Source organism: Polyodon spathula, chromosome 21 (genome assembly GCF_017654505.1).
Source record: "Polyodon spathula isolate WHYD16114869_AA chromosome 21, ASM1765450v1, whole genome shotgun sequence".
Taxonomy (NCBI): domain Eukaryota; kingdom Metazoa; phylum Chordata; class Actinopteri; order Acipenseriformes; family Polyodontidae; genus Polyodon; species Polyodon spathula.
In genome coordinates this window covers 16,330,729-16,402,817 of record NC_054554.1, presented here as the reverse complement: position 1 = coordinate 16,402,817, position 72,089 = coordinate 16,330,729, and the positions used below count along the sequence as shown (strand labels likewise).

Sequence of the window (72,089 nt, the reverse complement as noted above, 5' to 3'; positions counted from 1 at the left end):
TAATGCCACGTGCATTCTCCGGTTATTGTGTCCAGTCAGTGTATGGTAGCCGTTGATGTGCTTTGCTGAATGTATCTCTTGTGTATCTCAGACTCGCTCTGATTCCAGCCAAGGCTCGGGTGAGAACTCCAGCTATGAAGACGAGGCTCCCTCCCCAAACCTCTCCCCTTCCTGCTCTCAACCCTCCCACTCCGAGCAGGCTGCGCATGATTCATCCGGATCCGCTCCTGCTGAGCTGCCATTACATGGTGAGCCTCACTTCCTGTCTGAGAACCCTGCCCACTGGAGCATGGAGGAAGTGTGCGAGTTCATTTCCTCTCTGCATGGTGAGTTTTTCCATCTCTCTGTCTGTGTTTCTGGCCACAACAGTGGACTTTTAAGTTGCATTGACTTATTGAGCTGATGTATATTCTCTATTGCTGTTTGCTTTCATTATTTACCAGGCTTACAAATGAATACCTTTTTTTTTTTTTTTATTTAAATTATTAAAAAAAAAAACAAATTAAAAAAAGTTGTTTTTTAAAAGTTGTTTAAAAAAATTAAAAAAATTATTTTTTTAAACAACTAAGGCTGCTTGTTTAACAACTGTTAGTACTGACCCAGTGGTTGAAAGCAGAGTTAAAACCAGGGTTGGAAGCAAGACTTGTGTTTCCAGCAGTTTCACCCATTCCAAGTTTTATTACGAGCTTGATTAGCCACAATGTACAGATAATAAGCTCAGGTATGACTTATTAAATTCCTAGTAAAATCAGGAATGGATCAAACTCCCCAGTAATGTTGTTGAAACTAACACCCTGGGATCCTTCAAGAAGCTGCTTGATGAGATTCTGGGGTCAATAAGCTACTAACAACCAAACGAGCAAGATGGGCCGAATGGCCTCCTCTCGTGTGTAAACTTTCTTATGTTCTTAAACTGCCACGCAAAGGAGTCTTGTTTTCATCCCTGAGTTATGCACCTGGTAAACAATAATCTAAGCAGAAACAGACACACAGTAAGATATTAAACAGGTAAGACATTTAATATTCTGAAGATGTTGATGGTAGTAGTCGTAGTAGCAGTAGCAGTTTTTGTATCTTTAACCTGTTTACTTATTAACATGTTTGTTTTTCCCTCTGGTTGTAATGCAGGCTGCCAGGAGGTGGCAACAGAGTTTCTAGCTCAGAAGATTGACGGGCAGGCCCTGCTGCTTCTGAAGGAAGAGCACCTGATGACTGCCATGAACATCAAGCTTGGACCAGCGCTGAAGATCTGTGCGCATATCAACATGCTGAAGGAGGGCTAGGGAACGAGTCAGGGATGAAACAAGACTCCCATTGCTCAGCGGTTTGATCCATTCCTGGTTTTCTTATGAGTTTAATCGGACACAGCTGAGCTCAAGCCTGCAGTAAAACGTGGACTGGGTTCAAGTGCTATGCAATAGGTGCCTATTTTCCATCCCTGAGTCTGTCTAGTAAAACATGGACTGGGTTCAAGTGCTATGCAATAGGAGTCTTTTTTACATCCTTGAGTCTGTCTAGTGTGATGTTCAAACAGGGTCCAGGAACACCAGTGAACGCGTGCACAAACGAGTCAGTCGATCTAAACACTGCCACTGCTTAGATCAGTTGAATAGACCCCACAGACCCCAAAGTAAGATTTGTAAAAAAAATATTGTGAACAATTGCCAAGGTTTAACAGATTACAGCCACGTGCAATCCAAGGAGGCTATATGAGTCTTACGATAAAAGTCTGGAGAGGATTTAAGTAGAACAATGTAAAGAATGTCTTTAAAAGATGGCAGTGGTAATGTTACTGGTGCGCTAATAAAAGTTAAGGGTTAACACCCCTTTGAAGAGGGACCAGTGATGATGATGCTGCTATTAATAAAGGAAGGTAAGGAAGTTGATTTTCAAGAAGACTTGTTCAGCACTCCTTTAAGGGGGGGGGGGGGCAGTGATAATGTTGCTAGGGCTAATAGAGAGGTAAGAAAATACATTTGAAAACCTTGTTTAGCACTTCCTTTAATAAACATCTGTTTGGAACATTACTTGGGGAATTGTTTTTTGTGTGGTTTCAGGTTTACAACTAGACAGTCAGTCATAAGAACAAAGGAGGCCATTCGGCCCATCTTGCTTGTTTGGTTGTGAGTAGATTATTGATTCCAGAATCTCATCAAGCAGCTTCTTGAAGGATCCTAGTGTGTCAGCTTCAACAACATTACTGGGGAGTTGATTCCAGACCCTCACAATTCTGTGTGTAAAAAAGTGCCTCCTATTTTCTGTTCTAAATGCCCCTTTGTCTAATCTCCATTTGTGACTCCTGGTCCTTGTTTCTTTTTTCAGGCTGAAAAAGTCCCTTGGGAAAATACCTTTTAGAATTTTGAATGCTTGAATTAGGTCGCCACGTAGTCTTCTTTGTTCAAGACTGAACAGATTCAATTCTTTTAGCCTGTCTGCATATGACATGCCTTTTAAGCCCGGAATAATTCTGGTCGCTCTTCTTTGCACTCTTTCTAGAGCAGCAATATCTTTTTTATAGCGAGGTGACCAGAACTGAACATAATATTCAAGATGGGGTCTTACTAATGCATTGTACAGTTTTAACATTACTTCCCTTGATATAAATTCAACACTTTTCACAATGTATCCGAGCATCTTGTTGGCCTTTTTTATAGCTTCCCCACGTTGTCTAGATGAAGACATTTCTGAGTCAACAAAAACTCCTAGGTCTTTTTCATAGATTCCTTCTCCAATTTCAGTATCTCCCATGTGATATTTATAATGTACATTTTTATTTCCTGCGTGCAGTACCTTACACTTTTCTCTATTAAATGTCATTTGCCATGTGTCTGCCCAGTTCTGAATCTTGTCTAGATCATTTTGAATGACCTTTGCTGCTACAACAGTGTTTGCCACTCCTCCTACTTTTGTGTCGTCTGCAAATTTAACAAGTTTGCTTACTATACCAGAATCTAAATCATTAATGTAGATTAGGAATAGCAGAGGACCTAATACTGATCCCTGTGGTACACCACTGGTTACCACACTCACTACCACATTCCTTGAATCCCTACTGCGTTCAGTTTGAGAATTAATCTTTTGTGCGGGACTTTGTCAAAAGCTTTCTGGAAATCTAAATAAACCATGTCATATGCTTTGCAATTATCCATTATCGATGTTGCATCCTCAAAAAAATCAAACAAGTTAGTTAGGCACGGTACGTGCGCAATTAACTTTATGATGATAAAACTTATGTGCCCAAACTATTGGCACCTAAATTACAGAATTACACTCTACTAATTGTAGTGATACCGAGGCAAAACGTATAGCAACACTGATGCAAAGTTCGAAGCAATACTAATGGCAGGACCAACTCAATCATCAATCACCTTAAACATATGACAGATACTGGGTACCAACAAGGACAAAATCCCAGTCAAGCAATTACTAACAGCCCCACAATTACTATTGACAGAGACAATAACTATAGCAGAGGCAAAGATCATTAACCACAACACTAGCAGAAGCAATGCAGAACAAACCCCTAACAGTTCCACTTGTTGAATGCCCAGTGTATCAATCTTGCTGTAAACCCACTGCATAGCAGCCAGACTGGTCCTTCACTGGCTGAGTTTGGTTGCACCACTGGTCCTGCTGAACAAATCAAAGGGAGACCGGCCTTACTGCTCGGCTCCCTATAATGGCAGCATGGCAACTATGACAACTGCTTTATACACTCCTAGCATGAGTCGGCAGTCGTTTGTACAATGTCAGTGTTCTTGGCTATTAATATGGAAGACCAGGGACAGTTGTAACACCTTGAATTTTTTCCAATCAGAAACAAGCTAGAGTGCTATCATTCACTCACTCAGCACATGCTCAGTTCGAGTCTGTCTGCCTGTGGAAGAGGAGCCATTTGTGCCAATGCTGAGATTTTACCTACAAAAATCTATCTTTGACCTAGTAGAGTACATTTTTTCAATTTTCTTTTTGTGGTATATAACTGTGTTACACTTACTTTTAACATTCTCATCCCTGATCGCTGACGATTGATTACTCTTAGTTTTGTTGTTTTTGTTGTTGTTTCTTGCTGGATCAAGAGCTTAGTAATGGCTCCCTAGGATGCAGCCAGCTGTAACACGTGTTACAAGTGACCCCATACACCATTAAATTAACTATACTGGCACATGAATCGTGCACTTAAGAAAACAAAATGTTCATATATCACAATTGTGACTCGGAGTGGCATATTCTTGCTTGATAAGGCCTATCATTATAGGGATGTTTTGCTTCATGTTAAAACTGATCTTATTCAATTCTTGAGTTAAGTGAAATGTGTTATTATATATTTTAATTATTCTTGACAGAATGTTACATAAGAACATAAGAAAGTTTACAAACGAGAGGAGGCCATTCGGCCCATCTTGCTCGTTTGGTTGTTAGTAGCTTATTGATCCCAAAATCTCATCAAGCAGCTTCTTGAAGGATCCCAGGGTGTCAGCTTCAACAACATTACTGGGGAGTTGATTCCAGACCCTCACAATTCTCTGTGTAAAAAAGTGTCTCCTATTTTCTGTTCTGAATGCCCCTTTTTCTAAACTCCATTTGTGACCCCTGGTCCTTGTTTCTTTTTTCAGGCTGAAAAAGTCCCTTGGGTCGACACTGTCAATACCTTTTAGAATTTTGAATGCTTGAATTAGGTCGCCACGTAGTCTTTGTTCAAGACTGAACAGATTCAATTCTTTTAGCCTGTCTGCATATGACATGCCTTTTAAGCCTGGAATAATTCTGGTCGCTCTTCTTTGCACTCTTTCTAGAGCAGCAATATCTTTTTTATAGCGAGGTGACCAGAACTGCACACAATATTCAAGATGAGGTCTTACAAGTGCATTGTACAGTTTTAACATTACTTCCCTTGATTTAAATTCAACACTTTTCACAATGTATCCGAGCATCTTGTTAGCCTTTTTTATAGCTTCCCCACATTGCCTAGATGAAGACATTTCTGAGTCAACAAAAACTCCTAGGTCTTTTTCATAGATTCCTTCTCCAATTTCAATATCTCCCATATGATATTTATAATGTACATTTTTATTTCCTGCGTGCAGTACCTTACACTTTTCTCTATTAAATGTCATTTGCCATGTGTCTGCCCAGTTCTGAATCTTGTCTAGATCATTTTGAATGACCTTTGCTGCTGCAACAGTGTTTGCCACTCCTCCTACTTTTGTGTCGTCTGCAAATTTAACAAGTTTGCTTACTATACCAGAATCTAAATCATTAATGTAGATTAGGAATAGCAGAGGACCTAATACTGATCCCTGTGGTACACCGCTGGTTACCACACTCCATTCTGAGGTTTTTCCTCTAATCAGTACTTTCTGTTTTCTACATGTTAACCACTCCCTAATCCATGTACATGCGTTTCCTTGAATCCCAACTGCGTTCAGTTTGAGAATTAATCTTTTGTGCGGGACTTTGTCAAAAGCTTTCTGGAAATCTAAATAAACCATGTCATATGCTTTGCAATTATCCATTATCGATGTTGCATCCTCAAAAAAATCAAGCAAGTTAGTTAGGCACGATCTCCCTTTCCTAAAACCATGTTGACTGTCTCCCAGTACCCTGTTACCATATAGGTAATTTTCCATTTTGGATCTTATTATAGTTTCCATAAGTTTGCATATAATAGAAGTCAGGCTTACTGGTCTGTAGTTACCTGGTTCAGTTTTGTTTCCCTTTTTGTGGATCGGTATTACGTTTGCAATTTTCCAGTCTGTCGGTACCACCCCTGTGTCAAGAGACTGCTGCATGATCTTGGTTAGCGGTTTGTAAATTACTTCTTTCATTTCTTTGAGTACTACTGGGAGGATCTCATCCGGCCCAGGGGATTTGTTTATTTTAAGAGCTCCTAGTCCCTTTAACACTTCTGCCTCAGTTATGCTAAAGTTATTTAAAACTGGATAGGAACTGGATGACATGTGGGGCATGTTGTCAGTATCTTCCTTTGTAAAAACTTGTGAAAAGTAATCATTTAACATATTTGCTATTTTTTTTTTCTTCCTCTACGATTTTGCCATTTGTATCTCTTAAACATTTAATCTCCTCTTTGAATGTTCTCTTGCTGTTGTAATATTGGAAAAACATTTTGGAATTGGTTTTAGCTCCCTTAGCAATGTTCATTTCTATTTCTCTCTTGGCCTTTCTAACTTCCTTTTTGACTTGCATTTGCAGTTCTGTGTACTCTTTCTGCGTACTTTCTTTTTGGTCCTTTTTTAATGCTCTGTAAAGTGCCTTTTTTCGCTGAATATTTTTTTTAATTGATCTATTAAACCATTTTGGCAATTTAGTTTTACATTTAGATTTGTCTACTTTAGGGATATAATTGTTTTGCGCCTCTAGTACTACATTTTTGAAGAACAACCATCCTTCTTCTGTGGGTGTTTTCTCTATTTTACTCCAATCTACTTCTGTTAGTCTCTGTTTCATGCCTTCATAGTTTGCTTTTCTAAAATTGTAAACCTTAGCTTTAGTCTTTACTTTTGAGGATTTAAAAAACACTTCAAATGAGACCATGTTGTGGTCTGAGTTTGCCAGTGGTTCTCTGACCTCTGTTTTAGTTATTCTATCTTCGTTATTTGAAAAGACTAAATCAAGGCATGCCTCCCCTCTAGTCGGTGCCTTGACAAATTGTGTTAGGAAGCAGTCATTTGTCATTTCCACCATTTCTATTTCATCCTTCGCGCTACCCACCGGGTTTTCCCATTTTATTTGGGGGAAGTTGAAATCCCCCATTAGTATGGCTTCTCCTTTGCTACACACTTTTCTAATGTCATTGTATAACAGATTATTTTGCTCACCGTCTGAATCTGGCGGTCTATAGCATGCTCCTATTATTATGCCTTTTGAATTTTTGTCTGTTATTCTGACCCATATTGATTCGGTTTTATTTTCTTTGTCCAGGTTTAACACCTGGGCTTCAAGACTGTTTCTTATGTATAGCGCTACCCCTCCTCCTCTTCTGTCCTGCCTGTCTTTCCTATACAGTGTATACCCACAAATATTATATTCGTCCCCATCACTCTCAGACAACCAAGTTTCTGTAACACCTATCACATCATAGTTACCTGTTAGTGCAGTAGCTTCAAGTTCTAGAATTTTGTTTCTGATACTTCTAGCATTTAGATAAATACATTTAATGGTTGTCTTACCTGAGTTGTTGTTCTTGTTTTGATGCGGTCTCCCTTCTGTTTTTTTGTTGATTTCTCCCCCCTTCCTTTCTAGTTTAAATGCTTCCGAACCTGCTCGAGGATCTTTTCTCCAAGTAGACTAGTTCCCTTGTTATTTAAATGCAGTCCATCCCGTCTATACAGATAGTCCTCGTTGTAGAATGTGGTCCAATGATCAAGATAGGTGAAGCCTTCCCGTGTGCACCACGTCTTCAGCCATGCGTTTTGATTAATTATTTCCAGCTGTCCATATGGTCCTTTGCAAGGTGCAGGTAGTATACCAGAAAATACCACAGTTTTGGTTTTCTCTTTTAATTTCCTTCCTAGCTCTCTGAATTTGTTTTGCAGGGATTTTGGTCTGTCTCTTCCAATGTTGTTTGTACCGATGTGGACGACTACTACCGGGTCGTCTCCTGTTCGTTCTAGGAGCCTGTCCACGTTCTCAGTGATGCGCTTGACAGAGGCTCCCGGAAGGCAGCACACTGTTGTAGTAAGGGGGTCCAAACTGCGAATTGAACTTGCTCTGTTTCTCAATATGGAGTCCCCAACAATCATGACCTCCCTTCTTTTTGCTGTCTGGTCACCACTGTCAATAGGGTCCTGGATGTTGTTCCTTTCATTCTCTTGTTGTTGGTTCTGCTCATCACAATTCTGAAGTGACTCAAATCTGTTGGTTGTTTTGATTTCTGGTGGTTGTGTTTGACGAAGTTTCTTTTTTTCCCTGCTTCTGCCTACCTGAACCCAGCTGTTCTGACCTTCTATCTCCCTGGTGGCTTTCAGTCTGTTAGGGGTGATGCAGACTTCCATGAATTGTGGGTGTGCCAGTTCCTCAAGATCCTGTTGCTGTCGCACTTCTTCCAGCTCCATTTCTAGCATACTTACTAGTTTATGCAAATCCTGGATCGCGCGGCACTTTACGCACACTTGGTTTAGCTCCGCTGGGTTTTCTCGGATTTCCCACATCAAGCAGGTGTCACAGATTACAGGCTTGAAGACCATGTTGAGGTTTTTTTTTTTTGAAGTTTAGTTTCTTCTGCAGCCGTCAACCTGCTTTCAAACTGCTTCGAAACTGCTCTGTACTTTTCCACGCCTGTACTTCTCCCACTCGCTGTCGCTTCCACTCGCTGTCGCTGGGAAGACTGCCTCGTTTAACTGCGTTGTTCTGCTGTGCTGTCGGCTCCTCCCCTCGCCCGTGTCTCAAAACGGCGCTGAATTTGAATCAGCTGCTCCGAGTTTCAGCTTGTTTGTTATCAGAAAAACACACGCGGCTGTTTGACTTTGAGCTGCTGCTGTGTTTCCCCAATGTCCTCTGTTTTCTGATTAAAGCAATTCAAGATGCAATTTCTCCTTTCTGCTTCGAAACTGCTCTGTACTTTTCCACGCCTGTACTTCTCCCACTCGCTGTCGCTTCCACTCGCTGTCGCTGGGAAGACTGCCTCGTTTAACTGCGTTGTTCTGCTGTGCTGTCGGCTCCTCCCCTCGCCCGTGTCTCAAAACGGCGCTGAATTTGAATCAGCTGCTCCGAGTTTCAGCTTGTTTGTTATCAGAAAAACACACACGGCTGTTTGACTTTGAGCTGCTGCTGTGTTTCCCCAATGTCCTCTGTTTTCTGATTAAAGCAATTCAAGATGCAATTTCTCCTTTCTGCTTCGAAACTGCTCTGTACTTTTCCACGCCTGTACTTCTCCCACTCGCTGTCTCTTCCACTCGCTGTCGCTGGGAAGACTGCCACCCCCCATTACAACTGACCCTGGCCATGTCAATTGTAACATCGGACATCTTACATTTCAAGACCTCTTGCCATATGTATATCAGCGATTAAAACATAATAATACCGTTCACCAGACTATTATACTACTTCATAACACTACCACATAATTATGATTGTCTTTACAGTTAACAGGCTTCCACAACTTTGAGCTCTAATAGCCACAGTATTCACTTCTCAAATGTAATTAAACAAGTATACTTCTCATATGTTGTAACTACGCTGGAGGCAGATGACGGTCCTCAATTCTCTTCTCCCCCAGCTGTCCTTCCTTGTCTCCCATTTGCATCCGCTGGCCAGTCGCTTCCATCCGCTCCAGTAACCTTTTCAGTATCTGCACTATGTGGTGTTCTTTTTCTTTTAACTCTTTCATTTGTTTATTTCTGTCACTTTTGTTCAGTATGTTTGTGTCTGATATCTTCTTTCTGCACTCCATTTCACTCTGCTCTCTTCTCTGCATTCCTTCCATACCCCATTACATATATATATATATATATATATATATATATATATATATATATATATATATATATATATATATATATACACACACACACACACACACACAGCTCTGGAAAAAATTAAGAGACCACTGCAAAATTATCAGTTTCTCTGGTTTTACTATTTATAGGTATGTGTTTGGGTAAAATGAACATTTTTGTTTTAATCTATAAACTACTGACAACATTTCACCCAAATTCCAAAGAAAAATATTGTCATTTAGAGCATTTATTTGCAGAAAATGACAACTGGTCAAAATAACAAAAAAGATGCAGTGTTGTCAGACCTCGAATAATGCAAAGAAAATATGTTCATATTCATTTTTAAACAACACAATACTAATGTTTTAACTTAAGAGTTCAGAAATCAATATTTGGTGGAATAACCCTGACTTTCAAGCACAGCTTTCATGTGTCTTGGCATGCTCTCCACCAGTCTTTCACATTGATGTTGGGTGACTTTATGCCACTCCTGGCACAAAAATTCAAGCAGCTCAGCTTTGTTTGATGGCTTGTGACCATCCATCTTCTTCTTGATCATATTCCAGAGGTTTTTCAATGAGGTTCAGGTCTGGAGATTGGGCTGGCCATGACAGGGTCTTGACCTGGTGGTCCTCCATCCACACCTTGATTGACCTGGCTGTGTGGTATGGAGAATTGTCCTGCTGGGGAACATTGTCAGAGCAGAAGGAAGCAAGTTTTCTTCCAGGACAACCTTGTACTTGGCTTGATTCATGCGTCCTTCACAAAGACAAATCTGCCCGATTCCAGCCTTGCTGAAGCACCCCCAGATCATCACCGATCCTCCACCACATTTCACAGTGGGTGCGAGACACTGTGGTTTGTAGGCCTCTCCAGGTCTCCGTCTAAACATTAGACGACCAGGTGTTGGGCAAAGCTGAAAATTGGACTCATCGGAGAAGATTACCTTACTCCAGTCCTCTACGGTCCAATCCTTATGGTCTTTTGCAAACCTCAGCCTGGCTCTTCTTTGCTTTTCATTGATGAAGGGCTTTTTTTCTAACTTTGCATGACTTCAGCCCTGCCCCTAGGAGCCTGTTTCGAACCATCCTCGCCGTGCACTTCACCCCAGCTGCCGTTTGCCATTCTTTTTGTAGGTCACTTGATGTCATCCTACGGTTGCTGAGTGACATTCAAATGAGTTGACGGTCTTCCCGGTCAGTGGAGAGTCGTTTTCGCCCTCTGCCGGTCTGTAGCTTTGTTGTCCCCAATGTGTGCTGCTTGACCTTGTTCTTATGAACCACCGTCTTTGAAATTTTAAGGATGGAAGCAACCCAACGCTCACTGTATCCCTCTGCCAGTAAAGCCAGAATTGAACCCTTCTTTTCCTCACTCAAAACTTTCCTTTTCAACTCTTTGGGCATGGTCAATAGTTATTTTTGTATTCTTTTGAGGTACTACTAGCACTGTTTTGCCATCCAGCTGGTCCTATTGCAAGAGGATAGTGATGACCACAGGAGTGGTTTTTATACTTTTCCTCGTTAAATAAGATTTGGTTCAGGTGATCCCCTAATCAGTACCTCATTCAGTAGAATGAGGTGTGCCTGTGTTGGAATTCAACAGACACTGGAATGGAATGGCTGCCCTACATGTAGAGATGCTGATTTAAGAAAAATTTGCAGTGGTCTCAATTTTTTCCAGAGCTGTATATTTATATATATATATATATATATATATATATATATATATATATATATATATATATATATATATAAATATAAATACAGGTTTTTTTTTTTTTTTTTTCTCATGCAGCAGGGCATGCAGAGCAGTTACCCTAGTAACTAAATGCCTCATTAGTTACACTCGTATCCCACCATGCACTGTATTTTATTTTAAGATAATGTGTTACGCTTCATATTAATAGAGGTGCATATTCCTAAAAAGAAATAAAACAAGTACTATATTTTGGAAAAAAGTAAATGCGAACACATACACACATGTAGGGCTTGAAGTTTTCAGGTTTTAATTTTAATCTGGTGACACCCCTTTATAGATAGATACTGAGAGTTGAGGGCTCCAGGTGTAGTCTTGAAGTTTCTTTGAATGTGAGTGAGCAACAATCAGAGGAGGAGATCAGGAGACCTGAGGGGTGGTCAAGAGGTCAGGGAGGCTGGTATCCAGCGATCAGAGGGGCTATGGTTGTGAACCCACCCATTATCTTTGTTTACTTTGTCACTTCTGGTTCGAAAGAGCTGACATTTAAAATTCAGTCCAAAAGTTACTGCAGTGTTCTGTGTATTAACAGCTATTCTGTAATCCTGTCTACATACCATGTGGGCCCAATTTTTGTAAGCAAAGTATAAGCGGACACTGGGACCACGGTAGGTAAACTGAACTGGTAGGTAACTGACCGGGCCCGTTCCCTTTCAATTCGAAGATGGCCACCAAAACATCGTTATGGGAAAACTAGTACAAGAGCTGTCGTGAGGGAGAAAAGAACGACAGCATAAGAGGGATGCCTTAGCCCTGAGAGCGTGCAACCTCAAGGACCATAGTGCTCATAGAGGCCAATGAGGGATTGTGACAGAAATAGAATGAGTTCTGGTTATAAATCTCCCTCTCGACCTGTGAGGGTGCTAAATAGCAAAAGAAAAAGAATCTGGACGGGCTGGCCTGATAGTTCGTTTCCAAGATCAGGAAGTTGGTCAGCCTGAATGGAAGCAAGAGATTGTTGCAGGAACATATTGACCCGGAAGGCAAAAGAGCTGAAATCATATACCAAGGGATCATGCAGGGTAGCATAAAAGGGGCCAGAGAAACGCTAATCTTTTCCTTCGCTTCGGGTTTGAGCTTTAACATGGAAGGACTGAGAGCTGAGGTTAGTAATTGTTAGTAATTGTTTTGAGTGTTAGTAATTGTCTTGTTTATTCTATCACTAGATGGCTAAACACGTTCCAGAGCTGTTGCTTTCGGGCCTGCACAAGCCAGAACTGCACTGCACAAACTGTCACCAAATAACTTATCACCCACCACGAGCACTACTACACATACCAGGGAATGGTGACCGTGTTTTAGTATTGTGGGGCGGATAACGTTTATTGTTTAGGACTGTAAACCAGTTTGTTTGGCTCCGCGCATTACACATTGCTGTGTATTGCCTGAGCGTTTTTCTTTTGTTGGTCACCAGACCTGGATTACAATTAAAACCCCTTTCCTACCGGATTACAATTGTTTGCGATTCCTTTTGCGCCGCATCACCTCTACACCTGTTCACAATCACCGGTCAAATTGCCACACGTGGTGGCAGAACACAGGATGGATTGCAACACACTGGCGGAGCTGCTGGAGGCTCTGGAACAGAGGGGACGTAGAGGAGAGGAGGGAGGAGCACAATACTGAGCTCATTGAGCGGGTAGGGCTTGCAATGTCCACAGTGCCAGCTCCTACCGCAACACCCGTTATGTCGGCACCGAAGGCTCAGGCGATGAAGATGTCAGCGAAGGACAACCCGGAGGCATACTTGGTGGCATTAGAACAGTTGGCTACCACTGCGGCTTAGCTGAGGGAGTTCTTGGCGAGCCAGCTGGGACCCTGCCTGATTGGGGAAGCTCAGCCAGCCTACCAGGCTATGAATGACCTCAACGTAGTCAAGTATGACCTGGTTAAACAGGCCATCCTTCGCCCCCTCAACATAATGGCAGAAACCCATCGGGCACACTTTAGGGAATACCGAAAATCTCCGGAAACACGCCCCAGGGTGGTCGTAGAGCAGTTGTGTGACCACATGGTGCACTGGCTGACCCCAGAAAATAAGTCAGTGGTACAGATGGAGGAAGCAATAGTGGTGGAGCAGTTCTGCCATGTGGTCAGTGCCGACACCCAGGCGTGGATACGGTGCCACAACCCCAACACCCTGGAGGAGGCCGTGTAGCTGGCGGAAAACTTTGAGGACTCCCTAGCTTCTGCCCGGGTTGAGATACTGTCGGCCCCTGCCCTTCGGAGCAGCCGACTCCTACCTCTCGCTCCTCCAACACCACCCCCACCATCCATCCCGGGACCCAGACCTCCGAGACCGCCAACCCCAATAGGCCCCCTTGCCTCCCCCCATGGAGACCAAGGTTGGTCCCCAACTGGGGTAGAAGTGCTGCCCCTGCCCCATTGCCATACCAGCAGCGGGACAGATTCATAGCCCCTGTTCCCTCTGTTCCCCCAATTTATTTTAGGTGCCGCCAACGAGGACATATGGCCAGGTCATGCCCCGCTGACATTGAGTGTGATGTGACTGCTTGTAATTGGGCACTTGTAATAGATACGCACGGGAAAAATGGTCGGGAGGGGCTATGTATGATTGATGTTGTTTTAGGTAATGTGAAAACCCGCACATTAGTGGACATGTGTTGTGAGCAAACATTAATTCGGACAGCTCTCCTGTGTCATGGTGGCAAGGGTCAGATGGCCATCTCCTGTATCCATGGAGACACGGTGGCATAACCCACCCTAAAAGTATACTTATCGGTGGGGCCGATAAAACGTCACCTTGTAGTAAGGGTAGTGGAAAGGTTGCCACACTCAGTTATTCTGGGCATGGACTGGCCAAAATTCAAAGAATTGATGCAAATAATGGCAGCCTCATGTAAACATGGCAGGAAGAAAGAAAAGGGAATGAATTAGTGATGTGTTTCCTTTTCACCCTGAAATGTTTTCCCCTACTTTCCGTCCTAGAAAAACGAATAAGGAGAGACGGATCGCGAAATGGGAGGGAGCATCTTTGAGACAAGGCTGGGGTCTGGTGTGAAAGTGCTTAAATGGTAACAAACGCCAGTCAAAGGGAGTCGGAACACAGTGTGACCGAGAGGGCGAGGTTACTGGGCCAACCAGTGCAGATGCTACTCCGGCCCCTCTCAATGTACCGGACATGTGGTACTCAAGCGCGGACATAGTGTGGGGCCAACATAATGACCTGTCACTAGTGCACGCTTGGGGGCAGGTCCGGTCTATTGAAGGTAAGGATGTTGATGGCGCTGGGATGCTAGTATATCTACATTTCAGTATCAAGGGGTGATTACCCACAGCCACAGGTAAAGGACAGCCTCTAACACAATTATTGGTTCCCCCCGTCTTGTCGGACCGAGGTCATGAGGCTGGCACATAATATCCGTTTTGCGGGGCACCTCGGAGCTGAGAATATGAGGGAGCGGATATTGGCCCGATTCTATTGATACTGATGTGTCGAGATATGTAGCCACATGCCCAGACTGCCAGCGAGTAGCGCCAGGTCGAGTGCGCCCCGCCCCACTTTCGCATTGCAATGGACATAGTGGGCCCTTTGCTACCTTCTGACTCTGGTATATGCATATATTAGTATTGGTAGATTATGCAACGCGATACCCAGAGGCAGTTCCATTGAGATCCACTAGTGCCGCTGCAATAGCCAACGAATTAGTACAGATTATGGCCAGAGTAGGGATCCCCAAAGAGATTTTGACTGATCATGGAACCAACTTTCTGTCTAACATGCTACAGCAGGTGTATAAAATATTAAAAAATACGTCCCATCAGGACATCTGTTTATCATCCACAGATAGACGGTTTAGTGGAATGCTTTAATCAGACCTTGAAGTCGATGCTGAGATGGTTTGTAACACAAGAGCAGAAACATTGGGCATCGCTTCTTCCCTATCTCCTTTTTGCAGTAAAAGAGGTGCCACAGAGCTCGACAGGGTTCTCCCTCTTCGAGCTCTTGTACGGCAGACAGTCTCATGGCATCTTCGATGTGTTGGTAGAGAGGTGGGAAGAGCACAAAGGCTCATCCAAAAATGTAGAGAAGCATGTACTCTTCGCCGAGATTTGGTCGGTCGTTTGGTCCAGGACAACCTCAGATCGGTTCAGCACCGACAACAGCAGCATTACCTCAAAAATGCACTAATTCGAACCTTTCAACTAGGAGACAAGGCAATGCTGCTACTTCCCTCATCAGAATCAAATTTGTGTGCTAAATGGCAGGGGCCATATGAAGTAATTTGGGCTATAGGGAAAGTAAATTATGAAATTAGACAGTCCGATCGCCATAATGAACGTGAAATTTATCATGTAAATTTATTAAAGCCCTGGCAGGCAAGGGAGGTCTTGTTCATAGCCCCAGGCAATATAGAGGATGATTTAGGCCCCTGTCCAAAGACTCCTAGCACAAAAATTATTTAGGTGGGGAACAATTTGTACCAGACCAGCAATGGCAGCTGTGTTAAGGCAGAACTAATTTGGTTGAATATGACATTATCTCTCCACCAGGTGTCAATCTGCGAGAGAGACCATACCAGATCCCAGAAAGTCAACTAAGTGGCATTCGCAAAGAGGTATGGGACATGCTTGGGGTGATTGAGCCTTCCAGGAGCAAGTAGTGCAGTCCTATTGTCATAGTGGCCAAGAAGGACGGCACCAACCGCTTCATGTAGATTTCAGAAAGGTAAATGCTATTGCCAAGTTTGATTCGTACCCCATGCCTCGGGTCGACGAACTTCTAGATAGACTGGGAAAAGCGAGGTTTGTCTCCACTCTGGACCTGATGAAGGGATACTGGCAGATCCCCTTAACCTGCAGCTCTAGAGAGAAAACCACATTTGCAACACCAGAAGGGCTGTTTCACTTTAAAACCATGCAGTTTGGGCTACATGGTGTGCTCACTGCCTTTCAGAGACTGATGAACCACGTTTTACGCCCACATCATGAATATGCAGCAGCGTATATTGATGACGTGGTTACTTACAGCTCCACCTGGCGAGAGCATTTGGCTAGGATTGCAGCCGTTCTTCATTTTCTAAGGGCAGCCCAGCTGACAGCTAACTTGAGGAAATGTTCGTTTGCCAAAAAAGAAACTCAGTATTTGGGATTTTTAATGGGGAATGGAAAGGTGAGACCCGTAGTCACCAAAATCCAGGCTTTGGTTGATGCAACGATTCCCAAAACCAAGACTCAGGTGAGGTCACTACTGGGCTTAGCCAGTTATTACCGCCACTTCATCCCCGAGTACGCCACAGTGGTTAACCCATTAGTTGACCTCACCAAAAAGAGTGCTCCAAATTTAATTAAGTGGTCAGCTGAGTGTCAGGGGGCGATTGATACTATTAAGCGTAGACTTTGCCAGGCCCCCACTCTTATCACACCGGATTTCACCGGATCATGACCGTTAGTACGGCACCAATCTTGAAAATATTTCCATTTATAGGCGTACAGTAACCTAATAGAATGTGCCCTAGCATTCTGCAGAGTACCTCCAACCACAACTGACAGACCTAAGGCTGACCAGCGGTTTCTTTCAGGGGGCAGACCCATAACTGGAGCCTGCCTCTTTGTCTGGCTGAGGAGATCCCTGTGAAGTCCTTCAATAGCTGGCACAGGGTTGAGAAACAGAGAAACTCCTGGGCCATCTGGGGGCCACAGAGAACTGATGCCTTCTCTGACCAGACCTTTTCGAGAAAGACCAGGAGTAATGGCAGAGGCGGGAACATGTAAAGGAGCACTCTGGGCCATAAGTGGGCTAGGGCGTGGACCACTGCAACGGTGGAGGGAGTACCACGGGGGGCAATGTGTCGTCTCCACCAAAGCAAAGAGATCGACCTGCGCCTTCCCGAACCAAACAGGCAGGACAGAAGAGGTGGAGGGGTAGAGCTATACATAAGAAACAGTCTTGAAGCCCAGGTGTTAAACCTGGACAAAGAAAATAAAGCCGAATCAATATGGGTCAGAATAACGGACAAAAGATTAAATGAGCATAATAATAGGAGCATGCTATAGACCGCCAGATTCAGACGGTGAGCAAAATAATCTGTTATACAATGACATTAGAAATGCGTGTAGCAAAGGAGAAGCCATACTAATGGGGGATTTCAACTTCCTCCATATAAAATGGGAAAACCCGGTGGGGAGCATGACAGATGAAATTGAAATGGTGGAAATGACAAATGACTGCTTCCTAACACAATTTGTCAAGGCACCGACTAGAGGGGAGGCATGCCTTGATTTAGTCTTTTCAAATAACGAAGACAGAATGTCTAAAACAGAGGTCAGAGAACCACTGGCAAACTCAGAGCACAACATGGTCTCATTTGAAGTGCTTTCTAAAAGATTGGAGTAAAATAGAGAAAACATCCACAGAAAAAGAATGGCTGTTCTTCAAAAATGTAATACTAGAGGCGCAAAACAATTACATCGCTAAAGTAGACAAATCTAAATGTAAAACTAAATTGCCAAAATGGTTTTAGATCAATTAAAAAAAATATTCAGCGAAAAAAGGCACTTTACAGAGCGTTAAAAAGGGATCAAAAACAAAGTACATAGAAAGAGTACAAGGAACTGCAAACGCAAGTCAAAAAGGAAGTTAGAAAGGCCAAGAGAGAAATAGAAATGAACATTGCTAAGGGGGCTAAAACCAATTCCAAAATGTTTTTCCAATATTACAACAGCAAGAGAACATTCAAAGAGGAGATTAAATGTCTAAGAGATACAAATAGCAAAATCGTAGACGAAGAAAAAAATTGCAAATATATTAAATGATTACTTTTTACAAGTTTTTACAAAGGAAGATATGGAAAGCATGCCCCACATGTCATCCAGTTCCTATCCAGTTTTAAATAACTTTAGCATAATCAAGGCAGAAGTGTTAAAGGGACTAGGAGCTCTTAAAATAAACAGATCCCCTGGGCCGGATGAGATCCTCCCAATAGTACTCAAAGAAATGAAAGAAGTTATTTACAAACCGCTAACCAGATCGTGCAACAGTCTCTTGACACAGGGGTGGTACCAACAGACTGGAAAATTGCAAACGTAATACTGATCCACAAAAAGGGAAACAAAACTGAACCAGGTAACTACAGACCAGTAAGCCTGACTTCTATTATATGCAAACTTATGGAAACTATAATAAGATCCAAAATGGAAAATTACCTATATGGTAACAGTATCCTGGGAGACAGTCAACATGGTTTTAGAAAAGGGAGATCCTGTCTAACTAACCTGCTTGATTTTTTTGAGGATGAAACATCGATAATGGATAATTGCAAAGCATATGACATGGTTTATTTAGATTTCCAGAAAGCTTTTGACAAAGTCCCGCACAAAAGATCAGGGATCAGTATTACGTCCTCTGCTATTCCTAATCTACATTAATGATTTAGATTCTGGTATAGTAAGCAAACTTGTTAAATTTGTAGACGACACAAAAATAGGAGGAGTGGCAAACGCTGTTGCAGCAGCAAAGGTCATTCAAAATGATCTAGACAAGATTCAGAACTGGGCAGACACATGGCAAATGACATTTAATAGAGAAAAGTGTAAGGTACTGCACGCAGGAAATAAAAATGTACATTATAAATATCATATGGGAGATATTGAAATTGGAGAAGGAATCTATGAAAAAGACCTAGGAGTTTTTGTTGACTCAGAAATGTCTTCATCTAGGCAATGTGGGGAAGCTATAAAAAAGGCTAACAAGATGCTCGGATACATTGTGAAAAGTGTTGAATATAAATCAAGGGAAGTAATGTTAAAACTATACAATGCACTAGTAAGACCTCATCTTGAATATTGTGTTCAGTTCTGGTCACCTTGCTATAAAAAAAGATATTGCTGCTCTAGAAAGAGTGCAAAGAAGAGCGACCAGAATTATTCCGGGCTTAAAAGGCATGTCATATGCAGACAGGCTAAAAGAATTTAATCTGTTCAGTCTTGAACAAAGAAGACTACACGGCAACCTAATTCAAGCATTCAAAATTCTAAAAGGTATTGACAGTGTCGACCCAAGGGACTTTTTTGACCTGAAAAAAGAAACAAGGACCAGGGGTCAGCCTTCAAGAAGCTGCTTGATGAGATTTTGGGATCAATAAGCTACTAACAACCAAACGAGCAAGATGGGCTGAATGGCTTCCTCTCGTTTGTAAACTTTCTTATGTTCTTATGTTTTTAAAGACAATCATTAAAAATCACTGTTGATTTCAGGTCCCATATAAATGTAAAATAAAACTCTTTAATTTTATTTTTGAATGCAATTACAGAATTTCTCTTTTGGAAATGGCTTGGGAATTTTATGCAGACACATTACTTATACATCAAGGGGTTACTTAAGAGTGTCAAACGTTTATTTGTATAATACTAAATTTTGTGTGTTTTTATCGATTACACAGAGATCCTCAACACCACTAATTGTCTGTGGGGACTTCCATTTGCGTGCAGCTTGAAGGTTGAGGGATATAAAGAGAGCTTGGGAGTATATTTTCTATTGAGAGTCAATGGATCACTGTCAGATTGAGCTGCTTTGAACTAATTTTATCAAGGTTTCAAAATATATATTAAAAAAAAAAAAAAAAAAAAAAAAAAGCTTGCCCAGGGTGTCTTGAGAACAAACATAACCCATGTTAATGATGACATACCATAATTGACATGAACAATGCACTTTCCTGAATGCAGTACCAAAGATGACTCAGTTGACAGTTTAATTCAACTATATTGGATATGTTTCTATATAATAAAATGAGAATTGTGATTTCCTGAATCAATTAAGCTAATTATTCACGTTAATATTAAAAATAGCAACTGCCATAGCCTGCGTTCATTTGGATTAGTAGAGCAAAATATAATGGTTATTACCACACTACTGCATTAAATAAAGTACTTTGATACATGCAAGTATGAAACTGCAATCACAAAATGATTTTAACCTGTTGATGAAAACTAGTGATCTTAAGTGCACATACTCAGATGAAAAGTTGATTTTTCTTCTCAATTACATTGTCATCATTTACCAGGTTAATATATTTCTCCTTTGAACCCTGGGCAACAGTGAAACAGGCTTAAGTTTAAATTTCTAAACACTGAGAAAATAACCCCAATCCGAACCCCTCTCCATAACAATTAATCGAAAAATGGCCCTGCAGAACTCTTTATATCCCATGATACCCTTGCACGCAGTGTGACGGAAGTAAAGATAGGAGTTAAGTATCTTGGTATATAAAATATCTTTGTTCAAACACGCCAATGGTCAACAGTCAGCCCATGTGTCTGACAGCATACATACCAGGATGCAGCAGTATTCTATCAAAAAAGGTTTCCTGAATTAACATTAAAAAACAAACTGCAGAACTAAAAGAAAAATGGATTTGAAAAACTTTGGTAAGCATTCCTTTAACACAAGACATAACTGCAAATGTTAGTGCAAATTACAACATTTATTTAATTAATTATTACTTAAAACAATACTTTCAAATTCTATTTTAAGTAAGTAGTAATAAAACATTACTAGGTATTTTTTATAAGGCTTTTTATCATTAATATACTTAAATTGAAGGTAGTTCTGAAACCCAGGACTAGATGCAGGTCTAGTGCAAGTTTTAAGCCATGTATAAAGAGGTAAGAAACAGATTGTAAAGCTTCAATTATCAATCACTTTAAAAGGTTCTTATTAATACCTGCCGAAATAAAACATATTAAAAAGGAGAGTAATCTGATCACATGCACGCTACCTAGAAGCAACTGATTCACACTCCTTGTGTGTCCCCAAGAGGCAGAGGCTCTGTTGAACATGCTATATACTGCTATATCATCCCTAACTTCAAAATCTAACATGAAATACTGTACTACTATTATGGCTTCCGGTACACTTTTTCGATATAATTTTTATTATGTGTTTTCTTTGATACATGATGTTAAATAAAATCTCAATTATCTTCATAGAGTTTATTTTTTTCATTATGTCTCAATCCTAAAATTCTACGTGATGCTAACCTTCTCGCCCTAGCTGTAGTTGACTTAGTTTCTTACAGCTATACCTTTAGACATGGTATATTTCCTCAGATTTTTTGTCACAGAATTCCCCATAATGGGATCCCATTGTGCTCCTGCGAATCATCTCCCAGCCTTGGAGTGACCTCCTGTGCGGGTCCAGGTGATTTCGGATAAGCGGGTGGATAATCTGAGTATCAGGGATGGATTCTTTCTTCTCCGACTTTGCTTTTACCTTTTCCCTGGAATACTTTGGCATAGCGCTGGACCTTTTCCACAGAGTTGTCATGCCGATCTTCCACCCTGTCAAACAGAGGACAGCAACACTTAGCCACCTTGGCAACGTTATTATATTAATATCTCTATAAGCTTTTTATAGAATTGCCTTCTTGTCTCAAAGTGACTGTTTGTGTGCACGAGTCTATGTTTCTGTCATTGCTCGGACAGAGCCGAAGGAGAGGCTGTCAGACTGTCACGGTCTCGTTCACGCAGAAATTACCACAGAAATGGACATCACTGGGAATGTAATTATTAAAGTAAAAAAATATGATGTTCTTTATGATGTCAGTGTCAGTGGTTATAAAGACAATACAAAGAAAGACACCATATGGTAAGAAATAACAGAACAATTGGTAAATGATGGTATGTCTATCTCTTTCTTTCACCTTAATTTTAGTCAAAAGTCATTTTAGTCACACGCTGGTTTCGTACTTCTTTCTTTTAATAATGTTGACTAATAATAATAATAATAATACACACTAACTGCAGATTTTATTAAAACTGAAAATCAATCAAAAAAAATGTATCTCAAACAAATGTTCTCTTTTTGAATGAGTTACACGTTAAACCACATTATATAAACATTCCCTGTTAAATGTCATTTTTTGTGTGTGGTGTACCCAGACTATTACTTTGTTTTATTTATTTAATTTAGTTTCCACAAAAGGAGCAAAAGCAGACAGTATTTTCTTTTCATAAGTAGCTACAGTTATGTTTTTTTTTTTAATGTACTCGTGCTGTATTCGTGTCGTTTGCTTTGCTCCTTGTGTGGTCTCGTTGAAGTTTGTTATCAGTCCCAAGGTTTTTCAGCAGGGGTCTCACTGGTGTGAACACATAGGGGTTGACATGTATGACTGTGCGAGTGTTCATTATTTCTATGGCATCATTTGAAATTCTACAACATTAAAAGAAGCAGAAAAGAGCTGTTGACTGTTATTAACTGAAGAAACAGTTGAGCTGCACAGTTTGATCTACTCCTGGTTTAATAATGCCTGGTGCGAAAGGCTTCGGTTGTCCGCATCACTGAAATCAAGCGCGTTTCAGTGTTTTTATCCAAACCTGGCCAATTCATGCCATGCATCAAAGGTTAAAGAGGGATGTTGATTAAATATTTACGCACACTTGTCACTTGATTGTGACCCATCCCACTTTGCCCGCTTTGGGAAAGGGTCCAAAAAAAACCCTCGGGCAGCTCGGATTGGCTAAATGAAGATGGAAACGAAGTGAGGGGCAGCAGGGTTTTCAACACGAGAGGAGTGGTGCATGGAAATGAGGTAATAGTCAATCAGAAAGTAGGATTTACCCTCAAAGAAAGGGGTGTACAGGATATTGATTATTTTACCTGAGGTACCAGCGGTCTCCCAGCCCATAGTCCTGTCCACAGCTCCCCAACCTCGGCCACATGCAACGAGGAAGTCTCCTCTCCAGCATGATGGTGGTGGCTACAACCTGGGGGCACAAACCACATGTAGATACATACAACCTTTCTAGAGCCATTTGGACATGCTACTTTGTAACTTTCAGAGCATTTTTAATTGGCATCTACCTGTAAAGGTCTTCAAGGGTCCAAAACAACAAACCTAATCCGACCTGGAAAAGACTCTGACCCGATCCTAAGTAAAACTCACAATAGAGTCGGATCCATCCCGAACATGAAGAATAATGGTTCATGTGCTCTTTGGGCATTCATCATAATTAGGGGTCTACCTAAATAGCGATTTCGCAGAAATCGGGATACCGATATGTTCTTGTTTACTGTGCAAATGACAACAATGTTTTAATCAGCCTATCAGTGCGTCTCTACTGGCTTTTCTGTAACAATACAGTAGAGGGTGGGACAAAGTCAGTGCTACATTGTTTTGATTTAGGTTGCTAAAATCAAATTTTCAGCACTGGAAGTAAAATACCAGAAATGGACGACAAAGCAAAAAAAAAGTATATTTCGGCTGATGATCATATCAAGATATTTCCTAAAGAAACTGTACATGCAAATGGAGGTAATTGTTTTGCACATCTTGTAATGTGTCTTGGAGAAAATCCAATCAATCACTATATAGCTTCAAAATCACACATTAAATGAAAGGCTACTTGTGGGAGGGTAGTGGGTGGAGCTTTTGGGAAGGACCAAAAATGAGGAGGAGCCGGAAATGGAGTTTAGTTCTTAGAGCCCTGTACCATCAATGGTATCAGGGCAGGGTTTTATTTTACAAAAATAATAAAAATAGAACAGTCCAGTATTGCAAAAAAAATAAACAAGAAAACCACCTGGAATACCAGCAATGGTAAACTCAGGTTTGAAATTAAAAGAGTAAACAAAAAATGTCACGGTTACAAAATAAATAACAACAAAGGAAGCACTGGGTTTCTTTGTGGTACTGCGGTGGGTTTCCTCTCACTGCTTCTTAGCTCCCTTCCACAGATTAATGGCCAGTCCTAGGTTCCTCACTCCGATAATCCAACACAGTGTCCAAGGTTTTCAAGCTTCTGTGAATAACAGCAGTGAATAAAAGCAACACAACAAGCACAGCATGTGTTTTCAGTTCAGCCCAGGGAGACCGAATGGCAAAACCATACTGCTTAAATACTGTCAAGTCCCACCCCTGCAATCAGCACGCTGCCCCACGTTAGCCAATCAATGAGAACAGCACAGCTGATTGCAATGATGGGACCCGACGGCCGCATGGTTCTACCTTGGGCCAAGATGGCCGCCTGACCCAGAACTTCCTGCATGGTCAGAGTTCAGCCTCCTGATCCAATCACGGTCAACCCTACACAGCGCTGCCGGTGGTCGGGAGGGCAAATTACGACAGGGACTCCTTCAGTCCTGTCACACTGCTACAGAGGCTGCTGAACAGAATGTAAAATAAAACAGTGAAGTTAAATCAGTACTACAGGTACAACCTAGCACAGCCACCTCGCATCAAACAACCTGCTGCTTACTTTAAACACAGTTAGAATTTTAGACCCAAATAGGCAAGTTTTCTTTGTTTTGATTCGGTACTGATAATATAAATTATTAGACGGGATAAAGTATGCGAGATGCCCTTGGGTAACCGAGTTTTGGGACTGTTTCTAATCGACTTCAACATCTGCATGATTTGGCAAAGCTTTGTCTTACCCTTCCAACCAATTCAGTGGATGCAGAATGTTAGGTTACTTACCGTAATCCTGGTTTCCTAAAAGAGAAGACGACCACCAATAACATTACATATGGGATATGCCTGCCTACTGGTAGGTATTTTCTGAGCTCTCTATACCAGAGCTATTGCTAGACCCCTTCATGGGATGATGCCCTCGGTCCCGCCTACCGAGGGATTAAAACAGTCATACTGAGGAAGCCACTTTTTACATCGAACCTGCGAGGTTGACCGAAGGAACCTCACGGTTGGTGGTCATCTTCTCTTTCAGGGAACCAGGGTAACGGTAAGTAATATTAGGTTATTACCGTAACCCTGGTTCCCTGAAAAAGAATGACAACCATTACCGAATGGGAAGAGCCCTCTCTGACTGTCAATCACTGAGCATATATAAAAAAGCTGCCTTATCAGGGCCCTGCTGTGAAGTGGAAATCCCTGTGACACTACCTCGAAGGGTAATGTTTGTCATTCTTTTTCAGGGAACCAGGGTTATGGTAATAACCTAACGTTCCCTTTCAATGGAATGACAACCACTACCAAATAGGAAGCTGTACCAAAGCTGTCGTGGCTCCAAATTACCGATGGTACAGCCTCGCTGCGATAGCCTCAGAGCACACGTGACGCCTAAGGGCATTCCGTCTGCAAAACTCTAGAGCCCAAAGAGCGTCTCGCTCTGTTTGCAAATTCAAGGCGGTAAAAACGCGCAAATGTCTGACTACCTGTTCATTTAGCAGCATTGCATAGCTCATCTTAGGAGGCGCCATGAAGGAAAGCCCACGAAGTTGCCTGGCCCCTGGTAGAATGGGCCATAATATCCCATCGTCCATCGTTCATACGCCAAGCGTATAGTATCTGCCACCCAGTGCGCTAGACATTGCTTCGATAGGGCCTGACCTCTACAGCAGGATCCATAGCAGACAAATAGCTGGTTGGACTGTTCCCAGGACGCCGTCCTATCCAGGTATCAGCATAGAGCCGGTCCTCCTCTGACTCGTGCGGGGGAGGTCTGAAAGTTTCCAAAACCACCTGTTAGTTAATAAGGAATGAAGAGACCACCTTTGGTAAAAGGCTGGATTTGTTCTTAATGTTACCCGCGAGTCATTTCCAGTGAAAACCATACATCATCGATGGACAGCACATGAAGCTCACTTACTCATCTGGCAGACATAATGGCTATTAAAAATGCCACCTTCAAGGAAACAGGTCTCTACCACTGCATCTGGTAAACCTTGTCTGGATAGACAGCTCCGTTCAACAGCCAGACCTATAGTTGGAGCTTGGCTGGGTTCAGGTGTCATAATAGCCCCTATGCTTGGCAAAAGAGGTCCTTGCATAGCCGGAGCTGCCACAGCTGACCCGACAACATGTCGGAGAGGAGAGCAAACCAGGAGCGCCTTGGCCATCTGGGTGCAACCAGCAGAACCTGTGCTCTCTCCAACCTGATCCACTCTAGTGTCAGGGGTAATAATGGTAGCGGATAATAATGTCAATAATGGTAGCGGGTAATAATGATACACTTGGCGTATGAACAGATGGACTCCCCCTTACCGGGGGACATTACGGCCTATTTTACCAGAGGCCAGGCAACTTTGTGGGCTTTCCTTCATGGCGCCTCCTTAATGAGCTATGCAGTGCTGCTATATGGACAGGTAGTCAGACATTTGCGCGTTTTTATCACCTTGATGTTACAAACTGAGCGAGACCCTCTCTGGGCTCTAGGTTGTTGCAGGCAGCATGCCCTTAAGCGTCATGTGGGCTCGGAGGTTGTTGCAATGAGGCTGTACTGTCGGTAATCTGGATCCACGACAGATTTTGTACAGCTTCATTCCACTGAAAGGGACCGTTAGGTTATTACCATAACCCTGGTTCCCTGAAAGAGAATTGACTGACCTCTGATTTCGAAAGAAAATAGCGATATGCTACTGTGAGGACATCCCTCTTCAGCAGGAGGTAGGAGGGACTTCCCCTTCACACAAGGGCCCTGATAGGGCAGCTTTTTTATATATGCTATGTGATTGGCAGTCAGAGAGGGCTCATCCCATTCGGTAATGGTTGTCATTCTCTTTCAGGGAACCAGGGTTATGGTAACAACCTAATGTTTCCTCTGAATTCGAAGATGACCACCAACGACATTTTGTATGGGAAATGTATACCAGATTTGTCGCGAGGTAGAAGGAATGGCAGCATACAAAGGACACATCAGAATTGTATAACCCAAGGTTAGTGGTGCGAGCGTGCAACCTCAAGGACCCTCGTGCCTATAGATGGCAAGGAAGGATCTACCACATTCAAGCAGTAGAACCTGGAGAATGTACGCTGCATAGCCCAGCTAGCTGGCGTACATATATCGGACAGTGAGACCCCTCTGAATAGGGCCCAAGATGTAGCCAACCCTCTACTAGTGTGCAGCTCTTCTCCCATGTGGGGGTAAGCCAGCACTGGGGCAGCAGTGTGGAGTAGTGGTTAGGGCTCTGGACTCTTGACCAGGGGGTTGTGTGTTAAATCTCAGGTGAAGGGACACTGCTGCTGTACCCATGAGCAAGGTACTTTACCTAGATTGCTCCAGTAAAACTAAATTGGATAAATGATTAACTGTATGTAAAAATAACGTGATCTCTTGAAACATAATAATAATAATAATAATAATAATAATAATAATAATAATAATAATAATACTACACCACAAAGACCGTGTCCGCAATGCAATGCGACAGTCGCTGCTTTGAGGGGCTTTCCTAGGGTCTGTATACCGTGACAGACAAACAGCTGGTCAGTACGACGGAGAGCTCTTATCCATGTAACACTTCAATGTCCGCACCGGGCAGAAGAAATTCAATCTTCAGAGGTAGATGCTTCAACTCTATGTATAACATCAAGGCTCCATTCAGGGAAAATGACCCTCCAGGGAGGGCGTAACCGCTGAGCACCTTTCAGGAAATGTGTTGCTAAGAAATGCATACCCGGAGATACAGAAACTGCGGGAGCATGGCACGCAGAGATAGCTGCTAAATACACCTTCAATGTGGAAGGTGACCTACCAGCATCAAGCAGTTATTGCAGAAACTGCAAGATAATCGGCATGGGGAAAGAAATTGGGTCATGACTTCTGGGCTGTCCAGAAGTCCCTTTCAGGGGCCAGACCCATAATTGTAACCTGCCAGGTCCCAAATGCCAGAGTGCATCTTGCCTGACTGAGGAGATCCAAGCGAAGCTGGATCTCCCAGGGCTGGCCTTGTATGAGCTGGCATAGGGTTGAGAACCAGATCCTCCAGGGCCACCGAAGGGCCTTCTCCAGGCGGCTGGGAGCAACGGTACTGGCGGGAACGTATAAAGGAGCATCCTGGGCAACTCGTGGGCTATAGCGTCAACACAGAGTGGACTACCTAAGCGCCTTCCCAAACCGTTTTCAAAATGCACTCCACCACCTTCGGGTGGAGTCACCACTCTGACAGATGCACACCCTCCCTCAACAGGAAGTTCACTGCCCAGTTCACCATTCCAGGAAACTGTGTCGCTGTGGAAGGGTGGTGGTAATTCACTGACACAGGAGACAGACAGGTGTACACACCACACAGGTGCCCAGTTTTATTGACAGGGTGCCTTTACTTTTTGGCCTACAGAGGGAGCTGTTGACTGTGGTCTGCCTACCAGAAATGGTAAAAACAAACCAAGGGAATACCACAGGTGGTACAGTTCAAGTGCAGACACACTTACAGATGCTCAAAACAATAATCAAAAACCAAAGGCATAAGGAAAAAGGAAAAAGGAAAGAAAACACAGTTATCAAAACTACAAATAAAAGGTGCTGCACTCGGCAGCGTTACCCCAACCACCGGTATCCACACGGCTTGGGTCTCCGTCCTACACTGTGGTGTTCCCTCCACCTCTACATGTTCAGGGTCTGCCCAAGGATTCCCCGATCTCTACAATCTTTCTCTTTTCAATTTATTGTTTATTTTGTTTGTTTTTGTTTCGCCGGCCATGCTCATTTCGGCAGCCCAGCTTCCACCAGCTGGCTCATTTCGTCTTAGGGGGTAGCCTGAGGGAACACAGAGCATAACCTTTATAGGGCCAGCAATCCCCCAAGGCCTGCCTCTCAGCCACTCGGAGAGAGGGAAAGCCACACACCGTCTCTCCCACCTCTCCATGTCACTGCCATGACCGACAGGCAGATATTGTAAGGCTGCTGCCCTCTTCCTGCAGCGCTATGAGCTATGCACCAGAAGAGTCAGCACAGGTCTCCCCTGTTACAGTCGCCCATAGGGACAGCAGGTTCTGTTGCACCCAAGTCAGGAGCTAGAAGGCAATGCTATGTAACCCTGTGTTGTCCGTTCAGACCAGCACGTGTTTTCCAGAAAGAGCCAGGAAAACAGCCTGCAGCTCCAGCATATTTATGTGCACGGCTATACAATGGCCCAACCAGGTGCTGCAGACTCCTCTGCCTTCCCAGACCGCCCCCCAGCCCAAGTTGGAGGTGTCTGTCGTCACCACTTGACGAGTCAACACCACTCCAATCTGCACACCCCCGCGTAGGCGAGAGGGCATCCTCTACCATCGCAGGGCCAGGGAACACGTGTGAGACACTGTCAGCCGACGGTGTCTGTCACGCCTGGAGCGGGCGATTGTGTAATAGACACAGCTCGATGGCTGATACAGCTGCGGCCATCAGACCCAACAGTTTTTGGAACTGCACCGAGGGGACCTTAGATCCCTGTTGGAACAAGGAGAGGCAACCCTGAATAGCTGCTACTCTATCGTCCGTCAGGTATGCGCACATCGTACTGGAGTCCAGACGGAGCCCCAATATGACGTGCACTGCACCGGTATAAGCCGACTTTTTGCATCGCTGATGGAGGCTCAGCCTCTCCAGATGCTGTGTCACAATCACTGTGTGGGCAACTGCTCCCTCTTGCGATTGAGCGCAAATCAGCTGGTCGTCAAGATAGTTGAGTACTCTGATCGCCAACAATCGCAAGGGGACCAGGATAGTGTCCACACACTATGAAAATGTACAAGGAGCTAGGGAGAGGCCAAATGGCAGCACGGACAACTCATAAATGCTTTCCTGTGATATGGACAAATGGGAACGTGAAAATACACGTCCTGTAAGTCCACGGTGATGAACCAGTCAACCGGCTGGACTGACTGGAGAATATGACGGTGAGTCAGCATTTGGATTCTCCTCTCCTTCAAGAACTTGTTGAGGAATCTCAGGTCTAGGATGGAGGGAAAGCCGCCATCCCTCTTGGGTACTAGAAAATATCTTAAGTATAACCCCTCTCTGTGGAAGGTGGGGTCTAGGAGACAAAAAATATTTGTAAGAGAAAATCGTTTTTTTTTTTTTTCCCGCAAACGCACAAAGCAGGTCTAATAAAAATATTTCTCGTTTTTTACTGCGCAACCACAGACCATTAAGGCAGATGGGATATCAAAATCAACATTGTAGTACAGTAGTGCATTTCAATGTCATTGGAGGAGAAAAAGCTTGGCGGTTTAACATCAATTCTTCCCGCCGATCTGAGCCCCATATAGATAATCAAAAGTTTACGGTAAGAGTGCATTTTTTTTTTTTTGTTTCTTTGGTTTTTTTTTGCAAATATACCTTATGAAATATGTTGAATGCCCCTTGATTATAAGTCCGATAGTGTGTGTTTAGAAGCTTAATAGTCAGTATTAATTAATTTAAATTGGTGTAAAGTGATGAAAATGGTGTTTAGAATTAGAACATAAGAACATAAGAAAGTTTACAAATGAGAGGAGGCCATTAGGCCCATCAGGCTCGTTTGGTTGTTAGTAGCTTCTTGATCCCAAAATCTCATCAAGCAGCTTCTTGAAGGATCCCAGGGTGTCAGCTTCAACAACATTACTGGGGAGTTGATTCCAGACCCTCACAATTCTCTGTGTAAAAAAGTGCCTCCTATTTTCTGTTCTGAATGCCCCTTTGTCTAATCTCAATTTGTGACCCCTGGTCCTTGTTTCTTTTTTCAGGCTGAAAAAGTCCCTTGGGTCGACACTGTCAATACCTTTTAGAATTTTGAATGCTTGAATTAGGTCGCCACGAAGTCTTCTTTGTTCAAGACTGAACAGATTCAATTCTTTTAGCCTGTCTGCATATGACATGCCTTTTAAGCCCGGAATAATTCTGGTCACTCTTCTTTGCACTCTTTCTAGAGCAGCAATATCTTTTTTATAGCGAGGTGACCAGAACTGCACACAATATTCAAGATGAGGTCTTACTAGTGCATTGTACAGTTTTAACATTACTTCCCTTGATTTAAATTCAACACTTTTCACAATGTATCCGAGCATCTTGTTAGCCTTTTTTATAGCTTCCCCACATTGTCTAGATGAAGACATTTCTGAGTCAACAAAAACTCCTAGGTCTTTTTCATAGATTCCTTCTCCAATTTCAGTATCTCCCATATGATATTTATAATGTACATTTTTATTTCCTGTGTGCAGTACCTTACACTTTTCTCTATTAAATGTCATTTGCCATGTGTCTGCCCAGTTCTGAATCTTGTCTAGATCATTTTGAATGACCTTTGCTGCTGCAACAGTGTTTGCCACTCCTCCTACTTTTGTGTCATCTGCAAATTTAACAAGTTTGCTTACTATACCAGAATCTAAATCATTAATGTAGATTAGGAATAGCAGAGGACCTAATACTGATCCCTGTGGTACACCGCTGGTTACCACACTCCATTCTGAGGGTTTTCCTCTAATCAGTACTTTGTTTTCTACATGTTAACCACTCCCTAATCCATGTACATGTGTACTACTGCGTTCAGTTTGAGAATTAATCTTTTGTGCGGGACTTTGTCAAAAGCTTTCTGGAAATCTAAATAAACCATGTCATATGCTTTGCAATTATCCATTATCGATGTTGCATCCTCAAAAAAATCAAGCAAGTTAGTTAGGCACGATCTCCCTTTCCTAAAACCATGTTGACTGTCTCCCAGTACCCTGTTACCATATAGGTAATTTTCCATTTTGGATCTTATTATAGTTTCCATAAGTTTGCATATAATAGAAGTCAGGCTTACTGGTCTGTAGTTACCTGGTTCAGTTTTGTTTCCCTTTTTGTGGATCGGTATTACGTTTGCAATTTTCCAGTCTGTCGGTACCACCCCTGTGTCAAGAGACTGCTGCATGATCTTGGTTAGCGGTTTGTAAATTACTTCTTTCATTTCTTTGAGTACTACTGGGAGGATCTCATCCGGCCCAGGGGATGTGTTTATTTTAAGAGCTCCTAGTCCCTTTAACACTTCTGCCACAGGTATGCTAAAGTTATTTAAAACTGGATAGGAACTGGATGACATGTGGTGCATGTTGTCAGTATCTTCCTTTGTAAAAACCTTCTAACTTCCTTTCTGACTTGCGTTTGCAGTTCTGTGTACTCTTTCTGCTTGTTTTCTTTTTGGTCCTTTTTTAATGCTCTGTAAAGTGCCTTTTTTCACTGAATATTTTTTTTAATTGATCTATTAAACCATTTTGGCAATTTAGTTTTACATTTAGATTTGTCTACTTTAGGGATGTAATTGTTTTGCGCCTCTAGTACTACATTTTTGAAGAACAACCATCCTTCTTCTGTGGGTATTTTCTCTATTTTGCTCCAATCTACTTCTGTTAGTCTCTGTTTCATACCTTCATAGTTTGCTTTTCTAAAATTGTAAACCTTAGCTTTAGTCATTACTTTTGTGGTTTTAAAAAACACTTCAAAATGAGACCATGTTGGGGTCCGAGTTTGCCAGTGGTTCTCTGACCTCTGTTTTAGTTATTCTATCTTCATAAATTGAAAAGACTAAATCAAGGCATGCCTCCCCTCTAGTCGGTGCCTTGACAAATTGTGTTAGGAAGCAGTCATTTGTCATTTCCACCATTTCTATTTCATCCTTCGTGCTACCCATCGGGTTTTCCCATTTTATTTGGGGGAAGTTGAAATCCCCCATTAGTATGGCTTCTCCTTTGCTACACGCATTTCTAATGTCATTGCATAACAGATTACTGTGCTCACCGTCTGAATCTGGCGGTCTATAGCATGCTCCTATTATTATGCCCTTTGAATTTTTGTCCGTTATTCTGACCCATATTGATTCGGTTTTATTTTCTTTGTCCAGGTTTAACACCTGGGCTTCAAGACTGTTTCTTATGTATAGCGCTACCCCTCCTCCTCTTCTGTCCTGCCTGTCTTTCCTATACAGTGTATACCCACAAATATTAAATTCGTCCCCATCACTCTCAGGCAACCACGTTTCTGTAACACCTATCACCTCATAGTTACCTGTTAGTGCAGTAGCTTCAAGTTCTAGAATTTTGTTTCTGATACTTCTAGCATTTAGATAAATACATTTAATGGTTGTCTTACCTGAGTTGTTGTTCTTGTTTTGATGCGGTCTCCCTTCTGTTTTTTTGTTGATTTCTCCCCCCTTCCTTTCTAGTTTAAATGCTTCTGAACCTGCTTGAGGATCTTTTCTCCAAGTAGATTGGTTCCCTTGTTATTTAAGTGCAGTTCGTCCCGTCTATACAGATAGTCCTTGTTGTAGAATGTGGTCCAATGATCAAGATAGGTGAAGCCTTCCCGTGTGCGCCACATCTTCAGCCATGCGTTCTGATTAATTATTTCCAGCTGTCCATATGGTCCTTTGTAAGGTGCCGGTAGTATACCAGAAAATACCACAGTTTTGGTTTTCTCTTTTAATTTCCTTCCTAGCTCTCTGAATTTGTTTTGCAGGGATTTTGGTCTGTCTCTTCCAATGTTGTTTGTACCGATGTGGACGACTACTACCGGGTCGTCTCCTGTTCATTCTAGGAGCCTGTCCACGTTCTCAGTGATGTGCTTGACCGAGGCTCCCGGAAGACAGCACACTGTTGTAGTAACGGGGTACAAACTGCGAATTGAACTTGCTGTGTTTCTCAATATGGAGTCCCCAACAATCATGACCTCCCTTCTTTTTGCTGTCTGGTCGCCACTGTTAATGGGGTAATAGATGTTGTTCCTTTCATTTTCTTGTTGTCGGCTCTGCTCATCAAAATTCTGAAGTGACTCAAATTTGTTGGTTGTTTTGATTTCTGGTGGTTGTGTTTGACAAAGTTTCTTTTTTTCCCTGCTTCTGCCTACCTGAACCCAGCTGTTCTGACCTTCTATCTCCCTGGTGGCTTTCAGTCTGTTAGGGGTGATGCAGACTTCCATGAATTGTGGGTGTGTCAGTTCCTCAAGATCCTGTTGCTGTCTCACTTCTTCCAGCTCCATTTCTAGCATATTTACTAGTTTATGCAAATCCTGGATCACGCGGCACTTTACGCATACTTGGTTTAGCTCCGCTGGGTTTTCTCGGATTTCCCACGTCAAGCAGGTATCACAGATAGTCTGATCTTCAGACCATGCTGAGGGTTTTTCTTTTGAAGTTTACTTTCTTCTGCAGCCGTCAAACTGCTTTCAAACTGCTTCTAAACTGCTCTGTACTTTTCCACGCCTGTACTTCTCCCACTCGCTGTCGCTGGGATGACTGCCTCGTTTAACTGTGTTGTTCTGCTGTGCTGTTGGCTCCTCCCCTCGCCTGTGTCTCAGAACGGCGCTGAATTTGAATCAGCTGCTCCGAGTTTCAGCTTGTTTGTTATCAGAAAAACACACGCGGCTGTTTGACTTTGAGCTGCTGCTGTGTTTCCCCAATGTCCTCTCTTTTCTGATTAAAGCAATTCAAGATGCAATTTCTCCTTATTGCTTCTAAACTGCTCTGTACTTTTCCATGCCTGTACTTCTCCCACTCGCTGTCGCTGTGTCAGTGATTTGACTGATCTATGAATAATACTAATAAGTAATTACAAATTAAATTAGTTAAAAAGACATTGTATGAAATACGAAATATTGAACCAAAAATAACAATCGACAAAATTAAATGTAGTTTAAAAAAAAAAAAAAGTCATAGTACTAGTGTAGTTGATCAATATACCAAGGGCACTGTCGGATAGTCAATTAAGAAAAGTCATTTGTCTGTGCAAGTGGTACAAATAAAAATAGGCAGTGAATAGTGTGGACGACAGATAACCGTGTGAACGAGTGTTATCTAATAATTGTGTGCATGTGTGTGGACATGGGTTTGATTACAATGGGGTCAAGTAATAGTAAAAAAGAGTTCTGTCTCCCGGACCCGCTGGTTGGACCGGGATGAACAATGGTTGATAAATGGGGTCGCGGTGTTGTAGACCAGGTTGTTTTGTGGCACAAAATAGCTGATTTTCCATTAAAATGAACACTGAGTGAAAGGAAATTACAAGAATGTACAGAAACGTTAGAGTTTGAGAAGACAAAGAAAGACTGGCCCATCCAGGTCCACCAACAGCCCCTGCCCGTAGCATAGAGTCCACCACCCATGCCTCCGCCTCTGATATCCACCCCAAGCAACCCGACAGGTTTCCAAGGCGGTTCCTGATGGACTTGGTCCCCTTGGTCGCACCGTGGACTGAGCTTCTTATCATCGCCAGAATCCCCTAAGACATCACCAAAGACAAAAAAACTAAAGACAATCCGAAAAACGCCATTTTCATGGCCCCCCTGACAGCGTACTGGCTGCCAGAGGTCCTGATCCAGCGCACCTGGAGACAAGATGAGATTAAAGACATTGCTAGGAATATAGACAAAGATTGGAGACGTGCTTTTGTAAACACAGCGGACTCCGACCAGGCACCGATGAATACAACAGTCTGCTAAAAGCAGCCATAATAAACGGACTAGTACCTGCCCTGAATAACCAGGTACGGACAACATGCATTGGATGGGAGACGGCTCCCCTCATTCAGGTTATTGAACATTGCAGCAAGCTGAAAGACAACAACAGAAGCAAGAGAGCAATCTAAAGACAAAAGCTGAAAAAGAAGGAGTCAAATTGCAAGCAGCTCTGCTGGCTTATTATCAGGGTGAAGGACCAACCCAAGGCGGATAGCGACGCGGACGGGGCAGGAGTGGTGAGAGGGGTCGAGGAGGAGGAAGCGGAGGCAGTGGCAACAGAAACTTTCAGAGCCAGAATAAAGACACTAGTTGCTATAATTGTGGCCAGGAAGGACATTTTGCTAGAGATTGTCAGAGACAGCAGCAACAACAACAGCAAACCAACAGGAGTAACTGGCAGAGCGTTCCTCCACCACAAGTATCACTATACAAACCGAAACCAGAATGAAACGAGGCAGGGACAGCTGACACCAACACAGCGAACAAGCAGTACGTGCTAACTTTTTCTAAACCACAAGAAGCCCCCAACGTTGATCTCTTCATGAATGGTGAGTCATTTGAATTCTTAATTGATATTGGTGCTGCAACGTCTGTCATAAATGCTAGAACTATGCCCAATCCAATGATATCAAATGAATCAGTAAAAACAGTGGGAGCCTCGGGGGTAGTATTGAGGGAGAAAATTATGATGCCTTTACCCATACAATATGAAGGAAAAACGTTTATGCATCGGTTTATTTTCTCCGAGTGCTGCCCTTGTAACCTAAAGGGGCGAGACCTACTATGTAAATTCAATTGTGAAATTAAATGTGAGCAAAAAGGAGTTAACGTTTCGTGTCCCATGATGATGGCCCAACTGATTGAGACCCGTAGTTGGTTCTATTCATGGGATACACAAAACGGAGGTGAACAAATTGAGGAATTATTTAAATTGGCTCAACAACACTGGGGTCATGAAACTGGGTTTATATCACCTTATGCCTTACATTGCACTGCCCTATACTCACCTTTATCAAGAGATTATGAATTTGAGAAAAAGTGGTTAGCACAACGTCCACTTAACGAAACAATTGAGTGCACAGCCTTGTATACAGGTTTACGCTTTTGTGTTGCAGCCGTTAAACTAAATAGCTGTCGGTTTTTACTTTACCACACAACTGACTCTGTGCCACAAATAAGCGTAGCAAAAACCGATGATGTAGCGTGGAAAGATACTGGTGTCTGGCTTAAGTCTGTGTTGCAGGTGACTGACTGGCAAAGTGAAGACGGGTTCAAATTCTTCCCCAGTGCTCGCGATGTTTGCACTCCTTTCTTTTGGGTCGCGCCTGCCCAACGGGGAATCCATGGGGCAGAGAACAGAGATGTGCCCCCTGGGGAGGCACGTTTTCACCCTTGCTGAATGGCCTCCCCAATTCTCTATGGGCAAAAGATAAGTATGATATTGGCCTAATGAAAGGAGCAGAGCCCCTAACAGTCACACCGAAAAGCACACACCGGCCTAGCTGCGCCCAGTATCCTCTCAGCTAGGAAGCAGAGGAAGGCATTGCTCCTGTGCATGCGTCTTTGGTCTCTAGAGGAGCCATTGTGCCCTGCCCAGACTCGCCTTGCAACACCCCAATTCTCCCGGTCCGCAAAGCCTCGGGAGAATGGCACTTTGTTCAAGACCTCAAGATAGTAAATGACGCGATACATGCAAGGGCCCCTATTGTGCCTAACCCAGTTACTGTTTTGTCAGCTGTTCCCCCAAGTGCAAAGTGGTTTACTGTTATTGATTTAGCAAATGCATTCTTCAGCATCCCTGTTGCAAGGGACTCACAGTTTTGGTTTGCTTTCACCTTTATGGTGAAACGATGGACCTGGACAGTTATGCCTCAAGGGTTCACCAAGTCACCAGCCATCTTTTCTGCCGCTTTGGCGCAGAATCTGGAAGGTTTTGTTCCCCCTGCGAAACTGATACAAGAGCTCTTTTAGAGTACTTAGCTCGTAATGGCCATAAGGTATCAAAAAAAAAAAAAGCTGCAGCTCATGTCACCATCTGTAAAATACTTGGGACACGACATTACACCGGAAGGCAGGAAATTGGGCCTGGAGCGTGTCATTGCAATTCTGACACTGCCCCAGCCTGCCCCAAAAAAAACACATGATGACGTTGCTAGGTATGGCTGGCTACTATAGAGTTTGGATTCCAGATTACGCTGAAGTAACACAGCCCCTAGCTGAATTGATACATAGCCATAAAATGACTATGAAAGACACAATTGACTGGACTCCTGACGGACTGACTGTCCTAAAAAAAAAACTTAAACAACTCTTGTCCTCTCCACCCTGTCTTGGGTTACCTGATCACTGTAAACCTTTTAACCTGTTTGTGAAAAGGGAGGATTCATGTCGGCAGTACTGACACAAGAGCACGGGAGAAAACAATGTTGTGACTTTTTACTCTAAGCGCCTTGATAACGTAGCCCGAGGGGCTAGTCTGTTGCTTGAGAGCAGTGGCTGCCACCACTGAAGCTGTGCTGGCTAGTGCTGACCTAACTGTACATGTTCCTCATGCAGTACATGCTCTCATTTCACAGGCCAAGACAGCACATCTGACTCCAGCTCGTCTACTACATTACTGGAATGTATTAATGACCATGTTACATGTTGTGCTAAAACACTGTACTGTTCTTAACCCTGCTACACTTCTTCTTAAGGAAGCCAATGGAGGGCCTCACGATTGCACCGCCTTAGTAGAACAGGTCTGCAAGCCACGACCCGATCTTACTGATGTGCCCCTACTGAACGCTGATTTAGAATTGTTTGTTGATGGCTCGGCACAGCGCCCTCCAGTGGGTGACCCACTAGTTGCGTATGCAGTAACTACTGCGACTGCTGTACTAGTAAACGCTAGACTACCTGGCAATCTTTCTGCTCAGGCCGCAGAACTGTTCGCCTTAACCCATGGCTGCATTTTGGCTCAAAGTCAAACTGTTACTGTCTATACTGATAGCCGCTATGCCTTTGGGGTGGTACACAATTCTGGCACCCTCCGGCAACAGCGGGGTTTCCTCACCTCTATGGGGAAGCTCACATGTCACTCTAAACTGGTGGCCAACTTGTTGGAAGCTATTCTGCTGCCAAAAGCCATTTCTGTATGTAAATGCCAGGCACACACTAACGCTTCTGATCCCGTCTCTCAAGGGAATGCTGTTGCAGATGCTGCTGCTAAAGCATCGGCCGCATCAACTCAGGCCCCTGTGCTCCAAGTGGTGTCATTACCTGCCTTCACTGAATCTGTGTTTTCTTTGCAGGACGTCGCTGGCTTACAACACAATGTGGGTCCTGCTGAGACGGCTCTGTGGAAAAACAGATGCTCTTATGATTCTACTCATAAGATTTGGCGAAGACCCACTGGGTTGCCTGCCCTTCCCCGTTCACGTTTCCCCTATGTAGCTAAGTTGGCACACGGCCAAGACCATGTGTCAAAGGAAGGGGTGGTGAATGTTGTTAACAATTGTTGGTTTGCTCCAGGTTTTTCTACATATGCTAACCAATTTTGTGCTAAATGTGTGACTTGTATGACCAACAATGTAGGCCGCAGCACGCCCATGTTCATGTCAGCTCATCCAAGGCCTGAGGGCCCCTTTGAACATGTTATGATGGATTTTATTGAATTGACACCTTGTACTGCCTTGTGATAATCGATGCATTTTCTAAATGGATTGAAGCATTTCCCTGCAGACATGCCACAGCTATGGCAGTAGCAAAAAGCCTGACGAGAGAGATTATACCCCGATGGGATCTGCCTCTAAATTGACATCTGACAATGGTTCTCATTTTGTGAACAGTGTGATACAGAACATTTCTGAAAGCCTACAAATTGACTTACACACACACTGTAGCTACCACCGGAGGCTTGGTGGAGAGAGCGAACCAAACAATAAAAACTAAAATAAGCTCATGGCTGAAACAGGGCTCTCCTGGGTTACAGTATTGCCATTGGCTCTGACGTACACGTGTGGACGCACGCACAGTACTACAGGGCTAGCACCCCATGAAGTACTGACGAGACGCCCAAATGCGGATGCTGAACGCACCTTTTCCTCAAAATAGGCTCACCCTAATGGGATGTGAGAATGAAATGGTAAAATATTGTGCTTCTCAATATTATGAAGTCTATTTTTCCCAGGGTAAAAGCCGCCCTATCCGAACCGAAGGAAGGGGCGCGCCACAAGCTCCTGCCAGGGGACTGGGTGATCATCAAAGACCTCCGCCGGAAGCAATGGCATTAACAACGCTGTACAGGTCCGTTCCAGGTACTCCTGACAACGCAGACAGCGGTGAAAGTCGCTGAACGATCAATGTGGGTCCACGCCAGCCATTGCAGAAAAGTGCCCTACAGCCCGACGGGAGATCGCCCCCTGGAACAATGTAGGAACGGCTCGGACGGCCTTGGGTCAGTCAGCTTTGGACCCCCAGAGTCCTGACTTATTTTTCTTGGCAGCATATTAACTGTGTCTCTCACCTGGTTCTTAACTGAACTTAAAGATAATAAAAAAGAGCTAGATATTACAAACCGCAGCCACGCTGAAAATCACACAGAACTCGGAACAAAAAAAAATCTGCAAGCGGGGTACGTTGGGTTGTCACTTTTTTTATATGTTATATATGTTAAACTTTGTAAATCTTGCTTAACTTATACTAATGTGTGTTTGCTTGGGTATAAAATGTGTTAAAAAAATTGTTTTGTTAAAACTACCGATGCAGTATTTAACTTACCATTCTTAATGCCTGTAGAAAACCATGATAATCCATTTTCTGAAATCATATTGCAATGTTGAGACATAGTCTCAAAAGGGAGGAAATGTAATAGAAATGTTGTAGCAATTCACTTGTTCCATGAAGTGGGTGTAAGTTTCACCCACCTGTCCCTTTAATTAGGGTCAGTAGCCTGGCCAGGTTAAAACTCAATTTCCCATAGTTCCTTGCTATCACCCTCTGTTCATCCTCTCCCCCCCATTGGCTCATTCAAATATCCACTCCTCCAATCTCAGAGCTTCTTGGAAGCCAGCTGTGGTATTAAAGCTAGCTTGCTAGGACAGGAGGAGACTCCATTTTTCTCTTGAGGAATCCATTTACAAACAAATAGCATATTACTTAATAAACAGTGTAACTTTAATTTAGATAAATACTGGCGCATCCATTTTCTCTTTTCATAATCTGGTACTTTGTCTCAACCCTTTTTGTTTACACTGTTACTTGTTTAGGTTTAGTTGCTGTTCAAGTTCTGTTTAGGGTTTGTTTTTTGTTAGTGTGTTCAGTCTCCATTTTGTTCCTGATCCTCCTGATATTTTCCAAACGGCTGTTCATCACTCAACCCGGTACTACTCAGACTCACCATTTTAAATGATCGCTATTTTTTCATCAATCTTCCTCCATCATCATCAGTACAGGACTCTATCAGGACTTCATTATTTGTTGGTGGGATTATTCCTTTTCTGTTTGCTGGTTTTTTCTACTTTACTTTGATACAGTTGTTCCTGTGTTTTTGTTCTTTTGTTACTTTGGATTTCATGTGCATTGCTTCACTGGACTTATTAGGTCTAAATTTCAATTATCATCCATTGCCATCAAGACTGTCTTTGTAATTGTTTTCCCTGTATAATTATTCATTCACCTTCGTCTCTTTTGCCTGTCCGTGTGTTAGTTGTATATTGGTGTTGTGTTTGTGTGTGGGGGGGGGGGTTATTGAATGCAGTGTCCTGTGGGCCTCCATTTCGCTTTAGTGTTAGTTTGTTTGGATGTTTGTTTAATGCACTTTACTTTCTTACTCACCTGTACCTTCCACTTAAACTGTTACCTGCAATAATTTGTTGGCATTATATTTCATTTATTACATTATAGTTCACAACAATAAACAGTTTGTTCATGAAATTGACACCTCTGACGTCCCTGCTTTTGCTGTCTGTCACTCTTGCTGACTTAGTTATAGATATTGGGCCAGTAGTACCTCCTTGGGGAGGACAGTACAACTGCTTCTCAGTTGTGCAGAGTGATCGTTGCAATGTTATAGAAAATAGGATTGGCATCTTGCACGCTATAATCTTGCTCACATAACCTTGTATGTTTTGCTTAAGATAAAGTTTTGCCTACATTGCAGCTGTGAGACAATAGATAACACTAACAAAACAAAAAAAATTCTTTGTATTACTTTAGTATAAATACATGTTAATTTGGATTCATATGTTGTTTTTTTCTGACTTTATGTGAAAGAAAAGACACACATTTGCCCGTTTCCCCATTGGAAATAGTGGTATTTTGAAATATCACTGTCCTGGTCACAAAAGCAAAGTTTGCGGGGAATAATAGCCATGTTCTATACTTTTGAGGCATAAGCAATTAGGAAATAACACTTACTACCCAGGAACAAAAATTGTGTTACATAGTGTAATAGGATGAGCAAGACGTGTCTTTTTGCACACACATAAAAACAGCCCTTCTGTTATTTGCTTGCTTAGCTATATGCCATGTATGCACAGTTATAAATTGTTTCCCTTATATGCTAATACCGGAATCATCATTGGCTAACCCTCTGCCTTACTGCCAGTTTTAAGGTATATAAGAAACTGATCTAACTCTGTATGTTGGAACACTACTCGATGATTATCTAGCACCCTGTGTGTTGTGTTCTCAGTTTGCAAACTTAAGAAATAAAGGCCTGTGTGTTTGGAACTCGCAGTCTCTCTTCCTTTTACTATAATTTCCACAACACATGTTCCACCAAAAAAGGCCCAAAATGCTATGCACTGGGTTAATGTGGTAAAAGCTGTTGAACCGGAGCTACGAGGCACAGCACACTAAAACAACGGTAGCCGGTTTGAAGACAGGAACAGTATGTGTGTGTGTATATAAAAAAACTTGGTTTGGCACAACATGCGAATGTGGACCAGAAACCAGACACAAAACAATTTGTGGAGGACAAAATCCAAAATGGAGGAGGTTGAAAACAGCAGCACCACTTCTCAGCAGCCAAAACCACACACCCATGTGATTTAGACTATAAGAGAAACAACAGTCATATCCAAAGGAAGGGGCAAGCCAGCTTCCGCAGAGGAATAGCAAGGTACTTTCATACCAACTCATAATGGTTGACATTTTGAGATTAAAAAGGAAACAAGTACTTCAAGATTAAACATAATATTTACTAAATCAGAAAGAGATCAAAATTGATCATTTTCTCAAGTTATTATACAACAAATGTTCCTAAACATTTAAATGCTTACCTGAAAAAAAACAGTAAATGCTTAATTGTACAATACCTAGTATTTGAGGTCGACCTTTTAAAAAGTCTACTTTCACCAGCAGTGAATTATCAAACAAAATAAAAGCAAATAAATGTAAAATTAACAGATAAGTGAAAATGTCCTCTTGTACTGGACAGAGTGATTTTTAGCAGAAACCTCTCATCTTTGTAGCTGGTGTCTTTTGTTAGACATTTTAAAGAAGGCGTGCAGCTCTATGCAATGTGTTCAGTCATTTACCAGAAGCAAACTAAACCGGGTGCCAGGTTTCTAAATGTTTTGTTATTATATTCTGAGTGTAAGAGCTACACTCCCAGAAAAATTAATTGCTTCTAATAGGTTGCAGTGGGTACATGACTTAAAAAAAAAAAAAAAAAAGTTTTAGCCAAGAAAAATTAGGATTAGCCATTTCTTTAAGAATTCCATGAATAGATTAGAAAATAAAACTGTATACAAATGATATAATCCAGTGCTGAGACTGTGTTCAGTAATGGTCCCTGCATTACAAAAACAGTCCAGTCATGAGCAACTAAAACAATTAAACAAAAGGTGTAAGGTATGAAGGTTGACTCTTCAAAGGTTAATGCCCCTGATAATGCACTGAAGACTCACCTGTAGTGAAACCAAACAGCACAAGGATCATCAACCAAATTAACTTCAACAGATCCTCAAAAATAATCTGCAGAGGTGGAGGGAGACCTGCTTTGTTAGATATCATTTAAGAACTTGATTCCTCAAATCCAAATAAATAATTGCCATTAGATGTTAAACTTTTTAATTATCAACAAAATCATAAAATAGAGTGCTGGCTGTTGTTACCTTCTGTATCATGATCATGTAAGGTCCGAGCATTGAGAAGCCGCGAGCAAAGTACATGACGTTACACCAGCCCAGCACCAGAGATACAGCCATGACCACAATCTCTCCATCCATACTGGCGAGTCTCAGGATCAGTATGGTCAGAACCAGACAGGCATAGCTGATACTGGAGAGAGAGAGAGAGAGAGATTTTAAACACTGTTCAGGGATGGAAATAAGACTCTTATTGCAGTGTTTGTTCCATTCCTGGTTTTACTATGTTGAATAGGACACACTTGAGCTAGTTACCTATACACTGGAGAAAAGCGAGCTCACAAAGCCTGGAACGGGTGAAACTGCTATGCAATAGGAGTCTTATTTCCATCCCTGCTCACTGTCAACTCTCTGTGAGCCGACTACCAGTATGTTTACATGGGATCAAGTTTTCAGAAAACTAATAATTCGGAAAACAATGAAAAAATGTGTTTTTTCAATGAAAAAATGACACTTCTGTGATTACATGACTTGGACTAGACAATCCAATTAGACTTCCGATAAATTCCACTGTGTAAATGGATTTAATTTTTCAGAAAATGCATACGCAGTAGCGACTAGGATAGGAACAGAAATGGCTCAGTTCAGTCTGCAGTAGGGTATCAGGTATTTTAGATTTAGCAAAGTTGCAAAACCTTATGCTGTATTCAACAGATTATCATCCTGTACATTTCTCTTGCTCTAATTCCCCAGTGTGTGCAAACTGTCCACTCCTTGCAACAGCTCATCCATTTTTTCACATAAGACACTGTACCTTACATACGGTACTGTAAATTCAATGCATTTTACCTAGCTAGAAGTAATTTGCTGCACCAACGGTATAGGCAATTTCTGCGTGAACTATAGTTGTAACAACTGAGTTTTCTTTTGATGAAATACTATGACTTTATTTAAATTTATAATAGAAGTTTTTCCAGAACAAATGGATTCATGTAAACTAATCGGTGACCGAAATCTGACATCCATTTATAATTGTATTTGAAAAGCATCCCTTGGACTACATATTGTATAATCCAGAATCATTAAGCAGTTCCCATTGTGTGCATCACTAGCCTGCTTTTTATTTCCATCCTTACACAAGATGTTGTTCTATAACTTTCCAAGCCAACCCGATAAATAGTTCTGTAATTTTGAGTATAGTATGTCTGTGTATAAAGTTTATAATTAATTTTTTTTACCGTTTGAGGTTGAGCTTTATGTAATATGTCTGTATATAAACACATTTCTGTCCAAATGTCCGTTTATTTACAATGTTTTGGTTGTGTAGATGCTTTATATGACATTCCAAAACTATGACTTATATTTAATTGTTTGTCCTTTCATTATAATATTTATGTTGTTTTTAATATGTCGGTCAAATTGATCCCTCATGGTTTTTCTAGGTATGCTTATAAACGCGGTCGTCCTAGTGTTAAATCTATGCTAAGATTTGGCTAAAGGAGCTATAAAAATATAAATAAATAAATAAATAAATGCGCCAACTGCTTCACTTTGCAGTGGCTCCCATTAACTGCAATGAAGTAGAAGTTAGAGTCACTATAGCGGAGAGGACAAATAGACACGGTCAGACTGGGATCACAGATTCGACATTTGGTGTTTGTACTTGGCTAAGGAGCCAGTGGTGCAAAGCTACCATCCGTGGGATTGTACAGAACAGATTTGAACCCCCTAAATGGACACCAGAAGAGAAGGATAGAGTGTTACTCACATAATGACATGAAAGGGGCCTCCCAGTACTGTCTGCCCAAAATACCGCGTGGCCCCGACACGGACTATATCAGGAACCTGTTGAGATTACAGAGATTACAGATAAACTCTTCCAGAATGCTTGCAGAAAGACAAGTAACTATAGTTGCAGTTTCTTATACTCGAGTGTACTGGAGTTATCTTCAGGTCGAGTTATTTGTATCTTTCCCTCAAGAGATAATCACATTCAATGTAATACCTGTCTTTATAAGCAGTCGCCACCCCATATCCAATCCAGTAACTTTAAACTGCTCTTTAGTACGTGTGTGTGTGTATATATATATATATATCTTACCTCTAAAAAAAGTATAACCAGTGCTCCGAACACACTTATAATCTCTCCAATCAATCGAACATGGTCTTCGTAAGTCACATAGCTTTCCTGAGAAGGGAATGCGAAATACATTAATTGTCACTCCTTTAATTGAACTCTAGGCTACCAGAAGCACATTTTAACTCTGAATTACACAGCAGACTGAACCAAGGTCTCAATAGAACCTCTCATAATTGGGCAGCTGAAGTGCTTCAATACTTTGGAGTAGATTTAACTGTCACATATATTGATATGTACTACTGATTACATAAGAAAGTGACCAATATCTTAGTTTTCTGCTTCTTTCCAGAACCTTTCAATATAGCTAACTGGACAAAACAGTAGATATTATATAAATTAGGAAAAGCTCCAATATCGAATGAAAAAAATAACTAGTGCAGTAATGCAATGCAAATCTGAAATGATCCAATGCTGATGGTTTAAAACCATTCCCTATCCACTCCAATACCACCTGCCTGCAGTGTTTTCTGTACGTAGCTGGTGATGTCCCTCTCATCCATGGCGCTGTCAGTCCTGGGTTTGACTGGTCTGTACAGGCAGCAGAGAGTGAAGGTGATGATGTAGAGGAAGTAGAGGAACATGAGGAAACGAAAGTAGTGCTTCCCATACTTATTCCATTTCAAACTGACCAGCTACTTCAAGGGAGTCAATTCTAAAATCCTGCGCGCCTAGAATTTGGGGGGGGGGTTTGAGATACAAAATCGATCCTTTATCTTCCTGAAAGTCAATTCAGTTGTTATCACTAACATGGTTTAACCAATGGAATGTGGCAAACCTGCCTTTAAAAACACATGTGGTCAAGAAAGCTGGATTTTCAAGGTGCAATGAAGTTCTTACCTCTCGCTTTTTACTGCAGACGATCAGCTCCAGAATGGACAGGTCGTCTGCCCACGAGTCAATCTCTGAAAGGTCATAGAGACAGGATGACAGAGGACCGAAGTGCCACTGCATCGCGCGCCGCTTGTTAATCATGTGCTGAAACATCTGCAAAACATACAGCACAGCGTCAGCTAACCATCTCAGCAATGAGAGGGGTTTACAAAAGCCCTCCAAGGACATGTGCTGCTGTTTTTCCCGTTATGTAACTTTTTCCAAGTTGTTGGACCACATTTTAGATATGAAAATGTAAAGTTCAGTTCCATTGAAAAAGTTTAAGCACATACATCAGTAAAATCTTGGTTAGCAAGAGTAGAATCTGCTCTAATTCCTGTAATTAGACATGTGGTATATGGGAATGCAATAACAATTATCATTTTCAAAATACTAGTGTTTCTACATTAAATAAGAACATAAGAACATAAGATATACATACACATGGTACCCAATCACTTCAAATGAAAGCTATTAGCCACCTACGTCAACCCTTTAAGATTAGGCCTAGGCATGCACAGCTGGTTCATAGAACACGAGAGAGAGAGAGGGTTAGCAGTACACAGTGAGCAGACTATTTCAATGTACTTGTTACTGGCTGAAAAGGAGAGAAAGAGATACATATTTTATAGCACAAGTGGACTCTAGCGCTTGAAAGGAATTAGCCGACTGATTGATGCACTACCTGTTACTCTGCATTAGAAACCTGGAAATCTGTAAATGACTGAACACATTGCACAGACCCACAAGATTTCTTTAAAATGTCTAATAAAAAAGACACCACTGCATCAAAGTTCTGAATATTTCTGCCAAAGATCACTGTGTCCAGTACAAGAAGTGGGCATTGCACATGTCTGTTGTTATTTTTTAAATTTATTTTAATTTTTTAAGTTTTTATTTGATTTGTTAATTCACTGATAGTGAAAATAGCATGTGTTTAAAAGGTGGACATGCAAAACTAAATATTCTACAATTTACTGGTTGCATTTCAACATTTGTTGTATAATAACGCAAGAAAATTATCAATCTAGAATGTGACAGCGCAATTTCTTTCTGCTTTAATAAATATTCTTTTTAAAATCGTGAAATATCTTGAAATACCTATTTTCAGACCTCGACAAAAATACAGCCCTACTCATAAAACCAGATCTGGATCAAACTGCTATGCAATATGAGTGTTATTTCCACCCTGCAGAGAATCTGTTTTACACAGTAAACGTTCACTGACTTGAACGAATCATCATTGATACTGGAAGAGAGAGAAAGAGAGATACAATCTATTGCACACAGTGAAGATCCATTCACGCTCATTAAATCCTTTAGCCAACTACTTTACCCTGCTGCTGAGGATCAGACAGACTCACCACCAGGTTGCCCTCTTTGGCAGCCAGTTTGAAGGGAGTGAGTCCGCGCTGGTTTTTGATCATCTCCAGAGGAATGCCTCCTTCGATCTGTAGGTCCGCCTGTAGGATCAGGTTGTAGATCTGACAGGCGATCATCTTGTTGGGCTAAAGGACCAGCATGTGAAGAACGGTGTTACCTGAGGAGATTAACAGGGAGGCAGAGAGGGGCAGAGAGACGACTTATTGACATGGATTACATTCAACGCAACCATAATATGTTGTCAAAACAGAAGATGGAAATGCATATGTGTTTTGTTTTTTTAAATCCGAGCTACTCATTACTATAATAAAACCCATTTAGCTACGGCTCCGTGAAGCAGAGGTATTTTTACTGAAAACATGGTAAATTTCAAGAAAGATGCAAGCGAGTTGGTGTGTAATATTTTTAAACAAAATGTTTATAATAAATTGTTTGAATGGACTGGCCCACAATTCTGTGCATATCTTGCTTCAAGTTTAACAATTGGTAACAGTAGATATATCTGAGACAGACAGGCAACAGGCAGGCAGACAAAGACCCAGGTAGTCTTGCGCTCTGATGTTGGCTCCTTCTTCAATCAGCTGGTGCACGATCTCTTCATTTCCAAGGCAGGCAGCGAACGACAGAATGTGTTCACCTGAGAATAAATGAAGAAAGAAATAAGTCTCTGACTAGTACTGACCCTCATTACAATATAACTTGGGGTTCCTAACCACAACTCATATAACACCACATAGGGAAAGAGCAAAATCTAAGTGAAGAGGACCACTATTTTTGTTATTGTTTGCCTCAATGTCCCCACTTCCTTGGTCTATACAGGGATGAAAATAAGACTCCCATTACATAGCAGTTGTTATCTCTACACTGTGGTTAATAAAACTCTCAGTAAAACCCAGACTGGGTGAACCTGCTATGCATAGGGGTCTATACAACATACTGTAGAATACATAATCAGACAGATTTACCGAAGTACACCATGTTCCTTCTGTTCTTGAGAAAGTATGACCCAGTAACTCTGGGCGTGATCACACAAGCTCCTTGGCGAATCAGCTCACGGACCAGATTGACATTCTGATTGACCACAGCAATGTGCAGTGCTGTCTCCCCTGAAAATGAGAAAAAAAAACAAACACAACTCAGCTCAACTCACTGACTGTCTAGTGCTGCAGTGAGCAGGGTATTGTCTTTATTAAACTGTTACAAATCCAAATCTGACCTGCCCTATCAGTATGTTAAAAAGACACTAACATGAACAATTGAAAAGTGAATGGGACTATGGTAGTTAACATACTAGCCGAAGTGTTTCGACAATCTTGCATTCATCTAAAAGAATTAAGTAAAGAACTGTACTTAAATATTTTGGACTATAAAGGTCTAATACTGAATTAAAACACAGACTTCTGTGACCAAGGACACGTGCATGGAAAAAAGAATCGCTGCGGACTGCAACCTTTTATCCTCTGATGAAATCAGCAAATTGACCACCACTGGCTCTGCATGGAAGAGGCCCCAGGAAAGCAGATTTCAGCCAAAGGAAAAGAAAAGTCATACAACGAACTCAAACTGAACCTGTGACTGGCAAAAAGTGCAATGAGCTTGTGGTCACAGGGTTCAAATAAAAGTCAGCTACTTTATTAAGAATGGGAAAAAGACCATGTTTAATCAAGCTGAATTAAAAAGCAAACGAGGGGAAACTTCTGTATCAAAACTATAGGGGACATGGAGAATAACTGCATGCCTTTCAACCACCAGTATGGAATAGATAGCATACCACACCATGCTTGCTGGCATTGGCATTTCATTACAGGAATTAACCGCTAAATACCTCCAGCATTAAGAACTAGAAGAAGCATGGACATAACAGAGAGCTGGGCCCTATCCAGTATCAGACCTTTAATACTTTAAAAGAAAAGACAAGCAATAGATCAAGATTGCCTTTACTGCAAGGAATGCAACAGTGAAAGTTGAAATGTGTATTACAATAATAAAGAACTCATAGTACTGTCTTGTAAAAATAACTACACATAGGGTTTCCATATTTGGCCTGAACCTACAACCTTGTACAAGTTGAGGATCAGAGAAGAAATCTATACGTACAAGGAACAGGAGTTCAGCATAAAGCCTGAACCAGAAAGAGTACACAGATACATTAAAAAAGAAAGAAGAAAATGGAAAAGAAAAAGACAGCCAGGTGAATTGGTCTTACACCAAAACCATGCACCTCTCATAAAGAGAATATTAAGAAAATGGTATGCAGAATAAAACGCAGATACTAACAGAGGACTGGAACAGAATGCTGCAAACGAGACATGACCAAATTTGGACCTAACCCACACAGTTTGAACTTACACAGTATAATGGCAAGTCAGTTTTTGGACAAAGCAGTTGTGAAATCCAGTTAAGCCACGCAGGAAACGACTTTTGCTTGCTGGCTTGCAAAACGACAAACCTTTGGGAAAAAAGCACGGTTGGAAAATAGCGCAAGAATGGACTTTTATAAAGAAACGTGCTTATCAGTAAAACGGAAAACCACAGCCTTTCACAAAAAAAAGAGCTTGCAGTGGTGTCACGCACCTACAAAAAAGGAGGAACTCAAACTGATAGCAAGCACGAGGACTTATCGCAGAACACAGGGTAAACATGGACGTGAAACACAAGCAAAGCAGTGTTCATCTGAAAGGAAGGGATACTCGTAGGGACACACGCACACATTCTAGATAGGCACACTGTAGAGACACACACGTAGATAGGTCACATACACGAATCTTGACGGAATCGACGGAGCGTCGGACCTCAGACTAAGAGCTTTCCCTGGGAGAACTCGGCTCTTCTTCAATCATCCTTGTCAACTTTTCTGATTGGTAAATATGGCCGAGTAATCTCATGTAGCTTGTTCTTATAGTTTAATTATAAAGCTCTGTGTTATTTTTCTTACTGTTCATTTATTGATGGCCTGGTAATTACTGCATTGGTACGTCTGAGAAAACTGTTTAAATGCAAATATATCTCAAGTTGTATAATAGTTTTTAAAGTTTCAAGTTTCGAACAGGACACATTTAATTCTAACAAACATTTGGATTCCTGGTAATTAATAATTCGGATACTAATCCATGAACTTATTAGTCAGAGGTTTATTGTTCCCTTGAAAAGTATACTTGCATTTAATAGGTGTCTGGGAAGGCAGTGTGACTAGGAATGATGTATTTTTTTGTGCTATACTCTTTTGTAATCGCAGCATTATTATTATTACCATGGTTATTTTTCTTTTGATTGCATTATTGTTACTAAAATAATCAATTTTAACTTGTAAATTTAAGCAGATTTTCTATATATACATTTACTGTTAATTAATGTTATGTTAAACTGATCTGCTTTGAATTGACATAGGCACAGATAAAAATCCTTCCGGTCACTCTGACATTAGTTTGTCTAGAGACCTCAAAGTGCCAGCACTCCTGGGTCAGTGAGAGTTTCATCATCCTAGCATTTTGCATATAGACACTCTTGGTGTCACATCACGTCTAGTGCACAATTTGCTTAGTACGTAAGCACAACTTATCTGTCAGTAGAGCGCATATGTTAGCATTTGGTTTCGTAGTAACATAGGATAGTCAATGACACTGGAAAAAACAACATTGAAAAGAGCAGAGACGAAGTGTTTAGTTGAAGTGATTGTTTATATATCTTACATTAGATTGGTTTTGCAAAGATAAATAACTGCATTATTGTTATTGAATTGCATGCATTTTCTTCCCTATATCTTCCACAGGAAAGTGTTATTGAATTGTATGCATTTTGCCCTTGTTTCTTCCACAGGCAATTGTTAAAGAATTTTATAAGTTTGTTTAATCTATATTGTATCTTAGCTTGTATTCTATTTTAGTTTGCTTTAGTATCCTGCTTAAGTTTAATATTCCACTGCTGCTATTTCTATTTGTATTCTTTTTTATTGCTATGGTATTTTAATTTGATTTATTTTTGTTTTGTTTTGATATATTTGATTGAGTTTAATAACTTGTTACTTTTCATACTGTTCTTATTATTTTGGATCGGCAGTCAGTTTATATTGAACTTGATATCCTGTTATTTCTATTCTTGTTTAATCTACATTTTATTTGAACTTGTTTTATTTTTATTTTACTTGATTTTATATTTGGGTTGGATTCAATATTCTATTACTTTTATTTTCCTTTTATTACTTCATTATTTTATTGGATTACTTCTTTTGGCCATAAGATTACAAATTAATTGATCATTTCTTTCATTTGACATTTCAATATTTTGATAATTGGAAATTACTTTTTAAAATTAGTCATTTGATTGATTTGATGTTTTAATTTAAATTGATAGTTTCTTATTTTAATTAAGGTATTTCTTTATTAGTGTTTGTATTTTTATAGTCTTGTTTAGTCAGTAGCACTCGTTCCCAGTTGCTCCAGGTGCAGGTGTTAGTGTGGTTGTCAGCACTGTGCATTTCATATATCTTTGTCATCAGTGATATATCTATCCTTGCTCATAGTATTCATTTCTGATATTGTAATTTGACTATCCAAAATTAGTGAATATTGTTCTGAGGGTAGACCGAACTCTTTTTAAACGACTGTGCCAGCATATTTTATTTTTATTTTCCTTTTTAGTTGTACACAGTGTTTTACAAGTTAGGGGTCTAGAGTCGGACGGTCAAACAAGTGATTCCAGATACCCAAACACGTGACAAATTGATATTAGAATATACCTATTTATTTTTAACCATGTATATAAAATCCACCAATCACAGTTACAGACTAAGAGTAGGGTTGCCACCTGGGTCCAGCATCTCAGGATGTTTCAAGACAGGCCAGGTTTTGTTAACATGTTAACTGAGTATGAATTGTGAACTGTCGCTAAATTAACTAACTGTTTTATTTACTAATTACCAAAAGCATTCCCTGTGTTTCTCTGCTGGCATAATGCTGTCTGGGGACTTTGTTTGAACATAAGGTTGCATTAGAATATGGTAAGGACAAGAATTCTCTGTGACATTTCACAGTGTAAAAACAAGTCTAAAATACTGTATAATGTAAAAATCAGTCTATGATGGTGGAATTGCATGTACACAATGACCATGTTTGGGGTGCAGCTCCCACAAAGGAACCACTGGGGTCAACAAGTTGAACTGCTGCCAAGATGCTATGTAAACTAGTAAAAGCATAAAAGGGTGTAAGGTTTCTGCTAGAGTAATGTTGTGGGGAATCATACTTCATTGAATAAGGAGTCCAGATATGTGGTTTTCCAAGAAGCCTCAGTTTATTTTTTCATGACATATTTTGTTACCTCATCCACACAAATCGGTTCCATAAGCCATGGCCAGTCAGCTATATGCACAGGACAGTAAAAGTTCAGTGCAGATTGAACTGCTATGTGCTTCTGTAACAGGGGAGATCTGGACTGACTATCTGGCACATGCGTGGTACCGCAGGTAGAGGGCAGCAGTCTCGTAGAATCCGCCTGTCAGTCATGGCGATGACATGGAGAGGTGGGGGAAGAGGGGGTGTTGGCTTTTTCTCTCTTTCAGTGGCTGAGAGGCAGGCCTTGGGGGATTGAACAGCACATAAGAACTGAGCTTGGTTGTGCATTCGGGTGGTCGTGTTCGGGAAGACACAATCTACAGAAAACGTCAGTTTAAAACAAGGTTTCGGCAAGCCTGGCTAGAGGAGACAGCTTGCCTTAAAATAATTTAGAAGAAAAATAGAAGAAATAATTACGCACCAGAGGGGATGTTTTTAGATGTATGAGGAACTCGAGTGTATACAGTGGAGGCCCGTTCTGATTGGCTTAGCGGCAGTGGGGGCACTGCGTAAGCAGCACTTGTTTGTAGTTTTATTACTGTGGTTTTTTCTCCACCTTTTTGTTTTCATTATTATTTTCAAGCACTTGTATGTGCTCTAGACTGTGTACCAGGATTGGTAACCCCATGGTCCTGTTTACTGTTGCCAGTATTCAGGCCACGGACAACAGTGCCCTCTGCAGGTAAAAATAAATCAGTGCACCTGAGTGGTGTTAGAAATAAAGTTCTGTCTCCTCCTTTGTGTCAGTGAATTGCCCACAACCCTTCCACATCTTCACTTACTGAGTGTCCAACTCCATTCCCTGTAATCGCATTCAATGCGCCTCCTCCATTGAAAGGTGAGATAAGACATCAGTCTCCAAAAAGCCCATACCGTTAAAGGTGCAGAGCTACAATATACATATCAGGGATCATTACAAGGGGAAGAACCTAAAAAATTTTGGAAGAAGTCATCCCTACAGAGGAGGAAATGCCACTGCAGCCACCACTCCACAACATAGCCCAATAAGAATGCTTTAATTCTCTGGTTGCCTTAAGATACTGACTGCGAATGAATTGCCTACTCTGCAACTAACATTAATAAAGCAGTTAAACTTGTTTGAGCCACTGTCTGGATTCCCTTGCTTGCTTTGGGTATGTTTGGTCTGCAAGCAGAAGTGAGGTGCAACCCAACACTGAAGCACTCACCTTAGTAGAGGTCAGAGGTCATGGGCTCATTGATTAGGTCAGGTGATGCTTCCATCAAAGTGACAGCGGCTTCAAGATTATCAAACAGAGCAGCGACATGCCGAGCCGTCTCTCCAAGAGCACCTGGGCAGAAAGGGCAGGGACCTCACCGAGCTCCACAATAGGATCTTAACTTAGGTGCAGGCTGAACATTTGGTCATTTTTGGACATCTCTGCTTTACAATATTTAGTATTTCAAATGAAAATACATGTCTGCTGTGCTTCTTTCAAAGCAAGATCTGTACAGCTAGTACTAGTAAGTGCACAAGATCAACTCACATTAATAAGAATTTCAAGGGACCAACAAAATAAATGATCTTATCAGGGATTCTTATTATCAGGAGTCTAAGCCAAATGCATACGGTCACTTTTTATTGAAGTTACAGTACAATGAAAAGTACTATCCATTTAAAAGTACTGTGCATTTTTATGAAAATACAGTTATAAGTGAACTTTTAAAAAAGTAGACATTGCAAATTAACTGGACTTGAAATCTGCATGTCCCATTTTGATTACAAACAAGAAATGTGTTAAGTAATCCAAAATCGACTACTAAATTTGGCCGGGACCATGAAGAAGAACGGAAGTATCAGGAAATATGTTTAATCCGAGTTTGTCTTAATGAGAATTGACTGTAGTTAGAAAACTGTAAATAATAATCCAAGATGAAACAGCAATGAAGAAATATACAACACACACAAAATAGGATATGAAACAGGTAAGAGTTTTAATATTACTGTAATGTGGATGTAAAGACACAGACAGAAATGTTACCTCTCTCAAAAATGTCTGTCGAGGGACACTTGAGTAGATTGTTAATGGAGCACACATCATTATCCTTGGCAGCATAAAACAGTGGATTCTCATTTGTCCTGCCAAAAGACAAAAGGAAAAATTGTTCTACAGCATTTTCCAAGCATATGACCTTAAATTGATAAGCAAACAGAACACACATTGGAGCCATGTTAAAAGAGAGATAATACACAACTATGGTTATTGAAACTTAGGGGAACTATTCGAATCATGCTGTTTTACAAATATTATACTGGGTAGTATTGTTCCTTGGGATAACAAAATACTGAGCTCAAGTCATGGCATTTTTATGAAATCAAGGTCCTCAGTGTTTGGTATTTGAGTCGAGTTGAAATTGCCAAAATTAGATGATTTTTTTTTTTTTCCCCCCCCCCAGAGTAAAACAGGCTTAAAAAGCATTGTAAACAAAGACTTTTCCATCTTTTAAACGTCAGCAATCACCTCAGAAAAAAAAATCTGTTTTTGAGAAAGACACAGCAGATAATTACATGAAGCATACAAGTGTTTGCTAATGCCTTTATCAGACAGCGGCATGAGTCTAACAGTAATTATCTGTTTCCGGCTTGCTCAGTGGACATTGCAATGCATTATAGGTAGTTTTTTTACTTTAAATAGAAGCACAGGTAAAACAAGTCTTTCAGTGATATTCATTCCTGGCATGACTGTAAATACAATAATAGAGCTTTAAGTAGTCACCATAACTCTCATCCATTGACATGTACAAATGTTTGACCATACAGCCAGCCTCCATACACCTTCATATTTTTTCAAGAAGCTGTGCTAAAGAAAATAGCAAGTTTCATCACAATTAGACATGTGGTCCTCCCGTCCCCCCCCCCCCGTCCCCCCGCCAAAAATAGAAAAGCTTGATCAGTCAATAAACTTTTACATGAGACCACACAGAAAGGGATCCTTTGACGGCAGTGTGTTAAATTATGAAATCTTCTGATTCCAGATTGTTAGCTCACCTCTTGGTCTGCAGCAGATGAATCTCGTCCACTACCTGTTTCCAGTCTTTCTTGTGCCGGAATCAATACACCAATTAATTCCACCAGTTACTAAGAACACCTATGGGAGGAGGCATACTTACTAATGGCGCTCCTATTGGTCAGTCTGTGTGTGTGTGTGAGAGAGAGAGAGAGAGAGAGAGAGAGAGAGTTTTTGACTTTTAGATCCTTTTTAAATCTTTGCAATTAAAATCCATTCCATAACAATAAGGTAAAACACAGCACAGTTAAGATACTTGCTGGTTCTGGGGAAACCTCCCCAGGCAACAGCATAAAACATCATGTTCTCCTTTAAAAACAGATTTTAATCAAATAAAAGGATCATAAAATGTAAATAAAAACAAAAACCCTATATTAAAAAAAAAATCAAAACATTGCTTTTCCTATAAAAACAGATTAAACCCAAAGTAAAAACACTGTAAAACAATAAAACCAAATAAAATTAAAACTAGAAGTTAAACAGCAGCTCTCCCTCCTCACTCAATGAGCACAAGGTGTCTCCCACAAATCACCTCTCCTGAAAGCCCTCCAGGTTACTGACTATTTTAAAATAATTAAAATCCACCATTACTCTGCTAACTACTAACATACAAAAAAGTCTGACAACATCCGTTAGTCCTGCCTCTAAAATCATATTTTTCCTGGATTTTAAAATGGCCAATTTTGCCTGCCCTAAAATAAAGTTAATTACAACACTCCTATCCCATGTTTTAAAACTACAGGGGAACCCAAAAATAAAAATCTCCTTGCTGAAAGTCACCCCAGGAGCTTGCAGGAGCCCCTGCAGGAGGTGAAAGAACGACCCCAGTCTGACAGTCACTGAACATGTGGAACACTGTCTCCTCCTCCCCACAGAAACAGCACTCAGCATTCCTCTGTGGAGGCAGCTGCCCGTAGACACAGCCCAGTGCAGGATCCTCCATTGCAGGTCCCCTGCTCATTTGGTGAGGGGCTGTTTATACAACACCCTCTATACCAGCTCACTCTCTTCCGCTACCTGTAAATCGCTTCTCCATTTTGTGTCCACAGTCCCTTTTAGCTGTTTGGACTGGACTGTTTTAACGTGCAGCTTATAAAGTTCTTTCCCCTCTGCTGTGTGGAGAGCTATATTTTTAACACTCTCCACTTTCCCTATTCTCGCTCCATCCCCGTCCTCTTCCTCACCTAAACCTGGAGATAAAAAAAAACTGTAGGGAAAAGGGGGTCTCCTCCCTGATCAGACCCCCCAGCTAGCCCCTCCCCCAAAGCCTCCTTGAGCTTCGGGGAGAGAGAGTTCTTCAGTGCATTTATCATTCTCTCAGCCAGCCTCTCCGAGCGCCAGCCCAGCCACCTGGCCAGCTGAGCCGCTGAGATCCAACAGGGGTGGCCTAACTCTGTCAAATGAACCAGTCAGGTTACTCCGGCCTTAACAAAACTGGCACACAGCACCCCCAACTGAAAAAACTGAATGGGAAAAAGGGGATTAAAGAAGAGGGGCTACTCTAATAAAGACTGCCCTATCACTGACCCCTCCTCCGTCTCCACTCTTACTGTCTGCTACATGTCAAAAATATTAACATAAAAAAAGAGGGGAGACCTCTTATCTAACCTGACAAAATCAATTAAAAACAAGTTCCGATCTAGCCCCATTCCCCCTACTCTTCTCAAAAAATAAAAGGCTATCTCTCTCCAGTGAGCACCTTCCTCAGCGTACAGGAGCCTTTTCACTGCCTGCAGTCTGAAGGCTGCCACCCTGCTGGCAATGCTGACTAGGCCTTGCCCCCCTTCATTAGTGGGGAGGTACAGAACTGCCGGCCTCAGCCAGTGTCTCCCGCTCCAAAAAAAAAATCCAGCAGTATTTTCTGAATCTCCTCTACTATTCCCCGTGGAGGGTCCACACATGCCAGCTTGTGCCATAACATGGAGGCCACCAAATTACTGATGACCAGGACCCTCCCCTTGAATGACAGCTGGGGGCCGCCCCTCAGCTTATCCACCAGTCCACAGAGATGTTTGAAAAACTCAGCGGGGAGGCCATCTATCCCAGGCGCCTTCCCACTGGAGAGCTGTATCATTGCAGTAGTTAGTTCCTTGAAGGTCAGCTCTGTATCGAGTCCACTTTGCTCCTCCTCACTCAGACTGGGTAGATCCTGGAGCAGGGTCTCACTGTTCACACTGTTCTTTTGTGAATAGCTGCTTGTAGAACTGCACAGCTGCCTCACTGATCTTTCTGCTGTGAAGTTCTCTGCTCAAGGTCGTCCACACACACCCCAGCTGCTGGCTGCATGCTCTCTTCTTCTCCAGGCCAAAGAAGGAGAAAGTGGGAGCGTCCATGTCCCTCAGCTCCACGATGCGAGAACACACCAACGCCCCCTTCACCTACTCCTCCAGCAAGCTGCCCAACACATTTCGTTTTTCTTTTATTTTTTGTAAGTTTTGCTCATTAGCGTGATCTTCGTTATTTACTAAATTTAGTGTCTCTCTCTAACTCCCTGACTGCTTTGTCCAATGACCTGGTGGCCTCCAGAGTGTACTGCTGACAAAAAATGTGAATTTGTGTACCCCCCCCCCCCCCCCCCCCAAGTGTCCCACCACTGCCTTAAATCTTGATAAATGTTCTTTTATTTCTGCCAGACTTCCCAAGACTCTTTAAAAACATTTCCAAATTTGCAGTCTTTTAATAATTGAATGTTAAAATGCCAGTAAGATGATTTGTGCCCTTCGGTTGCCCCTACAAAAAAATTGAGGAGACAACTGAATTAATAAAATTGGTCCAGTCGTGCTCTAGAAGTGTAATTATGATGAGACTGGGACCAGGTGTACTGTCAGGCACGAGGGTGCAGACATCTCCATACGTCAACCAAATCACTGGACTGTAAAACTGCAGTCAGCTCTCTGGAGGATTGGGGATGTGGATCCTCAGTATTCCTATCCTTTGTAAAATCTATAGTACATAAAATTACCCTCAACCACTAATACGTCATTATTATTACATTTTAAAATGGTTCGATTCAACTTGTTAAATAATACAGTTCTTTCTCTTCCTGTATTTGGTGCATAAATATTTATAAAAGTTTTTTGTGTCTGTACTTTTAAAAGCCACCCTTTCACAATCTCCGACTTGATTTTAGAGGAAAAACCTCAGAATGGAGTGTGGTAACCAGCGGTGTGCCACAGGGATCAGTATTAGGTCCTCTGCTATTCCTAATCTACATTAATGATGTAGATTCTGGTATAGTAAGCAAACTTGTTAAATTTGCAGATGACACAAAAGTAGGAGGAGTGGCAAACACTGTTGCAGCAGCAAAGGTGTTTCTTTTTTCAGGTCAAAAAATCATTGGGTTGACACTGTCAATACCTTAAATGATTACTTTTTACACAAGTTTTTACAAAGGAAGATACTGACAACATGCCCCACATGTCATCCAGTTCCTATCCAGTTTTAAATAACTTTAGCATAACTGAGGCAGAAGTGTTAAAGGGACTAGGAGCTCTTAAAATAAACAAATCCCCTGGGCCGGATGAGATCCTCCCAGTAGTACTCAAAGAAATGAAAGAAGTAATTTACAAACCGCTAACCAAGATCATGCAGCAGTCTCTTGACACAGGGGTGGTACCGACAGACTGGAAAATTGCAAATGTAATACCGATCCACAAAAAGGGAAACAAAACTGAACCAGGTAACTACAGACCAGTAAGCCTGACTTCTATTATATGCAAACTTATGGAAACTATAATAAGATCCAAAATGGAAAATTACCTATATGGTAACAGGGTACTGGGAGACAGTCAACATGGTTTTAGGAAAGGGAGATCGTGCCTAACTAACTTGCTTGATTTTTTTGAGGATGCAACATCAATAATGGATAATTGCAAAGCATATGACATGGTTTATTTAGATTTCCAGAAAGCTTTTGACAAAGTCCCGCACAAAAGATTAATTCTCAAACTGAACGCAGTTCGGGATTCAAGGAAAAAGCTGCATGTACATGGATTAGGGAGTGGTTAACATGTAGAAAACAGAAAGTACTGATTAGAGGAAAAACCTCAGAATGGAGTGTGGTAACCAGCGGTGTACCACAGGGATCAGTATTAGGTCCTCTGCTATTCCTAATCTACATTAATGATTTAGATTCTGGTATAGTAAGCAAACTTGTTAAATTTGCAGACGACACAAAAGTAGGAGGAGTGGCAAACACTGTTGCAGCAGCAAAGGTCATTCAAAATGATCTAGACAAGATTCAGAACTGGGCAGACACATGGCAAATGACATTTAATAGAGAAAAGTGTAAGGTACTGCACGCAGGAAATAAAAATGTACATTATAAATATCATATGGGAGATATTGAAATTGGAGAAGGAATCTATGAAAAAGACCTAGGAGTTTTTGTTGACTCAGAAATGTCTTCATCTAGGCAATGTGGGGAAGCTATAAAAAAGGCTAACAAGATGCTCGGATACATTGTGAAAAGTGTTGAATTTAAATCAAGGGAAGTAATGTTAAAACTGTACAATGCACTTGTAAGACCTCATCTTGAATATTGTGTGCAGTTCTGGTCACCTCGCTATAAAAAAGATATTGCTGCTCTAGAAAGAGTGCAAAGAAGAGCGACCAGAATTATTCCGGAATTAAAAGGCATGTCATATGCAGACAGGCTAAAAGAATTGAATCTGTTCAGTTTTGAACAAAGAAGACTACGTGGCGACCTAATTCAAGCATTCAAAATTCTAAAAGGTATTGACAGTGTCGACCCAAGGGACTTTTTCAGCCTGAAAAAAGAAACAAGGACCAGGGGTCACAAATGGAGTTTAGAAAAAGGGGCATTCAGAACAGAAAATAGGAGACACTTTTTTACACAGAGAATTGTGAGGGTCTGGAATCAACTCCCCAGTAATGTTGTTGAAGCTGACACCCTGGGATCCTTCAAGAAGCTGCTTGATGAGATTTTGGGATCAATAAGCTACTAACAACCAAACGAGCAAGATGGGCCGAATGGCCTCCTCTCATTTGTAAACTTTCTTATGTTCTTATGTTCTTATACTGACACCCAGGTTGATTTAATAAAACCCGGCTCTGTTGGAGTGGTGGTCTGATTTAAAAAGCACCGCTACTCCCGCGCTGGAGCTGGAGCCGAGACTGAACACACTCACCTCCTCACTCTGATAACCAGACCGCCTCATTCTCCTACTCAATGTGCGTCTACTGCAACATCACAACCCCAGCCCTTTTCTGCTTTAAAAAATGTAAACAAATCAAATAACTGTGCTCTTTTAAAAGACTGTCTACAACCACTAACGTCAAAAGAAATAAAAATAGACTTATTCATGGCAGCTAAAATATTTAAGACCATCAAGTTAAAACAAACACAACAAAATAAAAATGTCGTATTATAAAAATCCATTTTAAAATGTTTTCGATCGTATCATCTTCTTTACGCCTGTACTACATTTTTAAACGATATCTCTTCTGCTGATCTAGCTCTTCAAGTGTGGAATTCCTGGAGACAACATGCGCAGAATGTAAAAACAATTTAAAATCGGGGGAAAAAAAACTTTTAATGTCCACTCCCCTCTTACCTTTGGTACTGTCAAGAAAATTATTAATATACTGCAATGTATATATTTTTTTTTTTTTTTTTTTTTTTTTTCCTGACTTGTTGGCTATCAGGGACGTCCAAGATTAACGAGGAATCAGAGAGCCCACCCGCCATCCGACTCGTACATGCCCTCAATTTCCTCGCCGTTTCCTCGGTTTTGTACTGCTTTCTTCCTCTAAGCAAGGTGGCACAGCCGCCGGGAAAGACGTCAGCTCCTCTTCCGGCATCAGTTGGGGATCGTCGCCGCTCTCCGCAACTTTCACGCCTGGAGACTGAGCTTGGATTGTGCACATCGAGATGGAGATTTGACCCAGATTGTATCCTGGATTCATTTCTATTGCGCAGATCAAGACTGGTGGCAGATCTGTGGATTTGAGATTGAATAAATTTAATTCTTGATAACAAAAATTTCAAAGAAATTATAGAAAATAAGCTTACCACGGTGGAAGCTTCCTTATTGAAACAGTAACTAACGTAACTTTAGCACGGAAGGAGTCAACCTGGGCAAAGATCAGTGCAGAATTAAATTCCTACAGTGGAGTAAACTGTCGGGAAGTGAAGCAGTTCAAACTATTATATGAAAATGCTAAAGCAAAAAAAGACGTTTCCAGGGAGAAACGAGCGCAACACGTGACTGGCGGAAGACCTCCCCCGACAGCAATAGATAGCATCTCAAAGAAATTTGCTGTTTTTGCCCCAACAATTTGATAGTCTACCAAATCCATATGACGTTGATGCCTGTTTCAATAAGGAAGCTTCCACTGGGGTAAGCTTCGGACAGTTGTAGAAAAAAAAAACATTTATTATATTCCGCATCAATATAGCCTAGATTATACATTTACAACTAAATATTGTTATTTACCTTGATAGCAAGTCAGCGTGCCGATTAACTCATTTATGTTTGTTTTATTAATTAGAATAACCAATCAAGATCTGAATTAACTAAAACATATATTTATTTACAACACATTTTCTTAGGCATCTGCAACATAGCCCGTCTCCTGACACCACTGTCTGTACTGCTACTAGCTCAGCCACTAGTTCGCCTCTGGTAGAACAAGGCCCGCCCACTGTAACTTCACCGCCTGTAACAGAGCGAAGAAGGGAATCAGCTGACCCTGGCCCAGCCCTCCTGGAGATGGCTCTAAAGAGCACACATTGAAAATGCGGGTCTACGCATTGAAAGAGGAGAAATTAATGTTGCAGATAGCTGCATTGAAAAGCAATGGCAAGGAATAAGTGGACATCAATGTGTACAGAAACATAAATACACTTAACAATTATATCTTACATGGCATCTGTTTTTTTTTTTATGTTTGTTTTTTATGTTGAACGTAATTGTTATGTTATAATAAATACCGCCCCAATAAATCGCTACTGCAATAGTAAAAATCCACTGGTATCTACTCGTGTTGAAATAGTAATCAGTCAGGCTATTTTACCCGTGTTTAACTGCTGAAAAACTGTGTTAGCTGCTGCTTTTCCATTGCCTGTCCACCTTGATGCCTTTTGTGCACAGGAGGCAGGGGGGCGGGGTCATGAGGAGGTGCGTCTGTTTCAAAATCCCGAAGGCCCGCTAGTCAACTCAAATTATGCAAAACTGCACATGTAGCTATGATCACAAGTGGCCTTTCCAATTTAACACAAAGTCCAGATGCTAAACATGGAAATCTCTTTTGAAGAACTCCGTGTCTGTTCAATAACATTTCTCGTCTGTACATGAGCCTTGTTTAAACGAGGCAGCCATCCCAGCGACAGCGAGTGGAAGCGACAGTGAGTGGGAGAAGTACAGGCGTGGAAAAGTACAGAGCAGTTTAGAAGCAGTTTGAAAGCAGGCTGACAGCTGCAGAAGAAACTAAACTTCAAAAAAAAAAAAAAAAAAAAAAAAAAAAACCCTCAACGTGGTCTTCAAGCCAGTAATCTGTGACACCTGCTTGATGTGGGAAATCCGAGAAAACCCAGCGGAGCTAAACCAAGTGTGCGTAAAGTGCCGCGCGATCCAGGATTTGCATAAACTAGTAAGTATGCTAGAAATGGAGCTGGAAGAACTGAGACAGTAACAGGATCTTGAGGAACTGGCACACCCACAATTCATGGAAGTCTGCATCACCCCTAACAGACTGAAAGCCACCAGGGAGATAGAAGGTCAGAACAGCTGGGTTCAGGTAGGCAGAAGCAGGGAAAAAAAGAAACTTTGTCAAACACAACCACCAGAAATCAAAACAACCAACAGATTTGAGTCACTTCAGAATTTTGATGAGCAGAACCAACAACAAGAGAACGAAAGGAACAACATCCAGGACCCCATTGACAGTGGTGACCAGACAGCAAAAAGAAGGGAGGTCATGATTGTTGGGGACTCCATATTGAGAAACACAGCAAGTTCAATTCGCAGTTTGGACCCCCTTACTACAACAGTGTGCTGCCTTCCGGGAGCCTCGGTCAAGCACATCACTGAGAACGTGGACAGGCTCCTAGAACGACCAGGAGACGACCCGGTAGTAGTCGTCCACATCGGTACAAACAACATTGGAAGAGACAGACCAAAATCCCTGCAAAACAAATTCAGAGAGCTAGGAAGGAAATTAAAAGAGAAAACCAAAACTGTGGTATTTTCTGGTATACTACCGGCACCTTGCAAAGGACCATATGGACAGCTGGAAATAATTAATCAAAACGCATGGCTGAAGACGTGATGCACACGGGAAGGCTTCACCTATCTTGATCATTGGACCACATTCTACAACGAGGACTATCTGTATAGACGGGACAGACTGCACTTAAATAACAAGGGAACCAGTCTACTTGGAGAAAAGATCCTCGAGCAGGTTCAGAAGCATTTAAACTAGAAAGGAAGGGGGGAGAAATCAACAAAAAAACAGAAGGGAGACCGCATCAAAACAAGAACAACAACTCAGGTAAGACAACCATTAAATGTATTTATCTAAATGCTAGAAGTATCAGAAACAAAATTCTAGAACTTGAAGCTACTGCACTAACAAGTAACTATGATGTGATAGGTGTTACAGAAACTTGGTTGTCTGAGAGTGATGGGGACGAATATAATATTTGTGGGTATACACTGTATAGGAAAGACAGGCAGGACAGAAGAGGAGGAGGGGTAGCGCTATACATAAGAAACAGTCTTGAAGCCCAGGTGTTAAACCTGGACAAAGAAAATAAAGCCGAATCAATATGGGTCAGAATAACGGACAAAAATTCAAAGGGCATAATAATAGGAGCATGCTATAGACTGCCAGATTCAGACGGTGAGCACAATAATCTGTTATACAATGACATTAGAAATGCATGTAGCAAAGGAGAAGCCATACTAATGGGGGATTTCAACTTCCCCCATATAAAATGGGAAAACCCGGTGGGTAGCACGAAGGATGAAATTGAAATGGTGGAAATGACAAATGACTGCTTCCTAACACAATTTGTCAAGGCACCGACTAGAGGGGAGGCATGCCTTGATTTAGTCTTTTCAAATAACGAAGACAGAATAACTAAAACAGAGGTCAGAGAACCACTGGCAAACTCAGACCACAACATGGTCTCATTTGAAGTGTTTTTTAAAACCCCAAAAGTAATGACTAAAGCTAAGGTTTACAATTTTAGAAAAGCAAACTGTGAAGGTATGAAACAGAGACTAACAGAAGTAGATTGGAGTAAAATAGAGAAAACACCCACAGAAGAAGGATGGTTGTTCTTCAAAAATGTAGTACTAGAGGCGCAAAACAATTACATCCCTAAAGTAGACAAATCTAAATGTAAAACTAAATTGCCAAAATTGTTTAATAGATCAATTAAAAAAATATTCAGCGAAAAAAAAAGGCACTTTACAGAGCATTAAAAAAGGACCAAAAAGAAAGTACGCAGAAAGAGTACACGGAACTGCAAACGCAAGTCAAAAAGGAAGTTAGAAAGGCCAAGAGAGAAATAGAAATGAACATTGCTAAGGGAGCTAAAACCAATTCCAAAATGTTTTTCCAATATTACAACAGCAAGAGAACATTCAAAGAGGAGATTAAATGTTTAAGAGATACAAATGGCAAAATCGTAGATGAAGAAAAAAAAAAATAGCAAATATATTAAATGATTACTTTTCACAAGTTTTTACAAAGGAAGATACTGACAACATGCACCACATGTCATCCAGTTCCTATCCAGTGTTAAATAACTTTAGCATAACTGAGGCAGAAGTGTTAAAGGGACTAGGAGCTCTTAAAATAAACACATCCCCTGAGCCAGATGAGATCCTCCCAAGTAGTACTCAAAGAAATGAAAGAAGTAATTTACAAACCACTAACCAAGATCATGCAGCAGTCTCTTGACACAGGGGTGGTACCGACAGACTGGAAAATTGCAAACGTAATACCGATCCACAAAAAGGGAAACAAAACTGAACCAGGTAACTACAGACCAGTAAGCCTGACTTCTATTATATGCAAACTTATGGAAACTATAATAAGATCCAAAATGGAAAATTACCTATATGGTAACAGGGTCCTGGGAGACAGTCAACATGGTCTTAGGAAAGGGAGATCGTGTCTAACTAACTGTGAGGCGAGAGTGTATTAAATGGAATGTCCAGACAGTAATTTATGTGTACAGAAATAAAATAATTTATTTTTATTTTCTATACACAACAAAAGGATTAAATAACAAAAGAAAAAAAAAAATGGTGTGAGGGAAGGAGTGCAGGGGTGAAATCCAAAACAAACTGTGATGACTCGTCTTTAATTTGTCTTCGTGGTGACCATACATAAACAAAAAAAAAGACAAAAGAAATGTTAGTGTTTCAAAAATCCCGCTGCACAAAACCAGACTCTCCCTCCACCCGTTACTCCTCCTACTTTACTTTCGGACCAACCCCGAACACAGTAGTACGTTCCCTTTAGTATGTAATGTCCCGCCTCTGTAGTCAGTGGAACACCAATCCCCAACCGACACGTGTCCTTATCCTTCACTTGACTCCAATTTCAGAAAGGGAAAAGAACATCAGAAAGTTTACAAACGAGAGGAGGCCATTCGGCCCATCTTGCTCGTTTGGTTGTTAGTAGCTTATTGATCCCAAAATCTCATCAAGCAGCTTCTTGAAGGATCCCAGGGTGTCAGCTTCAACAACATTACTGGGGAGTTGATTCCAGACCCTCACAATTCTCTGTGTAAAAAAGTGCCTCCTATTTTCTGTTCTGAATGCCCCTTTTTCTAAACTCCATTTGTGACCCCTGGTCCTTGTTTCTTTTTTCAGGTCTGAAAAGTCCCTTGGGTCGACACTGTCAATACCTTTTAGAATTTTGAATGCTTGAATTAGGTCGCCACGTAGTCTTCTTTGTTCAAGACTGAACAGATTCAATTCTTTTAGCCTGTCTGCATATGACATGCCTTTTAAGCCCGGAATAATTCTGGTCGCTCTTCTTTTCACTCTTTCTAGAGCAGCAATATCTTTTTTATAGCGAGGTGACCAGAACTTCTTGTTAGCCTTTTTTATAGCTTCCCACATTGTCTAGATGAAGACATTTCTGAGTCAACAAAAACTCCTAGGTCTTTTTCATAGATTCCTTCTCCAATTTCAATATCTCCCATATGATATTTATAATGTACATTTTTATTTCCTGCGTGCAGTACCTTACACTTTTCTCTATTAAATGTCATTTGCCATGTGTCTGCCCAGTTCTGAATCTTGTCTAGATCATTTTGAATGACCTTTGCTGCTGCAACAGTGTTTGCCACTCCTCCTACTTTTGTGTCGTCTGCAAATTTAACAAGTTTGCTTACTATACCAGAATCTAAATCATTAATGTAGATTAGGAATAGCAGAGGACCTAATACTGATCCCTGTGGTACACCGCTGGTTACCACACTCCATTCTGAGGTTTTTCCTCTAATCAGTACTTTCTGTTTTCTACATGTTAACCACTCCCTAATCCATGTACATGTGTTTCCTTGAATCCCAACTGCGTTCAGTTTGAGAATTAATCTTTTGTGCGGGACTTTGTCAAAAGCTTTCTGGAAATCTAAATAAACCATGTCATATGCTTTGCAATTATCCATTATCGATGTTGCATCCTCAAAAAAATCAAGCAAGTTAGTTAGACACGATCTCCCTTTCCTAAAACCATGTTGACTGTCTCCCAGTACCCTGTTACCATATAGGTAATTTTCCATTTTGGATCTTATTATAGTTTCCATAAGTTTGCATATAATAGAAGTCAGGCTTACTGGTCTGTAGTTACCTGGTTCAGTTTTGTTTCCCTTTTTGTGGATCGGTATTACGTTTGCAATTTTCCAGTCTGTCGGTACCACCCCTGTGTCAAGAGACTGCTGCATGATCTTGGTTAGCGGTTTGTAAATTACTTCTTTCATTTCTTTGAGTACTACTGGGAGGATCTCATCCGGCCCAGGGGATTTGTTTATTTTAAGAGCTCCTAGTCCCTTTAACACTTCTGCCTCAGTTATGCTAAAGTTATTTAAAACTGGATAGGAACTGGATGACATGTGGGGCATGTTGTCAGTATCTTCCTTTGTAAAAACTTGTGAAAAGTAATCATTTAACATATTTGCTATTTTTTTTTTCTTCCTCTACGATTTTGCCATTTGTATCTCTTAAACATTTAATCTCCTCTTTGAATGTTCTCTTGCTGTTGTAATATTGGAAAAACATTTTGGAATTGGTTTTAGCTCCCTTAGCAATGTTCATTTCTATTTCTCTCTTGGCCTTTCTAACTTCCTTTTTGACTTGCGTTTGCAGTTCTGTGTACTCTTTCTGTGTACTTTCTTTTTGGTCCTTTTTTAATGCTCTGTAAAGTGCCTTTTTTCGCTGAATATTTTTTTTAATTGATCTATTAAACCATTTTGGCAATTTAGTTTTACATTTAGATTTGTCTACTTTAGGGATGTAATTGTTTTGCGCCTCTAGTACTACATTTTTGAAGAACAACCATCCTTCTTCTGTGGGTGTTTTCTCTATTTTACTCCAATCTACTTCTGTTAGTCTCTGTTTCATACCTTCATAGTTTGCTTTTCTAAAATTGTAAACCTTAGCTTTAGTCTTTACTTTTGGGGATTTAAAAAACACTTCAAATGAGACCATGTTGTGGTCTGAGTTTGCCAGTGGTTCTCTGACCTCTGTTTTAGTTATTCTATCTTCGTTATTTGAAAAGACTAAATCAAGGCATGCCTCCCCTCTAGTGGGTGCCTTCACAAATTGTGTTAGGAAGCAGTCATTTGTCATTTCCACCATTTCTATTTCATCCTTCGCGCTACCCACCGGGTTTTCCCATTTTATTTGGGGGAAGTTGAAATCCCCCATTAGTATGGCTTCTCCTTTGCTACACACATTTCTAATGTCATTGTATAACAGATTATTGTGCTCACCGTCTGAATCTGGCGGTCTATAGCATGCTCCTATTATTATGCCTTTTGAATTTTTGTCTGTTATTCTGACCCATATTGATTCGGTTTTATTTTCTTTGTCCAGGTTTAACACCTGGGCTTCAAGACTGTTTCTTATGTATAGCGCTACCCCTCCTCCTCTTCTGTCCTGCCTGTCTTTCCTATACAGTGTATACCCACAAATATTATATTCGTCCCCATCACTCTCAGACAACCACGTTTCTGTAACACCTATCACATCATAGTTACCTGTTAGTGCAGTAGCTTCAAGTTCTAGAATTTTGTTTCTGATACTTCTAGCATTTAGATAAACACATTTAATGGTTGTCTTACCTGAGTTGTTGTTCTTGTTTTGATGCGGTCTCCCTTCTGTTTTTTTGTTGATTTCTCCCCCCTTCCTTTCTAGTTTAAATGCTTCCGAACCTGCTCGAGGATCTTTTCTCCAAGTAGACTAGTTCCCTTGTTATTTAAATGCAGTCCATCCCGTCTATACAGATAGTCCTCGTTGTAGAATGTGGTCCAATGATCAAGATAGGTGAAGCCTTCCCGTGTGCACCACGTCTTCAGCCATTGGTTTTGATTAATTATTTCCAGCTGTCCATATGGTCCTTTGCAAGGTGCGGGTAGTATACCAGAAAATACCACAGTTTTGGTTTTCTCTTTTAATTTCCTTCCTAGCTCTCTGAATTTGTTTTGCAGGGATTTTGGTCTGTCTCTTCCAATGTTGTTTGTACCGATGTGGACGACTACTACCGGGTCGTCTCCTGTTCGTTCTAGGAGCCTGTCCACGTTTTCAGTGATGTGCTTGACCGAGGCTCCCGGAAGGCAGCACACTGTTGTAGTAAGGGGGTCCAAACTGCGAATTGAACTTGCTGTGTTTCTCAATATGGAGTCCCCAACAATCATGACCTCCCTTCTTTTTGCTGTCTGGTCACCACTGTCAATAGGGTCCTGGATGTTGTTCCTTTCATTCTCTTGTTGTTGGTTCTGCTCATCAAAATTCTGAAGTGACTCAAATCTGTTGGTTGTTTTGATTTCTGGTGGTTGTGTTTGACGAAGTTTCTTTTTTTCCCTGCTTCTGCCTACCTGAACCCAGCTGTTCTGACCTTCTATCTCCCTGGTGGCTTTCAGTCTGTTAGGGGTGATGCAGACTTCCATGAATTGTGGGTGTGCCAGTTCCTCAAGATCCTGTTGCTGTCTCACTTCTTCCAGCTCCATTTCTAGCATACTTACTAGTTTATGCAAATCCTGGATCGCGCGGCACTTTACGCACACTTGGTTTAGCTCCGCTGGCTTTTCTCGGATTTCCCACATCAAGCAGGTGTCACAGATTACTGGCTTGAAGACCATGTTGAGGTTTTTTTTTTTTTTTTTTTTAAGTTTAGTTTCTTCTGCAGCCGTCAACCTGCTTTCAAACTGCTTCGAAACTGCTCTGTACTTCTCCCACTCGCTGTCGCTTCCACTCGCTGTCGCTGGGAAGACTGCCTCGTTTAACTGCGTTGTTCTGCTGTGCTGTCGGCTCCTCCCCTCGCCCGTGTCTCAAAACGGCGCTGAATTTGAATCAGCTGCTCCGAGTTTCAGCTTGTTTGTTATCACAAAAACACACGCGGCTGCTGCTGTGTTTCCCCAATGTCCTCTGTTTTCTGATTAAAGCAATTCAAGATGCAATTTCTCCTTTCTGCTTCGAAACTGCTCTGTACTTTTCCACGCCACCCCTCAGAGTGGAGCCGAAGGAACACTCGGAAACCTCTAACCCTTCCCTTTTACCTCCCTCCCGGGAAAAAAAATCAGCATTTTGATGTAACTTACCCGCACGATACCTTATTTGAAAGGCGAAGGGTTGGAGCGCCAGGTACCACCGCGTAATCCTAGCGTTTGAATCCTTCATCGTGTCTAACCACTTTAAAGAAGCGTGATCTGTGATGAGTACAAAGGGTCGTCCCAGAAGATAGTATTTTAAAGATTCCACTGCCCATTTCACTGCCAGGCATTCTTTCTCCACTACCGAATACCTCTGTTCTCTGGGCAGTAACTTCCGACTGATGTATAGTATCGGGTGTTCTATACCATCTCTCTCCTGGGACAGAACCGCCCCCAGACCAGTCTGCGATGCATCTGTCTGCAGGACGAACTCTCGGCTGAAATCCGGGCTTATTAATGCTGGGGCCTGACTCAAATTAGTTTTAATAGATTCAAAGGCTGTCTGACACTCTGCACTCCACTTAATTTTATTTGGAGCGTTCTTTTTAGTGAGATCAGTGAGAGGGGCGGCTATAGTGGAAAAGTGTGGAATAAAGCGGCGGTAATAACCAGCCAACCCTAACAGTGATCTCACCTGGGTTTTCGTGGTAGGTACCGGTGAATCCAACAAAGCCTGGACTTTTGAAACCAACGGTTTCACTCTACCCTTACCCATTATGAAACCTAAATATTTAGTTTCTTCTTTTCCAATAGCGCACTTTGCCATGTTCGCTGTGAGCCCCGCCCTCCTCAGAGACTGTAAGACGGCTTCTAATCTAGTCAAATGTTCTCTCCAGGAAGAACTATAAATGACTACATCATCGATATACGCAGCTGCATACTCTCGATGAGGTTGTAAAACCCTGTCCATTAGTCTCTGAAAAGTAGCAGGCGCTCCATGAAGTCCGAACGGCATAGTACAAAATTGAAAAAGACCCTCTGGGGTTGAAAATGCCGTTTTCTCACGAGAGGCTTTCGTTAATGGAATTTGCCAATATCCTTTCGTCAGATCCAGAGTTGAAATAAACCGAGCTTGCCCCAGTTTGTCTAAGAGTTCATCTACTCGAGGCATGGGATATGCATCAAACTTGGAGATAGCATTCACCCTCCTAAAATCGATACATAATCGTAGTGACCCATCTGGCTTGTCTATTGGTACTATTGGGCTACACCACTC

At 41.4% G+C, this 72,089-nt stretch overlaps 1 protein-coding gene and 1 pseudogene across 9 annotated transcripts in view; one reads left to right on the top strand and one right to left on the bottom strand.

Annotated features, from left to right (window-relative positions):
• The window catches only part of phc1 (polyhomeotic homolog 1), a 60,328-nt gene extending 58,301 nt beyond the window's left edge, over positions 1-2,027 (top strand). For 8 of the 9 annotated variants that reach the window (XM_041221559.1, XM_041221560.1, XM_041221556.1 and 5 more), the window contains 2 exons: positions 92-326; positions 1,129-2,027. In XM_041221559.1, the coding sequence (XP_041077493.1) occupies positions 92-326; positions 1,129-1,283 (390 nt within the window). In that variant the 3' untranslated portion in view covers positions 1,284-2,027. The remainder of the gene's footprint in view (positions 1-91; positions 327-1,128) is intronic. The other variant, XM_041221564.1, reaches the window with a different exon arrangement.
• A 22,739-nt stretch (positions 2,028-24,766) lies between these two features.
• On the bottom strand, positions 24,767-56,272 carry LOC121296710 (annotated as a pseudogene).
• Positions 56,273-72,089: the final 15,817 nt, after the last annotated feature.